We start from the raw sequence: 72,089 nt of genomic DNA, 5'->3' as shown, positions 1-72,089 counted from the left end.
ATAATTGGGTGTCAAATGCCCAAGATCAGAGAGAAATTTTAAATATTGCTCTTCTAAACATAGAAAGTTTCCAGAATAATAGGTTTTGCATTAGCATGCATTTTCTGATGAATATAAAATCAGAATCAGAAACAAATGTCAGTACTTAGTGATATCAGTCCTCAGTGATTTTTCAGAAAATTACACATTTTATGAAGAACAGACCAAAACTATGAGGCAAAACTCTGGACAACTGACAGTATTGCCCCAAAGTCTATGACTGAGTGGGAGTCATGATGCTCATACCTGGCACTGCTCACTGCTACTGCATGTGTAGGTGAGGGCTGTGCATCCTGTCACAGGATGACATAGACAAACTAGCCCTCCTTATACATGTGGGAGGTGTAGGTAGTGTTCACAGCCATTGCGGTAGATATGAGGTGTATTGTGCCCACATTTGTAAGTGCTGCACTGATATTAGGAATGCCATATCATGTTGTTCCTGACCCAACACCAGTGGCACCTGTGAAGGCAGAGAGAGAAAAACCCTAGTGTATAAATGAACATACATGACAATTCCACACTCAATTGGTACAAAAGCATTACAAGTAGAATATTACAATTACAAAGAACACATATATATCTTGGGGAGTAGGGTATGGTGCAGTTACTTACCATTAGCAAATGTGTGATGGTGATGTAACACCATACATTGGTAGTGGCACATGGAATAGCAACCTGGCAAGTCTTCAATAGACACACGGGGAGTCACCAAAAGTCAACCTCCCACTTATAGGCATCCGCTGGATATGACTGTCCAATCACTATCCCTTCTCAGGAACTTCAAAACTTCTCGATGTCTGTGAGGGTAGTCTCTGATGCTCGTTCTCTACGTGTCACTATTCTTTCCTTCCCAGTGCCCTGTGCTTTTGTGCAGGCATGGTGAATCATGTTCGTGACCCTGCAGTGCAATTATATTCCTGTCTGATTATATATGCACTTACAGCTTTTACATCAATCACCAGATGTTGCCACATCTGTTCCATGAAGGCCTTGTCAGCCTTGTCTGAGTTCAGAATCCACCTTCTATGGGAGTGCAGGTTTTGCAGCACTACATCCTTCTCTGCTGGGGTGAACATCTCCAGCTTTTGTCTCTATTTAGGTGCCAGTGTATAGTCTGTACACATGAATATATATCTGTGGTCAGTGCCTAGCTACTAATGTGGTCCTCGTCCCCTAAAACTGTCCACCATTCACATGGTAGCTATGCTTCAACAGGTGACATTCCAATTATACATTGTTATAACAGGTGGTGTGTATATTAGAAGCACAAAGGCCAGAAACCATGAATACCAGTACATCGACACATAAAGAGCGATCTACCATATGAGCGAACCATGTATTGAGCGAAAAGCAAAACACTGAATGGATTTGTTTGGCCAGCAGTGCGATCTTGGGGATAAGGGAATATGCCCTCCTGCACAAGTATGTTATGTTACTTTTATGTAGTTAGTTTAGGTATAACTCCAAGGCGCTGTTGGTTAGGGAAATCCATTCGATGTTTTGGTTTTCGCTCAGTACGTGGTTTGCTCTTATGGTCGATCGCTCTTTATGTGTCGACGTATTTGCATTCACGGTTTCCGTCTTTTGTGATTCTGATATAGACCTGTAACAGGTCACATCCCCACAACTTGGCTGTAGTGTCACCATGGTGACAGCTCATGATGTATCCTACAGCCTGCGATGTGCATTTATAGGCCTGTGGCCCCCAAACAACAATTAAGTGTATCCCACTTGTCCATCTCTGCAGCATGACTAATATAACAGATGTGAACCCCCCTGAATTCCCTATGGATGGCAGTTTGACCTCTGCAGCATAAAGTATTTCTCCCCATACATCCTCCCAGTCCATGTTGCTACCCAAGACAGCTACTGTAGTAATCAGTACCTTTATGTCACCTGGTAGGTGGGCTTGGGACAGCCATGATTTGAACCCTGCATACTCTCATTTCCTTCTCGTAATGATGGCCCCTGCATATGCAGTTTACTGTTGCAAACAGGTACCCATTCCATACCCCTGCCTGCTGATGATAGCCTGTACCCACCTTATCACAATCTTTGTAGTCATGTCGGTTGGCTGTTATAGTCAGCAGTTTCTTTGGCTATTATAGACAGCAATTGCCTTGTAAAATAATACTATGTTTGCCTTAGGACTCCTTTTAGTGCAGTCAGCATTGCAGTGACAATTAATCCTTTTATTGTGCTGCTACCATGTGTGAGGGGGCATGCTTATTTAGTTCCTAGCACCCACTTTGCATGTCAGATTTTGCCCCACTGATGCACTTCTCCATCATGTTGCCTTGTGCTGCCATGCTGCCCATCAATGCAAATCATGTGATTTCTGTGACTAGTGTCATTGTAGTTCAGTTATCATTTTCATTCCTAGATTAGACCTGGATTTTGTAAGAACTAACTATGACATGGCTCCTGAGTGGTACAACACAGAAATAAAGAGTTTTCTTCACCTGTTGCATATGTACCAATGGGAGCACTTGCTGGGGGATCCTCAGTAAAAAGTAGGTGCCTGGCACTCACCTGCTGTGTAGTGAGTGAAGCCACAGGTATTACCTGGTCAGGTGAGTGGTGCTGGCACTCTGACAGTGATCTGAAAAGGCACCAACCTGATCTTCTCTGCCAAAAGAAAGAGCAGATTAGGAAGAGACAACCTGACTACTATAGTAGGTACGACTACTTGCTTTGTCATATTACACTATGCCTAACTGTACAACTATAGGTTATTTCTGCTGTGCATGGTTACGCTGCAATTATTATTATTATTATTATTATTATTATTATTATTATTATCATCATATACTATGCATTTTTTGTAGCTCAGGAGGATACTGCAGTGAGCAGGATACCCTGACAGAGGAGGCAGGCCAGGCATTGCGGTATGAGAGCTGTATTTCTAATAGACCTGTATATCTCTGCTTTACCTGCTCAGCACGCCACTACTCATTTTGCATTTCTTTTTAAGACTCTAGTCTTTGCATATATATTCATTGCTTGCATGACCGTATGCTTTAAATGTATTTGAAATGCCCTACTGATCTTACTTGACATTGTTATTAACACCTGTGTGGTATGCCTCTACACCTCATACCTCTAGCTGCCTACATGCATCCTTGCATTCCAGAGCATTTTCTGAAAAAATCAACCTAAAAAGCATTAGATAAACAAATGTAAATATTTTGTGAACAGCAAAAGTGGTTAAAACTGTACAAATAACAATGTTATCAGTAAGATGTATTCTTTACAGTGATAATAGTCAGTGCATTCTTAGTCTTTCCATAAATACTATAATATATTATAATACACACAAACATTCACAAAGTGTCATATCTAGGAACTCTATGCCTTAGTCATATGTTGTTAGAACACTTTTGTTAACCAGACATAAGCTTTCACTTGACAGCAAGAAATTCCTCACCAAGTGCATGTTTATTAAGATATTTTTGAAAATGTGATAACATACACTTAATTGTATAATTAGCAACATAAATAAACAGGGGGACTCAATAAAGCTTACATGATAATTTTTACCATGTATGCGTCGAGGTGCGATGCGCACATGGCTGTGAAAAGTTTTAGATTCAGTAAATTCTGCATAGTGGCGAGCAGCAGTAAGCACTCACGCACTTTTGTGGCATGAACATTACAATATAAGTAGCTGAATTTTATACTAATGAAGCAAATCAACATGGCTGACCAATTCAACAACTTCTAAAGCAACTGTGTAGACTCCATGTTCATGTTGGTTGTGTATTACAAAACATTCAGAATACAGCCATAGAAATGAGTCTACATGGAAACAAGAGCAAGTAAAAGCTCTTACATTTGTACAGAACTGCCTTAAATGTGTAACACCACACATCTTCTGACCTAATTACACAAGGCAGATGCTAGAAAATCAGTTTGACAATCATAATGATTCCATTTTAAGTGCGATGACATAAATGTAGGTTCACTCCCCCACCCCCATGAACAACATACATGTAAGTAATCCAGGCTGCTAAAATGTGTAAACTTCCATGAAACTGAGTACTATTCTGTAATGCAAACATATGCAGGATGTAGCTGATGGATTACAGTATTCCTCTGTTATAACATTGGGCTCCAGTGCAGTTTCCCTGCCTACATGGATTCCGGGCTGTCAGCATGGTGAAGATGTAAATGAGGTCAAACTTATTAGAATTGTTGAATCTCAAAAAAGAGTAACCATGTAGAAATGTTCACTTCATTTATACACTTCCACAGTGTTTGCGTTGAATGCATGGTGTCATGCTGCTAGCCCAACTATCTGGAACTTTGTAAATAACTCTATGTCAGTTGTGAATATTTATATGATTTATACAAAACTGTATGTTATGTACTGAGCTTCAAGAATGTAACCACAGCATACACTGATGGAATATAAAAGATTAACCTGCAAAACTTAAGAATAGTTGAGGTTACGTTACTTTATAGCTGGGCTATAAACAAGAGATGTTATCTCTCAGTTTCAATGCAGAAGCAGACACAATGTCTAGAGATATAAGTTTTTCGATTGTCTTGAAAGAAAAGTAATTACTAGGTTTAAAATGTAAAGTGTTTTATTGTTTTACAGTGTCCAGGATCTGGCAAACATCTGAGAGATATGTATTTGTAACACAGAGATGTGAAATTCTGTTAAGTTTATGTTTAGCCTGGGAACTGCAGTCAGGTGACAAAGCATGATGTCATCCAAGCTGGCCCAGCAGTAATGTTTGATATTAACTTGGGAACTCTCTCAGAGAGGGAATGGGCATTTTGTTTTGGACCTAGCAAGAACATCCACTTATTATCACCATCTACACTTGCCTTGCTAATAGTAAGTAACTAGGGAACAGTGATTTATTTTAGATAAAGTTAGGAATATAGTAAAGATTAGTTTAGATGTTTTCTGTATTTATTTGAGACTGTTCTGCAATGTTCTGTTAAAATATTCCCTGTGATTTTGAACTCTGAAGTAACTGTGTTTGTTTTCTGAGTATTGTCTTGTTCTTTTATTATTAAATATATTTAAACCTATCTTTGTGGCTAATATTTGTGAGACATAATTAAGCTGTTAGGGTACTTGCATATGTATTTGGTGACACTGTACAGGCCAGTCCTAAATAACCTTGCTAGTCTTGCTCAGACTACCATATGGATTCCTAGTAACATTACAGTAGGATTGGACACCCTTTGTTAAGGGCCTTAAGGAGCTGATATATAGTCTGGGCAGAAGGTGGCATAGCTAGTAAACATGTGCCAGCCTTTCCCAGGTATGTGTGTGGTTTTTATATAAATCCAATCTCAAAGTGTGTGTGTGTGTGTGTGTGTGTGTGTGTCTGTCAACTACTTGGGCAGGGACACAAAACACTGGTTGGACAGAGAGGGTGCTGGAGATTTTGGCTTGGCCATTCAGCTGAAATCTCAACCCTATAGCTGTGCCAGTAGGGAATCTTACTGGGGATCTGGAGAAAGAGGGAGAAACCAGCCCCAGGCTGACTGTGGTCTCTGTGTGTTCTTAAGGGAAATTGCACTTTCCTGTGTGTGCACTTACCATCCTCCCAATGTGTATGTCCCCTAGCTGTTGCCAGTGGTGAGGATTGAGGCTCCTTGATTACTGTGCCAGTGCAGGGGTGTCACATATTAATTGGTTGGCAGTGGTGGGATATCCACATCACATATTAATTGGATGACAATGGTGAGATAGCCACATCATCTATTAATTGGCTTGTAGTAGTGTGGATATTGAATTCCCGTAGCCTGTGTACAGTGGTTACTGAAGGTGTTTGTGCTCTCAATTAGCCATGCAGTGAACATTCAGAGTTTCACATCACAATTGTTTTATTTATTTATTTATTTTTAGCTTAGTTAGTCAGGGAGAGCAGGCAAGCATGTCAGCAGAGGAGCATGGCAAACTGACAAAGAGCCAGTTGGCCGAGATGTGCCAGGCTAAAGGACTGGTGCATGCCAACCAGACTAAAGCAGAAATGATTGCAGCTTTAGTCACAGCTGCATCACAGGACAGCAACCAGGAGGACAATCAGGCTGGCCTTGGAGATGTACAACTCTCATAAAATGGACAGTTCAACCTTTCCAGAGAGGACTTAAAAATACATCTGGAGTAAAAAGAGACTTGAGCCGGAGGCCAAATGTTTGAAAATAGAAGCAGCAGAGAGACTGAGCTGTCTAGAGACTGAGGAAAATGAGAAACTGAAACACCTGAAAGCTGATGAGAATGAGAGGCAGGGGCAACATGAAAAGGAGATACTGACTCTTTGCCAGAGTCATTGAGGTAATGGGAAAGTGAGTAAATGAACCCCAGAAGCAACAAAGGCCAGTAAATTTCTTCCATAATTTACAGAGAGGGATAGTTTTGATAGTTTCATTAATATGTTTGAAAGGGTATGTGAGCAATATAATGTTGACCAAGGACTCTGGGTACAGTCCTGACCCTCTTACTCCATGGTAAACCTGCAGCTATTTCTAAACTGTCTGATTGCTTAAATTATAATATTGTGAAGAACTGTCTTTCAGTCTTTCAGAATATGTTAAGTTAACACCTAAAGCTTATAGGAAAAGGTTTTGTGAGCATAGCTGAAAGGCAGATGAAAGTGTATGTGAAGAGTTTGCTGAACTAAGTATTTATTTTCATAGGTGGGTGAGTGGATGTCAGGTCACCACTTTTGAAGGGCTGGCAGACATTTTGGTGAGGGAACAAGCCCTTAGCACTTTGCTTGAGGACATGAAAATCTGGTTAGCTGATAGACAATGCAATACTGCAGATGAGTTGAGGAAAAGGGAGACCTATACCTAGCAAGCAGGTCATCGCTGCACAGGAAAGGGATACCTAGTGCTGCTCATGGGTCTAAGGGAATCCATGGTGGGCAGCCCAGATTGCCCCAACAGAGTCTGTCAGTAGCAGGGGAAGCCACTAGTCCAGGTAAATGTCCAGAACCAAGGGTTAAATGTTTTAAATGCAACCAGTGGGGACATGTAGCATACAGATGTCCATGAAGGCAAGGTGGGGAGCAAAGTTGGGAGAGCCAGTAAGTGGGAATGACAAAATGCCAGCAGTAAGTTGTCTCGAGACAACAAGGGTACCAAACTACCACAAGAGATCATATTCTATCTTAGTGGATGGGAAGGAGGCCACTGCTAAGAGAGACACAGCCTTTGACCTAACCATTGTGAAGCCCACAATGGTTACAGAGGAGCACTACTTGCTTGGGCAGTCTACTCCAGTCAGAGCTTTAGGAAGAACCCCATTCTAAATACCTTTGCTTAGGGTTCACCTTGACTGGGAGGGTGGAAAAGGAAGCCAGCAAGTAAGTGTGATTAAGGATATCCCTGCAGATGTCCTGATAGGGAATGATTTTGATAATGCAGTACTGTATGTGCATGCAGTTACATGCAGTCAGGGTTGGAGACAAGCATGTGGGTCTGGTAGCCTGAGGGAGACCCAGACAGGCTACACACTTGCAGCCAGGACTGGTGAGGTGGTTACTTCAGGGAGGGAGCTACACTGTAGCAATGAGACTGAAGGTGAGCCACAGCTGCTTGTGGGCACTGATGTTCCCTTGGACAGAATGACTGCAAGGGCAGAGGTGAGTAGTAGAACCCAGACTGACAGTGAGGCACCTCTTTCAAAGGATACCAGACCTCCTATGGAAGGGGAGCTGGGAAGGGTTACAAAGAGAGTGTTGAGACAGGCTCAGTTCTCAGACCCTACATTACAAGGCTTGAGGGAGGTAGCTAGTGAGGTACCTGAATCTCAAGAGAAGGGGGAATCTGTTTACTGGGACAAAGGGTTACTTTGTAGAGAGTGGACCCATGAGGGAGGATTAGAGGGTGAGAGAACATAGCAGCTGGTAGTGCTCAGAGCCTACCATCTGGCACTTCCAGCCATAGCCCATGATATTCCCTTTGCAGGTCATATGGGCATAAAACATACAAAGAGATGTATTATACAGAACTTCTATTGGCCTGGGATTTCTAAAGATATAACAGGGTACTGCAGGACCTGAGAGCAGTGCCAAAAGGTAGGCAAAGCAGGAGACAAGGTGAAAGCTCCTTTGATGCCTTTGCCTGTGATTGAGGAGCCATTTCATAGGGTAGCTATGGGTATTGTGGGGCATCTGAGTACCCCAAGTTCCACAATGAAAAAGTATATCCTAGTGGTAGTAGATTATGCTACCAGATACCCTGAAGCCATGGCTCTGTCCTCCATCGTGGAAGAAAAGGTGGCAAATGCTTTGTTAGAGATTTTCAGCAGGGTAGGTTTCCCAAAAGAAATACTAACTGACAGAGGTGGAAATTTCACATCTGAGCTGCTGGCTTGTCTGTGGAAGTACTGTGGGGTGAAGCACTTAAAGACCAACCCTTACCATCCCCAGACTAATGTTCTTGTTGAAAGGTTAAACTCTATACTCAAGATGATGCTATGGGCATTTGCAGACCAGTTTAAGAGAGAGTGGGACAAATATTTACCCCATCTGTTGTTTGCTTACAGAAAGGTGCCCCAGGAATCCACAGATTTTTCACCCCTTGAGTTGTTGTATGGGCAAAGGGTGAGGGAACCTCTAGATTTGATTCAAGATAAGTGGGGGTATTAGTGTGATTCCCACAAGGAGTCTGTTGTGGCATATGTCTTAAACCTCAGGACAAAGCTCAGGGAACTCATAGGCTTGACCCAGCAGAACCTCGCAGAAACCCGACAGCAGGGGAAAAAGGTCTGGTATGACATGAATACTCGAGCTAGAGAGTATGCTGTAGGGCAGCAAGTAATGGCTCTGATTTCTATCAGACACAGCAAGCTGCAGGCAGTTTGGGAGGGACCCTACAAGGTGGTAAGGAAGATTGATGATGTTAACTACATGGTAGAACTGCTAGGCACACATTGTACCATGTTAACATGAGAAAACCTTACCATGACAGGGAGACCTTTGTGCTAAGTATTTACAGTGGATGGCAGTAGAAGTCTGAGGGGGATCTGGTAACTGATCTCCTCAGGGAGACTCAAACTGACATCTCAGTGGAAGGGGCGGCAGTGTCCCAGCAGCAATCCCCTACCCAGGTTTGAGAAATCCAAGCAGTGTTACAGGAGTTTGGGGGCATGTTCACTATGAAACCAGGGTGCATCCACCTGGTGCAGCACCATGTGGATACAGGACCCCAAAGCCCTATTAAGCAGGCCCCTTATAGGGTACCTGAGATAGTCAAACAGACTCTGAGTGAGGAGATACAGGAAATGTTGGACCTAGTGGTAATTCAGGAGTCCAGCAGTCCCTGGGTCCCCCCAGTGGTGCTGGTACCAAAGAAAGATGGCAGCACCAGGTTCCGTGTGGACTACAGGAAATTAAATATTCAGAGTCAGATGCTTACCCAATGCCTAGGACAGATGAAGCCTTAGAGCAGCTGGGTGGGGCTAGATACCTTACCATTATTGATCTTACCATGAGTTACTAACAGGTACCCTTGACTCCCAGTGCTAGAGAGAGGTCAGCTTTTGTGACTCCTTTTGGTTTGTATGAGTTCACAAAGAAGACCTTTGGGATGAAAAATGCCCTAGTGACTTTCCAGAGGCTGGTAGATTGTATTCTAGCAGGAGCAGGAGATTATGCCCTTGCTTACTTAGATGATATTGTCATCTACAGCCATTCCTGGCAAAAGCACCTTAAGCATGTCAGGGAGGTGCTGGGCAGACTACAGAGGGCAGGGTTGACCATTAAGCCCAGCAAATGTCAGGTGGGTATGGCAGAGGTCTCCTACCTGGGACATATATTGGGCAGTGGTAAGATCAGGCCAGAACCTGCCAAAGTGGAAGCAATTTAGGCATGGTCTGCCACTGTTACCAAAAAGCAGGTGAGGGCATTCTTAAGGACAGTGGGGTACTACAGAAAGTTTGTCCCCAATTATAGTACCATAGCTGCTTCCTCACAGACCTGACAAGGAAAAACATGACAGAAAAAGTAGTGTGGACCCCAGCATGTGAGCAGACATTCCAGAAGCTGAAAGGAACTTTGGGAGGGCCCCCCAGTGTTAGCCATTCCAGATTACAGCAAATAATTTGTTGTGCAGGTGGATGCTTCAAACCATGGAGTGAGGGCTGTACATAGCCAGGTTTCCTCAGAGGGAGAACAGCACCCAGTGGTATATCTTTGTCATAGGCTCCAACCCAGGGAGGAATGCTATGCAGCTGTAGAAAAGGAATGTCTAGTCATAGTGTGGGCACTGCATAAACTTCAGCCTTATCTGCATGGAAGGAAATTCACTGTAGTTACAGACCACAATCCCTTAACATGGCTACATCGAGCCAGCCAGCAAAATGCCAAGTTACTAATGTAGAGCCTAGAGTTGCAAGCATATGATATGACAGTGCAGCACCACAGTGGGGTTAGCAATGCCAAAGCAGATGGGCTCTCAAGATAGGGAATGGAGTAAAATATTCCCTGATAGGCCCAACCTTATCAAGCAACGTTTCTCAAGGGTCACTTAAAAAACTAGCTTGAGTTTTTTTGGGGTAAGAAATGTCATGCTGCTAGCCCAGCTATCTGGAATTTTGTAAATAATTCTATGTCATTTGTGAATATTGATATGATTTATACAGAACTGTATGTTATGTACTGAGCTTCAAGAATGTAACCACAGCATAGCCTGCTGGAACATAGAGGATTAACTTGCAAATCTTAAGAATAGTTGAGGTTAAGTTACTTTATAGCTGGGCCATAAACAAGAGATGTTATCTCCCAGTTTCAATGCAGAAGAAGACACAATGTCTAGTGCTAGAAGTTTTCTATTGTCTTGAAAGAAAAGTAATTACTAGGTTTAAAATGTAAAGTGTTGTATTGTTTTATGACTTCCAAGTTCTGGCAAACAGCTGAGAGATATGTATTTTTAACACAGAGATGTGAACTTCTATTATGTTTCTGTTTAGCCTGGGAACTGAAGTCAGGTGACAAAGAGTGATGTTATCCAAGCTGGCCCAGCAGTAATGTTTGATATTAATTTGGGAACTGTCTCAGAGAGAGAGAGAGAGACTAGGCCTTTTGTATTTTGTCTTGGACCTAGCAAAACCATCCACTCATCATCACCATCTACATTTGGCTTGCTAATAATAAGTAACTAGGATACAGCGCTTTCTTTTAGATATAGTTGGGAAAATAGTAAAGATTAGTTTCAATGTTTTCTGTATTTATTTGAGACTGTCCTGCAATGTTGTTTTAAAATATTTCCTGCGATTTTGAACTCTGAAGTAACTGTGTTTGTTTTCTGAGTATTGTCTTGTTCTTTTATTATTTATTATTAAATATATTTAAACCTATCTTTGTGGCTGATGTTTGTGTGACATATTTAAGTTCTTACAATACTTGCATATGTATTTGATGACACTGTACAAATCACTCCTAAATAGCCTTGTGAGTCTTGGTCAGACTACCATATGGATTCATAGTAACATTACACAGTAGGATTTGACACCCTTTCTTAAAGGCCTTAAGTAGCTTGCAAAAAGTGGTTGGTGGCAGTGATAACTACCTTATAGTCTGGGCAGAAGGGGGCATAGCTAGTAAACCTGTGCCAGCCTTTCCCAGGCGTGTGTGTGGGTATTTGTATATAAATCCAATCTCAAAGTGTGAGTGTGTGTGTGTGTGTGTGTGTGTGTGTGTGTGTGTGTGTGTGTGTGTGTGTGTGTGTGTGTGTGTGTGTGTGTGTGTGTGTGTGTTTGTCAGCTACTTGGGCAGAGATACAAAGCACTGGTTGGACAGAGTGGATGCTGGAGGTTTTGGCTTGACCACTCAGCTGAGATCTCAACCCTATAGCTGTGCTAGTGGGGAGTCTTAATGAGGATCTGGAGAACAAGGGAGAAACCAGCCCCAGACTGACTGTGGTTTCTGTGTGCTCTTAAGGGAAATTGCACTTTACCGTGTGTGTACTTGTCATCCTCCCAGTGTACACATCCCCTAGTTGTTGCCAGTGGTGAGGATTGAGGCTCCTTTATTACTGGGCTAGTGCAGGGGCATCACACATGGCAACAAATAATTTTGACATGGGGGTGTGTATCAGGTTACATTTGCAGAGGTGAAAATGTAGGGCTGTGAAGGGTGAAATTGCATGTAAGCAGTGCACAATTCCCAAGTTCTGTGTGATCCTTATTATTTGTTTGTTAAAATGTGTGGTCTCTGTTTGATTTACCTTTTTTTTTTTACTTTGCCATTGTTTGCATGATACAGAGATTAGCACAACCAACATGATGGGGGTCTCACAGGCATCTGTATCCATGATACTCCAGCTCCTGGATGCTATGCTACCACATGCCAGTGAGCACATATCTTTCCCCCCTCTCCCCTGAGGTGAGAGCTAGCAATATGCAACAGTTCTACCATGTAGCACACTACCCTGAAGTACTGGTTGCCATAGATTGCACTCATGTACAAATTAAGGCACTACCTGGTGAGCAGGGTAGAATACACGTTAACTGCAAGGGATAATACTCCATCAACTGCCAAGTTGTGTGCAATGCCCAGGGAATTATCTTGAATGTGTGTGCTGGCAACCCTGACAGTTATTATGACTCCCATATCTGGCACATATCACAGCTGTACCAGATGTTTGCTGGGGGGGGGGCATCCCACAGGGCCATTTACTGGGGGGTGCTAGCTATGCCCTGGAAACATGGCTGATGACACTCATCAGAAGTGCACAAATACCCATGGAAGAATGCTATAATGAGGCACAAGCTCAAACCAGAAATATCATAGAGCATGTGTTTGGGCATCTGAAGTCATGGTTTCAGAGCCTAAATATATCCGGTGATGCCCTGCAATATAATCCATGCAAATGTACACAAATATTCACAGTATATGCTATACTCCACAATCTGATCCTGTGGAAACAGCTGCAGCAGGATCAGCAAGGGGAAGGGACACCCCCCCAGCAACACCAAGGTCACCACAGTCACAGTCAGAGGAGATCTCAGAGGAGGAACCCAGAGCTGCTGTCCCTGTAAGTAGATGTAGGTGTACTCAGTATGCCCTTGCTTTGGCTAAGAGACAATACATAGCACATTCACTGACCACCTAGGGACCTAATACCTTTCTTCTACTCACATACATATAGTAAAATTGGTGTCAGGCAACTCACACAACCTTTACCTCCCCATGTATTTGCTGTGTACTGCCTGCATCAGATAGAGACAGCCCTGAACTAAAGGTGTGTCAACTGTTGCACTTGCAAAGTAAGTTCTGAACTTAGCGTGTATTATTTAATAATATTATGGTATATCATTGTATTTCCTATCTTGGTACAGTAAGCAAGTAAATAGTGATGGATTTGTACAGAGTGTACCTTAACATGTGACATCAGACACTTATTTTACTTATATCTGTCCATTAGTAATTAGTAGGCCTCAGGTATAACATATTCACACAGTTATAACTTTGAAAAATTCTGATGTTTCCTGCATTGCCTCAGTTTAGCACCATATCTTTGTACTGGTACAGCATTAAAGACAGAAGTTTGAAAGTGATGATACACATTGTAGTTTCAGACTTCAGACAATGTTGTCTCATAACAGTAACTGCTTGTATTTTTATCTCCCGCCCAAAAGAGGAGTATACCATTGTTCCTGCCATAACAGTAACTCAGCTATGCTACCCCAAAAGAACAGTGCATGCATGTTTGTGCCATCCAACCTGGACTTCATTTGTTGGCATCTGCATGTCATATTATTCACAGTTAATATCCTCTTACATGTTAAGGCCAATGATATATAATGGCTTACACACTGCATGTGTTAGATAACTGAGGAATGATCAAGAAACACAGAAAGGTAGCACAGAGATATATATTTGTAAGCATAATTATGACAGGTTGTGTGATCACTAACTGCTCTATGTCCAAATATAGTAAAGAGAATTAAATGGACAAATCACAGCTGATGATTTGACAGCAGTGTATATTTTGATGCAGTTGGTTGTGTGAAGAATGATTTAATTTCATTAACACAAAGCTGTTTGTGTGGCAAAGAGGTCTATAGCACCCTCACCCCAGTTTTCTGAAGCTGTACTGGTGTGAAGGTTCAAATCCTTACATATGTAGAAATTTTGTGATGTGTACTATCAATATTTACTGTGTTGTTATGGATTTTGTGTGTGTGTGTGTGTGTGTGTGTGTGTGTGTGTGTGTGTGTGTGTGTGTGTGTGAGTGTGTGCGCATGAGTGCGTGCATGCGTGCATGCGTGCGTGTGTGTGTGTGTGTGTGTGTGTGTGTGTGTGTGTGTGTGTGTGCATCTCTTCCTCTTTGTCTTCTTTTACTTCTACTTTTTTGCGATGCGCCGTGCCCTGAAACATGGTTTGGCAAAGCTTATCTTGTTTGTGCAATGTGCAGCATTGCAGAAACAGTGAAAAACCAAATTGTCTAGAAAGCAGACACCTAAAAATAGAAAATGGATATATTCAATTAATACTCTTAGCCATTGCGAAAAGCCAGCCTGGAGTACAGATTGGACAGGGGTATAGTAGCAAACATTATCAGTCTGACTCAGGTTTGTGCACTGTTTTCCTTTTCACAAACAGGCCTAACTCGCATGCATGTACATTTTGTTAACCATTGTGCAAATCCAATACTTGTTGTGCTATGGAATTGTATACATGATATTTTATTATTGGGGTTTATTGCCCATTTCCTTTGTATGACATAAAACTACATGTGGAAACATTGCAAACGAAGGGCACAGTATATGTCATTTATTTACAATACATCCATTTGCCCCCCCCCCCAAAATCATTCCAAACAAGCACTACAACCCTAGGGTCTCATTATTTATTCCACACATATTTCAACCACAATATAAAGTGCTATGCATAATATTGTGTGCTCATTCATGAACAGGACTACTTGATGGTTCTTACAGCGTTGCTCTGCAAAACTCAAGCAGCCAAGTATGCTCAGTAAGAGTTCTTGTGTTGTTATACAGCTATGCTTTTAACAGCCTACCTCTATTAGGCTTCTAGCCTCAGATGACACTATGAAGCAATGTACCTATGGAGGCCTCCCAGCCTCTTGTCTCCCACATGACCTGCCGATATCATCTACTATAATTTCACCTGCAGTCCTACTAAAATTAAACTTGTGGCATGGTGTGTGTGATAAGAACTGGGTTCTGCAGTTTATGTCCTTAATAAGTAGGAGTTCTGTTCTGTAATCTCTAATAATGATTGCAATGAACAGAGCTGTATAAGATATATTATGAAATATAACAGGCATGCAAATATGGTCAAACAAATTATTACTAAGAATTGGACTATTTTACAGTCCAATAATTACATTAGGAATATTGTAGGTATGAAACTAAAATTCACTTATAAAAGAGAAAAGAATTTAAAAAAAGATGCTCTGTTATAAGGACATACATGCTAAAAAATCCTGTGTGAATATAAAGAAGAAAGGTACAATACCCTGCCATAATTGTTTTTTTGTACTGAGATTAATACAGAACTTACTTTTATGCATCTAGTTACTAAAACTAAGTTTACTTTTAATACTTATGCTACTTGCTTTATGGAGAACATAATATATCTTGCTATCTGTGTGGCCTGTGACCATTTTTATGTAGGGAAAAGAAATCAAAGGCTTAAGGAACATATCAGTTTACACCTCTCAGATATACGTAGAGGTGTAGATAATAATGCCCTATACAAACACATTTCACAAAACAGTTTGAATCATAGGTTTAAATTTAGGGTTCTTCAGAAAGTTTGCCCTGATATAAGAGGAGGTAACTTAGTGGAAAAAACTGAATTATTGGAGTATAAATGGATAAACTGTTTTAGGGCAGATGTGTTACCATGACCTAATTTTCAACATAGTATTAAACATGTTTTAAAGATTAGGCATAATTGTGTATACATTTATTTTATATGTTTGGGTTGTGTGCTTAATTATGACTTTTAGTAACTATTGTTTTATTATATAATTAATTGATCCTGGTATGTCCTTTGCTAGCTGTTTAAATTTTACTTGTTGCTTATTATATATAAGAAGTCGTAATGGCAGTTCAGTGTTGAAGCATTGAAAAAGAGTTTGTCTCAAAAGCTTTGCAATTGGATTTTATTGCCTTCTCTTACTGCTCATTTATTAAACTTTTTAGTGGTGTATACGGTGTGTCTGTGATATTTTTGGATACCAGTGGATGCTATTTTAACCTTGGACACTTTGGCTTGCTTGAGGTTTTGGACTTTTGGCTATATTTTGTTTGTAACCTTGAGAGAGCATGTTGGCACCTTATCATGCTAGCCATGGATTCACAACCCAGACTTTCTAATATAGATGGCCATAATTCAGCATCAACTAGACTGCATACTTTTTTAGTAGTTGTTGCTAACCCTCTGATGTCAGTATTTCAGAATCAGAATAGCATTGTGGATGACTGCAACATAAATACAGAGAAAATTGTAAAGTAAGTAACCTTAAATGAACTATAAGTGATCTGATTTTTAATGTTGAATCCTTTAAACAATTGCAGTAGCAAAGATTAAGTTTCAGTACATATTTGGAACTTGTGATAGTGCCTATAGGGTTAAGAATAGTTAAAATGCCGACTTATGGCAATAAATGCCCTGACCTTCTAGATAAATGTAGCAACTGAATTTGAAATTAAGCGTGGACTATAGGCGCTTGATAAATGACTTTTTTCTGCTGTTTGAAATTGAACTTGCTGCAGAAATAGAGGCATTGGAAGACTCTCTTGTGAATGCCTCTTTGTTTTCATCTGTATTCAGTGAATATTATGAAATGCTCACTCACTTAAAGTCATTTGAAGATAAATTAGTTAATTCAAAAAAAAATAAAAATAATTTGGGACATAAATGATTTTAAACAGAATCATGTATTTCATTGGCTGAAGGAATTGAAAAGGGTGGCACCTAACTCTGAAATTCATGTAATTGGTGATGTATCAGCTGATACATGTTCTGTAAGGGAAGCAGAACTTGAGACACCACAGTTTTTTAGTACTGTGAATAGTAAAGTCAGCCGAAACGAAATGTAGTGAAGTGGTTGGGGATTTAGATAATTTTGTTGCTGAAAGTAATATAACTGATGATATACCCCAACAATCTAATATCAACATAATGCCACAAGTGATTAATAACAGAGAAAACACTACTGATAATTTTTTATGAGCCAGTCGGCTCCAAATACAGCTACCTATTCAGGTAGTAGCGAAGTCCAGAGGGAGGAACAAAAGCAGAGCCAGACTGCGAAATGACAATGGCAGGTCGTCACTTCAGAAGAAACATACACTACTTCACCTAGGTCCTGTTACATGCAGCAAGCAGTTCAAGAAGTAACTGCTGGACCGACTGTAATAAATTTATCCAAATATATACTTTTTGAGGATTAATTACTTGTATTGGATAAAGGTATATCTTATATACCACCATGTGAGGGTAATAAAAATAATATTTTGACTGAATTAAGACTTTTTACCTAGAACGTTAACTTGAAACTGTTATATAATTAATGTACGAGTGCACCAAATGAAAATCTTAAAAGACCTAGTATGTTCGTTCCTATATGCCCACCAGTAGTAAAAGCTTTTACAGAAATATATGATATTTATAGTATGTATTTTGAAAAGAACAGTCAGAGTAAGTATTATAATTTGAACCGTGATAAAAATAATGCATTAAAAAAAGCTTTGTACTAACCAGGATATAGTGATAAAACAAGCAGAAAAGGAAGGAAAAGCTGTGATTATAGATATAGCATTGCACAATGAATTAATGTATGAATTACTTACTGAGACTACAGCTATTAACTGAGTCAATAATATTGTAGTAAATGACTTGATTTTTCAGATGAAAAGTTATTTATATGAGTTATTAATAGATGGATCAATATTGCCTGAACTTTATTTATATATATATATATATATATATATATAGTTCCACAAAACATAAACAAACAACACAAAACCATCGACAACACAAACACCAAAAATACACAAACACACGAAACCATACACTGCATACACCACACACCACACACATACAAAAAACCACACACCGAAACCACCACACACACACCACACACACAACACAAACACAACACAACAAGCTCACCACAAAACACACCACCCAACCCCCATCCAAAATCACCCAACTGCCCACACACCTCACCCTACCCCCCACCTTCACCTACCCCGCCTACACTCTCTATCGCCCCCTACTCCCTAACCTATCTAACCCTCCCTAAACCCTACCCCTTAACTCCACCCCTCCCACCTAACCCCCCCTCCTAACTAACTCTAACTCCAACTACCCCACCCTATCTAACCCTAACTCTAACTCACACCCTCCCTCCCCCCACCCCCCACCAGACCCACCATCACACTTCCCCTTCACTGCGACCTAACGTCGGCTACTACCGCATACTCACACAGCCTTTCCCCATGTCGGCATCTCTTCTTCTGCCTGCCACCGCGATTTTCGGGGTCTTCTTCACTTTTATATATATATATATATATATATATATATATATATATATATATATATATATATATCACATCTTGTATTACCAGTTATTTACAGCTTACCAAAGCTGCATAAGAACATTAATAGACCTCCTATGAAGCCTATTGCATCTGGTAACAAATGGGTAACCACTCCCTTATCTAAATATTTAGAGCAACAGCTGAACCCTTTATTGAAATTTAGCAAATGTTTTATTAAGGACATTGATGATTTGTTGACAAGTCTAAAAGATTGGTCAAGTAATAATAGAAATGCACAATTTATTTTGGTTATTATGGATATAAAGTTATAAAAACAGAAAAACCAAGGGATAGCGTGTCCAGCAAAGATGCAATGCAGCTGTAATTCGCTCGCTGACAGAATGCGATGTTAAATTAATTTGAAGCAACAATGGTTCGGAATAATAGCGTTAGAACTTTTATTGTAAACAAGCACTTTCGGAGAGAATCGTACCTCTCCTTCCTCAGACAAAAAGTAAAATTCAAAACATACGTTTATGACCGCTTCCCCATTAAATAGGGTGCCAATCAATCAATTAGCAAACCACCATTTTCATTCAATTTAATACCATATTAAGAACACTTAAAAACGTAATGTTTAAAAATCAACTTGCTCTATTTCCCCATCTTTGTTATTTGCAAACAAACTGTTAAAACCGTGCTTACATGAGAATCACAACTCTCTCGTTTACCTATAATCAATGCATATGTTTAGACAACACAGTAAGCATTTAAAAATATAAAGATATAACCATAAACAATCCATACACACAAAATAATATACTAAAACAAGCTGTGTGTGTTATTATGCCAACAAAACTACACGTTCAGTTGTCATTTGGTTAGCCAGACCGTGCTTAGAGCGTTTCCACCTTATTTCTCATACAACGCTCTTGTCCCTGGTTTAATCTGACCGCTATTAACAACTACTAAATGTTTTAATGCTTAAATGAACAAGTGTCCGTTGTTATGTGTGTGCACTTAACCATGTTGTGATTAAATCCATATAAATTTTATTTTATTGTATTTAAACAATCTGGTCATGTTGGAAATATTAAAAATTAATATTTGTTGTTGATCGTGTTTAAAGTTCTATGTAAACAGCCTAGAAGTCAAATTTATAATCATTTTACACAACTATAATGAAGTTAAAAAATTCAAAAAATCAAAAAATCAAAAACTTGTCAGAATTAATTCACTCATCGAAAATAATTCTTAACATCACGGACATGTTTACCACTGTAAACGTATTCTACGTGTATCACAAATCTGCTAAGAGCTATGGTACAAGTGCAAAAAAATGTGTTTGAAAATGTGAAAATATTTAAAACTAAATAACATTGTGTTACGTCACACTATTGTTCTTTAAATTAAACCACTCTAAAAAATAATAATGCACTATGTGGTCAACCTAGTATCCACAGGATAATATCTTATCTCTTAAGGGTTAAAAGTTTTAAAATGCAGGTGAGCGAACGATTCTCTCCGAAAGTGCTTGTTTACAATAAAAGTTCTAACGCTATTATTCCGAACCATTGTTGCTTCAAATTAATTTAACATCGCATTCTGTCAGCGAGCGAATTACAGCTGCATTGCATCTTTGCTGGACACGCTATCCCTTGGTTTTTCTGTTTTTATAAGTTTGTGTGGTTTTTTGGATTCATGGATATAAAGTTGTTGTTTACCATTATACCCAATGAATATGGCATACAATGTTTAAGGAAATATTTATTGTTACACACTGATTACACTGCTATTAAAACTGAGATGTTATGTTCTATGTTGGAAGTCATATTATCTAACAATTTATTTTTAATGATGAGATATTTCATCAACAACTGGGTGTAGCAATGCGCACCCCAGCTGCAAATACTTATGCTAATCTCATATTATTGAGATGGGAAGAAGGAACATATATTTAGCAGTGATTTACAACATGGATATAAAAACCAGAAATTATTGTATTTTAGATTATTTGTTGATGATATATTCTTACTTTGGCCAAGTATGGTAGATGATTTAAATACTTTTGTTTCTGAATTACAAAGTAAGACCAATTTTTTATTGTTTGATGTGCATCATTCAGATGAAATTATCAATTTTTTGAACATTTGTATCACATATAGGGAAATGAAATTGGAAACAAAAATATATAGGAAAGAAATCCACGCCACTTGTTATGTACACTCTAGAAGCATGCATCCGAGACATATATGTAAGAATTTACTGAAAGGTCACTTTTTGAGAGCCAGTAGATTAAACATTATGGATAAAGCTTGTATTTCTGAATTAGATAATATTAGCAAAGACTTTAATGTTTGAGGGTATAATGAAGAAATAATATAAAGAGAGAAGAGGAATGTGATGAATGAGCGAGATAATCTTGGTAAACCTTACTTAAATGGTTCAATAATAAGGACTGGAAATAATAATGATTGTAGTGAACAGAGCTGTATAAGATATATTATGAAATATAATAGGCATACAAATATGGTTAAATGAATTATTACTAAGAATTGGACTATTTTACAGTTCAGTAATGATATTAGGAATATTGTAGGTATGAAACCAAAATTCACTTATAAAAGAGAAAATAATTTGAAACAGATGCTCTGTTATAAGGACATACACACTAAAAATCCTGTGTGAATATAAAGAAGAAAGGTACAATACCCTGTCATAATTGCGTTTTTTGTATTGAGATTAATACAGAACTTACTTTTATACATCCAGTTACTAAAACCGAGTTAATACTTATGCTACTTTCTTTATGGAGAACATAATATATCTTGCTAACTGTGTGGCCTGTGACCATTTTTATATAGGGAAAACAAATCAAAGGCTTAAGGAACGTATTAGTTCGCACCTCTCAGATATATGTAGAGGTATAGAGACTAATGCCCTATACAAACACATTTCACAAAATGGTTTGAATTAGAGGTTTAACTTTAGGGTTCTTCAGAAAGTTCTCCCTGATATAAGAGCAGGTAACTTAGTGGAAAAAACAGAATTATTGGAGTATAAATGGATAAATTATTTTAGGGTGGATGTATTACCAGGACTTAATTTTCAACATAGTATTAAACCTATTTTAAAAGTTAGGCATAATTGTATATAAATTTATTTTATATGTTTGGGTTGTATGTTTAATTATGATTTTAGTAACCATTGTTTTATTGTTTAATTAATTGACACTAAGTCATTGGCTAGTTGTTTAAATTTTACTTATTGCTTATTATATCTAAGAGTGCTTAATGGCAGTTCAGTGTTGAAGCATTGAAAAAGAGCTTGTCTTGAAAGCTTTGCAACTGGATTTTACTGCCTTACCATACTGCTCATTTATTAAACATTTTATTGGTGTATACGGTGTGTCTGTGATATTTTTGGATAACCTCTTGTCTCCCACGATGTCATCTACTATAAGTTCACCTGCAGCCTTCTCAAAATCAGACTTGTGCTATGACGTGTGCTTTAAGTACTATGTTCTGTAGTCTGTGTCCTTAGAAATGTTGGGGTTCTTTTCTCACTGCAGCCAATTGGGTGTGTTTTTGTCTACACAGAAGGCAAAAGTGTGCATCTCCCAGTTACCTCTCCAAAGGAATGGCGTGCCACTTTTTTGAGAGTTGCATAAACCTACACATCCATTTCATGCAGGCCTCCCAACCTCTTGCCTCCCAAATGGCCTGTCAATGTCATCTACTATAAGTTCTCTTGCAGTCTTAATAAAACCAGACTTATGCTGTGGCAGCTGTGTTACATACTGTGTTCTTTAGTCTGTGTACTTAGGGGTTCTATTCTCACTGCATTCAAATGGGGTTGTGGTGAGTGTGTGTGTGTGTGTGTGTGTATGTGTGTGTGTGTGTGTGTGTGTGTGTGTGTGTGTGTGTGTGTGTGTGTGTGTGTGTGTGTGTGTGTGTGTGAGAGAGAGCTGTTGCTGGACTTTACAGTGAGCCTTTTACAGCAGCCTGTGGGACACTGTTATCTTGTCCTCAACAGACACTGCTGATGTCATCATATATAAAGTGCTATCTGACACACTCCAAGTTGGACATGAGCAGTAGTACTTCTGTTAAGTACTCTGTTCTGTAGCCCATGTATGTAGATAGGTAAAGGATCAATTCTGATTGCAGTCAAATGAGGGGTGTTGATGTGTATGTGCATGTGTGTGTGTGTTTGTGTGTGTGTGTGTGTGTGTGTGTGTGTGTGTGTGTGTGTGTGTGTGTGTGTGTGTGTGTGTGTGTGTGTGTGTGTGTTTGCTGTTTCTGGACTTTATAGTGAGCCTTTTACAGCAGCCTGTAGGACACTGTTATCCTGGACAAACATGCATCTCTCATTACTAGGTTATACAGTAAGCAAAATAAGCTGCTGTCTACAAATACAAAAGTGAGAACCCAGAACTGAAAGACCACCCTCCTCAGCCTAAAGAAGCAAATAAGACAACGTGTGCAATCACTCACCCCAAGCCTTATTTTCTCATTTGTTTTTTTTTTCTTTTCTTTTATATTTTCTTTCACCAACAGCACAGAGTGGTAGGCCTGACCCTCAGGATCCATCTGTCCCCATTCCACTGGCTATGGTACCAAGGTCCAGCATGTCTGATCAACAACCTGGTAGCACCCCTTGTGCTGCCCCTGCACTACCTGATTCCTCCCATACTTCTGCCCTGGAGGACAGGCCTGTAGTTCCCTCTGGGAGCAGTGGTAGAGGGGGTGATTTTATCACCAGAGAAGAATGTCCTGTGATGGTGCATAGGATTGTGCACCACAGTGTGGGTGCACACCCATGCTGGATGGAGACACTGATCTCTATCATTGTACTGAATAACACAAGGAGCTGCAGACATCAGACACTGCAGCCATTGGCACAGTAAGTTGACAGTGATGACAGTCCAGTAGATGAGGACTCGATTCCACTGTCACTCAGCTTGACATTCATGGCTTTGCAATGTCTACACCTTTACCGCAATCAAGGTGTTCACCCACCTCTTGTGTTATTCACCATCCCTATGTCTTGTTCTGTATGTCCAGTCTGTCAACAATTACTTCCTCATTTTGCCAACTTACCTGCCTCAGACATACCTGTGTCCCTTCCACAACATTCCTCTATCTCTACAAAAAAACAAAAAACAAAAAAAAAAAACAAATGGGCACTTGCCCCAAACAAAAAAAATGTTCCATACATAGCTCTCCATGTTAGAAATTTGCCTATGTGACACATTTGATTTGGTCCAATTGGCTACACAACATCATTACATTGTTGTCACCTCTCTCCTTAGAGGTGACAGTCCAAATTTAGCTAATCTTCTGTACATATAATCAGTTTTTCAGGGCACATTCTCAGTATACTTCATATATTCACAATACATACATCTGTTGTCCACACCCCCAAGATATACAACCCTGGGGGCTCAGTATTTTTTACAGATATATGTCAACCACACTAAAAAGTGTAGACTATAATGTTGTATGCTCCCTCATGGACAGGGCCAGTCAGTGATGCTGACAACCTTGCTCTGCTAAACTCAAACATCCAACTATGCTCAATAAGGGTGCTTGTCTTTTTGCACAGTGAGACATCTATACACCTAGGACACTCACTACAGTTAGGCTACTGGCTTCATATTAACCTATGACTCTATGTGCTTATTCAGGCCTTACAACCTGTTGTCCCTCAAATGGCCTGGTGATGTCATCTACCATACATTCACCTGTAGCCACATAAAAGTTAGATTTGTGCTGTGGTGCTTGCATAAAATACTGAGTTCTATAGTATATATAATTAGATAGGTAGGGGTTCTGTTCTCATGGCAGTTAACTGTGTGTGTGTGTGTGTGTGTGTGTGTGTGTGTGTGTGTGTGTGTGTGTGTGTGTGTGTGTGAGAGAGACAGCTGTTACTTGATGTTATGGAGATCCTTTTACACCAACGTCTGTGACACTATCACCATATGTTCAACAGACAATTCTGATGTAATCAGCTATATCAGATTATTACATATACAACCATCCCCAACAGGCCAGGATCAGACACTAGCTGAAACCCAAGCAGCCATTACCTTAGGTTCATAGCAGGTTACTAGGTAGTGAACTAGTGACAGGCATGCTTTGGGATATGCCTGGTGCGGACAGGGGGGTGAAGATTGCCCTAAACTGTCTAGTAGCAAGTTGGCAATGACCTCAGGGTTAGTATGAATGGTACCTTCCAGTACTAGCTGGGCACAAAGCTGGGGCTTCACTTTTAGATTTCTGGCATAGTTAAAGGATGCCTCCTGATTATCCTTAGCTAGGAATGCTACTTTAGGTTTGTACATGGCTTTAGAGGACTTTTCAAGATAGCTACTTTTCTTCTTCAAAGTGTGGATGGTGTCCTTCCTCTGCTGATTCAGTTTCCTCTTGTTTTTAGACATTACTTTCTTCCACTTGTTGTATAACACATGTATGGTTGATGTCCACCAGGGTGGCTTGTTTTCTGTGAGGAACTTGTTTTCATCCATTCATATTCAGCCAACTTTATACATTTGTATAGCTGTTTATACAGGGCATTTGTGTACACCTCTGTATAGCAGTCATTGTTGACAGTGGTAGCAGGGGGGTTTGTAACTCTTTATGGCATAAGTTAAGAGCCTATAGTTTGCTTTGGATAAATGTTTCATCCTTTCTGCTCTTGAGGGTGCATCAGTGTGATTGTGAATGTGAAAGAGACTGAACTGTGATTTGACCTGACCGGGGGGAGGGGGGCAACACACAGGGGTAGTGCAGAGAACCACTATGTTGGTCAGTACTAAGTCTAGGACATTCAAGAACCTTGTGGGGGTGCACTCTATCTGTTACACAGCATGTGTATTAGCAAAGTCCAGGAACTTTAGTGGGAGTGTGTTTGTCCACATATATGACTCCAAATTGATGAGAAGGATAGTTGAAATCACACATGGTCAAGTTGTTTGATTGTCTAGTGAGTGACTCATTTAGGGCAAAATAGGCATAGTGGTCTTCATGGTTCATGGTGGGGACCTGTAACTATCAATGATGTGGAAGGGGGTTTTATATACAGTTAGTTGGACTTGGAGTAGTGCTACAGAGTTGTACTCTTTGACCAGTCTTGTGGTTTATTTGTCTTTAATGAAGATGTATACACCTCTACCTTTGTTTTTTCATGCTCGTTGGAATGTGTGAATGAGTGGAAGGCATTGCACCACTGCATGGGCAGGGTGCTGTCTGCAGCCATTAACCATGTCTGTGTGACTACACAGTGATGGGCATCCTCCAAGGTAAGCAGTTCTTCCAGTGAGTGCATTTTCTGATTTACACTCCTTGCATTAAGCAGCATAACCTTCAGTTTGTCTGTGGTGGATTATTTTATGGTGGTACTTTAGTTGTTCTGACATTGCCTACAAAGGCCACTATGGGGGAGGCAAGCACCTTCCTATAGTAGAGTGAGGTACATCTCCAATCATTCACTGCAAAATGAACAATGACAGAGTCATACCTGTACTTGTTGAGAGACTTGAGTGCGTGCTTGATCTGATGGACGCTGGCACTTGACAGGTAGCTGACTGCAAGCTTCTCCCTGTCTGGCTTGGAATCGGGGACATCTGTGGGCATAAATATGGAGTCACTTATAAGCAAGACATTTGGTTTTGAGGTATTTTGCCTGAGGGGCTTATTGGCTGAGACACTGGTGTGTGTATTATTATGTGTTATTGGACTCTGCTGGGCCTGCACTGTGTGCAGTAGGTTTTTGCTCGGGGTTCTCCAATCATCAGTTAAGTTTGTATTAAATCCACATATGTGGGTTTATGTGTTGTAAGCTTATGTGCAAGAGATGAATTTTGTGTGCTGATGTTTGATATCTGGTTTGTTGTTACATGTGAAAATCAATTCCAAATTCAAAGTATAGATACAGCTCTCACATGTTGTATTAGTATGATTTAGCAGTAATTGGTTGTCAGTATACATGAGACAATTGCTCTGTTGCCTCAGGATGCCCATGTAAATCAGGCTGCCTGGAGAAATGGTGGGAAACTGTCCTTCCATTATGGAAGGTGTATACTGTAGTAACTAGTGGGGAGTGGGCTAAATAGACCAGGTTTTGATGCAAGACTAACAAAATGTGTCTATTCTATGGCAGTCTAGGGTTACAAAAATGTGTCAATGTTTCACAATGTACAACTGAGTTGCTTGCAGGGCAGCAGTGCAAGCTCTGAGAAGCTTCAGTAAACTGAGTGTAAACCCCCCAAAACTCAATGCTGGCCTACATGCAAAGTTAAGCTATTTTAAACAAGTAAAAAATGGGAACAGTGAGCCTTATTCCAGCAATTCCCAAGTCAGATGAGTTCTTGGATGCACACCTCTGCCACAGGGGTACAGGGGGACTTCTTAAAATAAGAGGTCTGGTTTTGGTGCTCCAGTGATACCAAATATTCTAGATTCATCAAGCCTGAATCCAGCCTTTGCTAAAAAATGCACAAGTACTAGAAATCCAAAGTGCAGAAAATCGCAATCACAACAGAACAAAAAAACAGTTTAAATAAAACAGCAATCCAGTAGAATACTCCATCAAGAGTGTAGACAACAAAACTTCCCAGTGTGAAATAAGTGTACTGGAACAGAAGTGCTTAAACCAGAACTAAGACACTTTCAGAATAACAGACCAATAAGCCTTCAACCAGCAATTCCCACAGAAGGGTGTATACTGTCCTCCCCTGCCACAAGAGTCCATACCACAAACCTTCCTAATGTAAAATAACTGCTTTGGAGGCCAAGTGCTTAAAACATAACCAAGAGACTTAGAACATCAGCCACAATAAGCATTCAGCCAGCAATTCCCAGCTCAGAAGGGCAGAGGCTAGCCTGTCCACCCACCAGAGTGTAGACTACAACCCTTCTTAATGTAAGACAACTGGCCTGAAGCCCAAGTAGTTAAACCAAAAGTAATAGGCATAGAATAACAGTTACAATGTAATGTGATAACAGACAGATGGCAGTGACATGTCTTTTATCTACCCACATACATCATGTCATGGTTAGTAGGCCTGTGTTATCATGATGAGAAATCCCTGTGGTCTGTCCAGCTGCTGCATGTGTCTCATGAGGTTCCTGCAAAAGAGAGCTTTATACTGTATTACTGTTCGGATGAGCTTGATTACAGTGCTATCATACAATCTTGAGATCTGAATGTGATTGCATGTCTTATGATGTACACTATACGTATGTACTGGAAAACAATAAAGGGAAAGATTTATAAAGTAATGACACACATTGCAGTTCCTGACTTCACAACCCTTACAAGAGAATGCACTAGAAGTACTGCATGATGATGCTATCCACTGTATCATTTGGCAAGGCAAATTTAACTGACAGGTACAATTATCAGTTCAATAACACAAACACAGATATACCAGGCACTAATGTAGCTATGAAACCTGTGTATCAGACACAAAGCTTTTGTATCCCTGAATCCAAAAGAGAGAAAACAGGGATATGGCACAGTGATCATCACTTGCACAGGGTGCTGGGGGGGCAGGAGGCCTAGGCTGACACAAACATTCAGTGAGTGTGTTTGAGGGAGAAAGGGAAGCAGGCAGGCTGCATGTGTGTGTCTGTAGGGGTCCTCCATGTGAAAGTGGTGTATGAGAGACTGCATGAACACAACCAAGCTCAGTGCTAGGTGTATGTCTTGGTATGTTGGACAGGGGTGAGCCAGACATGGTAGAGGTGGCAGTTTATCATTGCCACCCCTGACAATGGGATTTGGCTCTGCCAGGAGTTACACTGGCACCTCCATGCCCAAGGTCAGATAGAGTGCTGCTACTTGAGCGTGAGTGATGTTTGCTGGACATGCTCCCCTCAAGGGAACACCCAGGACCACAACCCCATGTTCTGCCATGTCTGGTTGTGGACAGCACACTCTCCAGTGGACCACAAGAAGTACTGCCACTATGGCAGTGTGATTGGTAATGGCCATGTTGGATCCCAGCAGATATTGTAACTGACTTACACCCATGAGGACTCCATTGCCCTCACAGCAGATGTTCCATCACAGACACTGCTCATTCCATGACAGACACCTCTTGGTCCATAACAGGCACCCCTTGGTCCATCACAGACACCCCTCATTCCAAAGTGCCATTCATCCAAACCAGGAAATCAGCAACACAGTGAAGGCAGTCATGCATGTCAGATTGTGCCACATCCACAAACCTGAGCATTTGTTTGGATCACCTTTCTGAACATGCCTGTGCCTCCATGATGGCACTAAATATATGTTGAGTGACACAGGATGAAACAACTCAGCAGGTAGAGGAGGGACAGCAGGCCCTCTCAAAGTACCCCTATCAATTCCCCTGTGTGGCACCTCACTAACACTTTGGCTATGGCCAGACTCAACAGACACTGGAGCCACAGTAGCCACACTTCCCTGTTCCATGTCATCACCCTCCACCTGTTCTATAACTAAGGGCTCAGTGGACTGGATAGGCATAGGCCTACTGGGTGTGCCCAGGGAAAAAGAAGGCGGTGGCTGGATGCCAACCTCTATGTCAAATTCAACCTGTGCACACCCCCAATGTACCTTAGTTTTGCCACCATCATCATCCATGTCTGATGAAACACTGACATCAGGTGGCACAGGGCCCACACTCTCACTGTCATGATCACCTGTGATAAAAAGGAAGAAACACATGTATAAAATTAATATCTGCACTACTATGGTGCAGTAGATGCTAAACAACTAACAGTGCTACAACTATTACAGACAATACAGCAATAAACACAGCAGGCTTAAAATGACACATTATATTTCTAGAAATTAATCTGCAGTACTGAAATAACTTGATTTGGCTTTCCACCTGCAGGAGGCCTATGTTGCTGGATTCCTGATGGTAAGTTAAGCAAGAGGTAAGGCCAACACAATCACATTTAACATTAAGACAGGAGGTACTACGTGTACTCCCAGCAGGTACTACATATACTCCTCTCAATCAGCATGACGTGTTACTTTAACAAAAAACATAGCTGACAAGAATATCCAAAAAAATAAGATAACCAGCTAAATGGACTATACAGTAGAATTAAATCAGAAAAACAATAAACCAAAAAGACAGAACATCTCACAAAATAATAAATTTATTCAATAAACTGCAACTGCAACACTGCAAAGCTTTCAAGAGCAAGACTCTTTATCAAAGTAACAGCTTAAAACATTAATTCAACATTTTATATAACAATTTAAAATCACAACTAGCATACCAATTAAAACTAATTAGTCCAATAAAAATGAACCCTTTAATTACCAATAAAACCACATAGGACATAAAAAAACATTATTATAGAAACAGTATAAAAACACTATAAAAATTCTCATAGGTTCATAAGTTGATACTAGGCTATTGGCCCTAGGGCCTATACAAGCCTAGCCATAACAATTCCCTGGCTATTTCTTCCCACAATATTTACTTCCCTGGACCCCTGTCTAGCAGGGTGACTGACGTGATCCCCGGGGTGAATTCCTATCTCCTATCCGATCGTTAAGGTTCCTTTTGAAGAGGGCCAAAGAGACGCTCTGCTTGACATGTATGGGCAGTCTATTCCAGAGTCTGGGGAGTCTCTGGGTCAGGAACCTATCCCGCCAACATGTTTTGTTCATTGTGATGACAACAGCTCTGGGTTTGACATTGCCTTGTATGTTAAGCAAAGATCTCCTCTGAGTAGACAATATGTGACAGAGTATAGGTGGAGTTTTTTAGATGGTCAACATAGGGCATCTGCTTTAGGCCTATGATTCTTTTAGTGAGGTATTTCTTGCGGTCCTTTCAGTAGTTGCCAATGTCTTGAGAGGAACATACCACACAGGGAATTGTATTCTATAATGGGTCTAATGAGGAATGAGTACAGTGGGACTGTGACTTCCTTTTTTCTGGATGAAAAGCCCTTAGTGATGAGGTGTGCCACATAGAAGGATTTCCTGACTGCTGTTGCGATGTGGTTATCGAAGGTGAGACCACTGTCCACCTGTGTCCCTAAGTCTCTTATCACACTTTTGGTGTTTAATGTACTGCCACCTATGTGGTAATTCATGGGTATATGTTTTTTCCCAGAGGGAATGACTATGCATTTCTTGGCATTGAGCTTGAGCCCATGGCTCTGGCACCAAGCATCTGTTTCTGCATTAGATAATAGAATGTTTTAACTTAAGTATAGGCTTAATACTATTTATTGTTTTTAAGCCAGGTGGCGTCTTCCCTAAAATAATTGATACTTTAAACTGTTACATTGAGAAAGAGTTTTGGTACTCAAAAGCTTTGCAGTGTTGCAGTGATGCAGTTTACTGAATAAATTAATTATTTTGTGAGATGGCCTGTCTTTTTGGTTTATTGTTTTTCTAACATGGCTGACAACTCCAGACTGAGCTTATCACTGTACTAATATTCAATTCCCACCCCCAAAAAACACAAGTGACACAAAAGTAACTTTTGTTTCAATTGTTTCACTATACAACTGTACTGAACTGTTCATATAACAAAGCCTATAACAAAAACGAGTTGACTGTAGTAAACCACCAGGAACACAAAAATGTATATAAAAAAACAGATCCTACAATAGAAACACTTAGTTTATTAACAAGATAAAGCTTTCGAGATACACCCTTCCTCAGTAATCAGTAATGAACTTTAAAATGTACATCATTATGTACTTTAAAAGCATAATACACATGACACAGCCAACCAATAAAATCATTCAAGTAATTACTACTTAAAGTTGATAAAAAACAGGAAAAAAATTATATATTAAAATATTTAGTATAAACACAAATAAAGAAATATATTTAAATGTACTTGTATTATAGGATCTATATTGAATCAGCAATCACTTAAAAAAGTGAACGCTGATTCATCGACCCTATGTAAATGAAAGCTTACAATCCCGAACACTCAGAACAGCTCTGTTCCACAAAAAAAAAAAAAAAAAATTAAAAAAATCTTAAAACAGTATATAATGTGGGGGGCTTTGCCCCCCACACCGCCCTACTTAAATATACCAACTCTGAGATCGCACCACAGTGGAAGAAATGGCAAACTCCTGAAATTGGCCCAGTGATTTTTTTCCCCTGGGAAACAAATCACCGGTCCGGGTGATCGGGATTGTAAGCTTTCACTTACATAGGGTCGATGAATCAGCGCTCGCTTTTTTAAGCATTCGCTGATTCAATATAGACCCATATTATATACAAAATTATACCTAAAAATATTACTTATATTGCATTTGTCTTTCAACTAGATAATAACATGATAACTATAAAACCTTATCTAGATGAAAGACAAATGCAATATAAGTAACATTTTTAGGTATAATTAGGGTGGACAAGGACACAGTGCAGGAACACTATGACCTCTTCTGGCCTCCACTCAGAGCCACAGCCTTTACCTCCCCATTGGCTGTGTACTGTTTGCCATCACAGTCAGCCCTGAACTAACACTGTGTCAACTACTGCATTTGTAAGGTAAGTCCTGAGCATGTAATGTTTCGTATAATAATATTATGACATGTCCTTGGATTTCATCACTTGGTACAGTAAGCAACTACAAGGTGGGAGATTTGTACAGAAAATAATGTCATGTGACAGCAGAGATTTATTTGACTTGTATGTGACCATTAGCAAGTAGTAGGCCTCAGGCCTCAAAGATTCACACATTGATCCCTCCCCAATGTAATGATGATAACTGAATGCCTCCAGTTTAGCACCATAAGTCTGAAATGGGAAATCATAACAAAGAATTTTGAAAGTAATGAGACACATAGCAGTTTCTGGCTTCACCATTCTAACAAGATCAAACTGGCAGGATGCAAAACAATAGCCTTACTTGTTTCATAACAGTAGCTCAGCCTGGCTCCACCCCCTCAAGAAAGAATATTATACCCTTGCATGTTCCATGACAGGAATCCACCTTTGCTCTCCACCACCAAAACAGCAGTCTATGCTTTTTGTGGCATCCAACCTTCCATTAATTTGATGACAACCGCATATCATATTGTCTCCAGTGAATATCCTCAAACATTTTAAGGTAAATGATATACACTGGCTTACACATTGCATGCCTCTCAGTACTGGTCAGATAACTGATGAATGACCAAGAAACACAGAAAAGTGGGAAATAGCTGTAAGCCTTGATATCAGTGTACATTCAGTAGCACTTAATTGTGTGAGGAATTATGTCATGCATTTGCTGCAAAGATGTTTGTGGGGCAATGATGGTTAAATCCCCCCTCCCATTTTATGACAGTGCATTACAGTGAAAGTTGGGATCCAGACCTATGTAGTCATATCTCATATGTGTTGACATTTTCTAGTCTGCATGTCATAGATTGATTTTCTGCATTTTAACTATTTCCCCATCTTTTATATGTTTTTTTTTGTTTTTGGGGGCCACTGTCTGCTCAATGCACTGTTTAGCACAAACGGCTTTTGCTATGTGCATTTTGTTTGCGCATAGGGTGACACTGCACAAACTGGACGAATGAGCCACCCAGGTAGCAGCAGGACCCAGACAGTCAGAAACATACACTGGATGGATTCAATTATTACTATTGGCCATTGCACAAACACATGTCCTGACAGTGTGCATTCTCACAGAAAGTCCTTATGTGAGAATAAGCGGTGTGCAACACTTTCAAATGTTGCAAATCCAGAAAGTGTGCACTCCCAGTAAGTATGATACCTGCAATTGGTGGGAAAATATCATTCTACATTAGTCTTGACCTGTGATAGGCATGGGTGACATTCTTGGAGAGTTTGAGATTCCATGCTCAAAGATGAGGTGACCAGGAGTCTAAAGTGTTTGTTGTTGGGCTTCTAGTGAATGAATGTGGGCCCAGACTGCTACACAGCAACTGTCATGGCTCAGATTAAAGACCGATTCATGGAATCATCTGAGCCTGGCTCTGACCAGTGGTACCAGTATCCCCCGCATTGGTGAATAATGTAAGAACCATTACAAAGACCTAAGGATAAGGAAGATGGATAACCTCAAACATTGGATCAAAGAATGTAGTACTGGGGGCACCTCACAGATGTGTAAGTATCACTTACGGTGACTACTTGTCAGAGTTAACAGCTGAATATAGTCAGGATTGGGATGCTTAATGGTATTCTGTTCTGTTCTTTTTTGCAGTCATCACAGACCGGGAACTGAATTTGCAAACCCATGTTGCTAGATTGGCATGAATGCAAGATGCATGTGGTATGTATTCATCCCAACAATGGGATTATTTAGCATTACAAGTTACAACACATTTATATGTTACTTGTACAGTTGTATCAAACTGAGCATTCATCTATTAACTGTAATAGGGAAGTATGCATGCATTACTCTGAATGACAAAACAACAGTTCATTATTACAAAGTAGTCATAGGTTATGCCTTCAAAATTCACACTTCCAAATATACAATTCTGTTAAGGTTTCATCAGTATTGCAACATAATGTCAGAACCGTAATGCAGTGTCACCACTAAATTGCTGTAAACTGTAATCAGTATATTTGGATCATGCATATGTGCAATGTATGCACACATCAAGGATTGCTTACTGCAATCTGTAGTATATTGTGCATCTATTAGGAGCTGGGTAGTCTTAGTAAACAAAGGTATTTGTTAGGAGTTTGTAGTGTTAAAAGTAAAGATAACAGAATAGAGTAAAATAATTGTATCAGTGGTTTGTATGTCACATATGAAGTTACTAACTTTCCTTCCTTTTTTCTCTCACCCTAACTCTTTTCTCACTTTTTTGTGTATATTATTTTCTTTTTTTTTGTGTTTTAATTTTTATTTTTTTTCCCCACAGCACAATGGGGTAGGACTGTCCTATGGGCTCCACCTGCCCCCACTCCACTGGCTATAGCACTGTTGTCCAGCACGTCTGGTGCACAAATTGATATCACCCCTTCTGCCACCCCTGCAGTACTCAGCCCCACAGGTAGTTCTGCCCAGGATGGAAGGCTTGTGGCTCCCTCCGGGAGCAGTGGCAGAGGGGTGAGTTTATCATCTGTGAAAAACTGCCAGAGATGGTGCATAGGATTGTGTGCCACGCTGTTGGTGCATGCCTATGTTGGCTGGAGACAATGCTCTCCATTGTATTAAATAACACAAGGAGACACAGACATCAGACACTGCAGTCCTTGGTGCAGTGAGGTGACAGTGATGACAGGCCACTGGGTAAGGACTCAATTCTCGATGTCACCCAACTTGAAACCCATGGATTTGTGATGTCCCCACCCTCACCCAACCATGGTGTTCACCCACCTCATATGTCTTTCCCCATCCCTGTCTCTTGTCTTGTTTGTCTTGTCTGTCTACAATTGCTTCCTCACCTGCCCAACTTACCTCACCCAGACATTTCTATAGCCCTTCCCCAACATTCCTCACTCTCTCTCAAAAAAAAAAAAAGAAAAAAGAAAAAAAATGGGCACCTGTCACACAAACAAAATATTGTCTCATACGTAGATCTCCATTTTGCACATGTGTCTTCATGACACACATGATTATGCCCAATTGTCTATACAGCAGATTGTGTTGTTGTCACCCCTCTGTCTCAAATTGAAAATCCAAATTTAGCAAAATGTGTATGTTTTATTCTGGAAGAAATGGATAGCTATGGTTCTTTTTTGCATCCTTCATGCACATTCCTGCCTGGATTTCACTTTGCCCATTCCCCTGCTTGCTCCCCATTTCACCACTTTCCTGTCTTCTTCATTTCTCTTCTTTAAAGCATAATTGTGTGATGGTAAGCACTGTGCATTAACGCTCTGCTCTGGCAAAACCATTTCTAAGTATTATATAGTTGGATTGGAAACCAGTACAATCTAGCCATATTTTAGACACTCCACACCAACATTAACACCTCAGAATTTGGATTTACATGTAAAATTATTTGACACTGTTAGCATACACCTGGATTCAAACCAAGTACCATCTGAACCAAAAATACTTTATCACTGCATTAACAGGTGGTACTACAGACTCAGATGAGTAGCAGGTGTATTATAGAGACTGTACGGCAAATTCCAGACTTAACTGCTTTTGTATACACCTGTTACTTAACTGAATCTCTGGCTGCAGGAATTAATGCACATAATGCAGTGCTAAGTTTCATTTTGGGACAAATGGTTTAGCTATAATAATGCATTAAAGTATTTTGTTAGTAGTGTTGCTTATCAATGCTATGCATTGTGCAATGCTGTTGTAAAAAACTAAATGAGTATCACTCAATAATGCATTATAAAATGTAACACGGGATCATGCAATGCTGCTTCTTAGAAATGTAATGAAGAAGGTATGACATTAGTTATATGAGGAACAAGCACAGGGAAGTACAAATTCTTTCCTAAACTGTGTCACTTACTACTGAATGTATTAAATACATCTGCGCTCTAACTGACTTTGTGGCAGCAAGTGTTAATGCATTGTTGTTGGAAGCAGATGGTACAGGGTTCGAATACAGGTGGAAGCAATAATTTTGCAAGCATGTATGATACTTTAAATATATTTACTTATATTGCTGCCTTTTACTGCTGCTGTACATTGGTGAGCATCACTTAATCATTATTTAAAGAAAAGAAATGGGGAAGACAGGAAAGTGATGAAATGGGGGGTAAGTGAAAACAAGGCAGCATTGTGCAGGAAAGCTGTAGGAAAGAACCATAGGTATCAATTTCTTCCAGAAAAAAACATACAAATTTTGCTGAATTTGGACTGTCACCTCCAGAGAGAGAGGGGTGACCACAACACAATCTATTGTACAAAGAATTTGAAAGAATCATGTGTGTCATGAACACGTGTATGTGAAATGGAGAGCTATGTATGGGACAATTTATTTGTGGGACAGGTGCCCTGTTTTTTGAGAGAGAGAGGAATATTAGGGAAAGGCTGTAGGAATGTCTGGGTGAGGTATGTTGAGCAGGTGAGGAAGCAATTGCAGACAGACAAGACAAACAAGACAAGAGACAGGGATGATGCAGGACACATGAGGTGGGTGAACACCATGGATGTGGAGAGAGAGAGTGGAGAATGTCAGTCCCATGCATGTTGAGGTGGTTGACAGCGAGAATCTAGTCCTCACCCAGTGGGCTGTCATTACTGTCACCTCACTGCATCATTGGCTGCAGTGCCCAACATTTGTGCCTCTTATGGGTGCTCTGCACAAGGATGGAGAGCTGGCACTCCATCTGGCATAGGCATTAGCCAACAGTGTGGCATACATTCTATGCACCATCCCTGGCAGTGTGTCATTGGTGATAATCTCACCTCCTTCACCACTGCTCCCAGAGGTAGTCACATGCCTATCCTCTGGGGCAGAACTACTACCAGAGGGGGCAGATAGTGCAGGGGCAGCAGAGGGGGTGCTAACAGGTACTGCACCAGATGTGCTGGGCAGTGGTGCTGTAGCTGGTGGAGTGGGGGCAGGTGGATCCTGTGCCAAAGGCCTACCCTGCTATGCTGTGGAAAAAAATATATAAAAGTGAAAACAAAAAAAGAAAAAAAAACACGAGAGAAAAGGGTTGGGTGAGAGAAAAATGGGAGAACATTAGTAACTTCATATGTGACACACAAAGCATTGATACAATTATTTGACTCTATTCTGTTACCGTTACATTTAACACTACAAACTCCTAACAAGTATCTTCTAACTTTTAAGACTACCCAGGCTGTAACAGATCCACACTACAGTACAGACTGTAGCCACCAATCCTTGATGTGTGCATATATTGCACATATGCATGTATGTTATTATACTGATTGCAGATTACAGAAGGTCATTTGTGCCACTGGTATAGAGGTATGAAGTTACATTCCAATAATGATGAAAACCTAACAATATTGTATATTTGGGAAGTATAGTTTTTGAACCCAGAACGGATGACTATGCTAAAATACTATACTGTTCTTTTATCCTACAGACTACTGCATGCATACTTTCTTTTTACAGTTTAGAGATGCATGCCCAATGTTATTTGAGAATATGGCACCATTGCTTTGTGCTACAGACTAAGGCATGCATAGTTTCTTTTACATTTGGGGTATTCATGCTCAATTTGATACAAATCTATTAAATACCAACTAAGCAGTCCTTAACTTTTAAAGCTACGACATTGCTATGCAATTATTATTATTAAAATACTATTTAGACAGTACTGTTCTGATGCATACATGCCACATGCTTCTCGCATCCTTATTAGATACATGGCATGGGATCAAATATTTGAGACTCATCTTCAGCAGCTGTGGAAAAAAACAGAACAAAGCAGAGCACCATTATGAATACCAATTTTGACTATATTCTGCTTTCAACTCTTGCACTTACTCATTGAAACTGATACTTACACATTTGTGGGGTGACCCCTGCCTGACATTCCTCGATCCAAATGTCAAGGGTATCCTGCTTCTTCCTCCAGAGTTCATCAAAATGATGTCTCCTTTGCTCAACTGTGCAGGGAATACCTGTCACACTGGTTAAGGCCCTGGCAACACTATTCCAAACTTCAGATTTATATTCTGAGCTAGAATAGTCCTGCTGCAGCAACCTGGGCCCATGCTCCCTAACTAGGAGAAAAAACAAAAATCTTGGATTCCTGGACACCCCAAGACTGTGCTCAAAGGGGAACACCCTCTCCAACAACTACAGACATGCCTGCCATAGTTCAAGTTTAATGTCTAATGAGCATTTCCCAACAATTACAGTTTATACACTGCTGTTTTCCATCTATTGCACATCTGCTTACTGAGAGTGTGCCTATTTTGGATTTGCAACATTTGAAAATGTTGCTCATCGCTTACCATCATGCAGACATGGTAGGTGAAGGTGCGCAATGCCAGGCACCATGTTTGAGTGATGTTAAGAGATGTGCAGCAGTAGAGAACAATGCAATTTCTAGCTTATTGGGTATATAGACACTTGTATAAATAGCCAAGTCAAATTTACCATATATATGGTTGTGAAGATACAACAGTATAAAAACGGCTCAAAAAAGGTAAAATAATCACTTTATTTGAACAAAAATACAACCAGTAAGCGCTTTCCTTCAGAAACATTACTTCATCAGACTAAGTTGTAAAATCAAATAAATCAAGTTTAAATACTTTAAAAAAAAAACCACATGACCCAATTAACTTAATGCTTTAACCCTTTCCTTTTCAATACAACTTTGAAATTCTCTCTATCATTAATGCCTGGCTCGCACAGGCATTCAGCTTCACTTGCCAGCAATACTCTTTCCAGTCAAGCTCACTTTCAGCATCCCACCTCATTTCAAAATTATTTACTTGTTCTATTACAACAAATTTATAAAAACATTTTTCATTAGCATGGCAGAAAACAGCATGTTTGGCTAATGCATTTGTAAAATCCTGCTTCTCCACAGCCTTTAAATGCTCATAAATTCTAAAGAAAAAACATCTGGTGGTTCAATCTGTATAAAAAACAGGGCATAACCCACACAACACTATATACATAACATATTTTGATCTGCAATTAAATCTCCTTAAAATAATTATTTTATAATTTCTAACTGGTACCATAGTTGTAATAACCTCCAAGATATGATCACAGTAACTACAACTATCATACTTATACATTCCTTTAGGGAAACTATTACCTACAGCTGTTCTTTTTCCTTTGTAAAAATGCTGCTTTAGACACTTCCCCCTTTTTATCACAAAAATCAGACTCTCTCCTATTATTTTATTCAATTCTAGAAAATTCATCAAGAACTTCCAATTATTCTTAACTAAGTTCTTAATGCTTATTTCATCTACCGGATTATTGAGCAAATAAACCAAAGAAAAATCTTTGTTGTTTCTGGTATTATTACCTCCCATATCATCTGCATTTGACTGGCAAAGAGTAGCATCCATACTGCTGCTATTAATAACATTCGTCACTTTTACCGTCTCTCTCTCTTAGAGATGATGTCATCCATTATCTCTTCAACCATCATGGAGGGATACTCCCTTGCACAAAACCTATCTTTCAAAACTTCACATTCCATCTTAAAATAGTGAGCCTCATCAGTCAACCTGGTCACCCTGTCAAACTGACTCATAACAATATTCTTTTTCAACTTCACACTGTGCATACTATTATAGTGCAGGTAACTATTATTTTGTACTGATTTTTTTATAATTTTTAGTATTCAATCCCCCTGCTTTTTTATAAATCACCAAATCTAAATAATTAATACTTCCTTTATTTAAACAAAAAGTAAATTTCAAAAACTCAGACACTGAATTCAAATACTGCATAAACAACTCTAAATCAGATATTGTTCCTTTCCAAATAAAAAAACAAATCATCAATAAAACACTTATATAGTACTATATTACTAAACTTACTATCATAAATAAACTCTTTTTCCCAACCCGTCATAAAAACATTAGCATAACTGGGGGCCATAGCTGCCCCCATTGCCACTCCATTGGTTTGTCTATAAATAAGATTTTGAAATTCCAAGAAATTATATGACAAAATAGCATCTAAAATACTGACTATAAGATTAATTGTTTCCACAGGAAAATACCTAGATCTCTGAAGCACCCTATATACCATTTTCAAACTTCATCATTATGTATCATAGTATATAAGGAAATAACATCGGCCATAACTAACCACATTTCATCTTCTATTATAACCTTCTTAATAATTTTACTAAAACTGAAAGAATCCTTAACATATGAATCCCACTTGTTTATTAGTTCATGTAAATTTTTATCAACAAAAATGGCCATGGATTCAATCTTACTTCCACTACTAGCAACGATCGGCCTAAAACAAGGTACATCCAAATTCTTATGTATCTTCTGCAGGCCAAAAAGCTGCCTAGTTTCGGATTCCAAATACTGAAAAACTCAGCTAAATCATTGCAGATCCATCCTTCATTTAACCATTCCTCAATTAAGGCATCAATAATCCTATAAACCCTTCTAATATTGGCCAAACTTACTGCAACATAAAATTTCTCATCAGTCAACATCATAATAAGGCTATGACGATAAAAAGCGTAATCCATAATTACAATTGCATTCCCCTTATCAGCCTTAGTAATACAAATATCTTTGTTATTTTTCAACTCAAAGAAAGCTTTTCTTTCAGCATCAGATTATAAAAAAAAAATTGTTTTTACTATTTAACATTTCCCTTACTTCATTTTCACAAGTTATCAAAAAATGCATTCAATTCAGGTTTCAAGGGTGGATTAAAAATGCTGCATTTCTTAAAAGTCAAATCTTTTTTCAAATCCATAACATTATTAAAATAACACTTTAAATTAAGCTTACAAACATAGTCTCTCAAAGAATTAATGACAGAAACCAAATCTGGCCTTGCAGATGGCACAAAAGTTAGTCATTTGCTCAACACTTTAATATGTTCTATTGTCAAATCAAAATTAGATAAATTACCGATTTTAAAATCATTAGCAACAGTACTTTCAAACAAAGGAATATAATTCATTTTCTTTGAGGCATATTGTTCACTTGGTTCATTTTCCACACACCATTGTTTGCAAAATGATGGCCTCGATAGTTTTTTCCTTGGAAAAAATCATGACTCTTCGACCACTGATTTGGATATCTTCTTCTGGGTGCTTGTATTTCCACCTGTGCCAAGTTCTCTTCCCTGTGCCTCCATCCTGATGAACTTCCACATGCTGAAAACCCTGCTGTGTATTGGAAAAATTCTTATTAAATGACTGCTGTTTAAAGCCGTTAAAAACACCACAGCTGCTGTCTGGTGCATCAACACCAATGGCTACTGTCACATCATCTGAGGTCCTTCTCTTCCTTTTACTAGCCCTGTTGTCAACCCTTGCTCATTCAAAAGATTTACCCCAACACATTCAACATCCACAGGTTCCGAGAAGCTAGCCATAGGTAAATCAAAGTTTAAACCCTCCTTATAGGCTCTCTTGTCACAAAGAAATTTCTTCTCCTTCTTTTTACTTTGTACCTCATTCTCTTTTGAAACATTTTCAGCAATTAGCTCCATTTTCACTAAAATGTTCTTATTGGAAGCTACTCATTTCAGTGTTATATGCTGCTATTACTGAATCATTCAGTGACTTCAGCTTCTGTTTCACATCCTCCAACAATAAATGCATTCATTGTAGTCCTGTGTTCTCATTCAAAGCGTTCCATGTTTCCTCAAGCTCTATGGAAAGCTTATCACCCGCAGGCAAACTGGTGACTCTTAAGCCTCTTGGAACCCTTTTAACTGACAAGCAAGTCTCAAAAAATAAAATATCTCACTGCTGTCTCTTAATTTTAATCATGTTTTTCTCCAGGGTGTTAAACTAAACAGTCATATCCATTCTCAAATCTGATTGGTGCTGAATGGAGGCTTGCCCATTTTCAAGGAAGGGATTGGTAGGACCTTTTAAAACACTAAGTAAGCAGCTATCCATAACTTCGAAGTCCCACTGTGCTTTGTCAGTCTTATCATTATTGGTGCTATGCTTCGGTATAGCCCCCAATGGAACACCTGTTGCAGAAATACTTTTCAATATGTTCCTTCCTCTCTAACGACATTTGCCATAACTCTTTCCACTCGGCCTCCACCATCATCCAGCAATGAATATATGGTTGTCCTAAACTTGCAGCTATTACAACAAAAAGGTTGAAAAAACAGTTGTGTTGTCTTGCACTTCATTGCGATAATCTGCAATCTCTCAACAGTAAAACAAAACTTGCACATTCTATACTACAACCCCGTTCCATCTGCACTCCAGACCTACACTTAACACCTGCTGCCATGGGATTAGTGAGATGATATCTGCTATCTTAGTAGTTATTGTAAGGTTCTCGCTGTTAATCATAGCACAACATTGCTTACAGTGTTTGCACGATGCACAATATTATTAATTGAATGCATCTGGTTTATATTTACAGTTGTCTGTGTTGTGTCTACAACCTGCGTGGACCATTCCTTCAGTTTGCGCACTGCTGCCCTTCATGCAAACCAGGTAAGCACAGCTAAACATGTTTATGCCAAGCAGTGTATCATGCAAACACTGGCAAAAAAAAAAACAACCCTGAAATTAAAACACAAAAGGCAGACTGTCCACAGTTTTGCAGAATGTCCAGATATTTCCATCATATATCTGATCTGTTCCTTCCAAAATGTATGGTTTATTGTGAAATCAGTGAAGATTGCCGTCAATATATAATGACAAACATTTATGTTCCATACTTCATATCCTTCAGAAAATGCATCCTTTCCTTTATTCTCTCATTAGTTTAGTGTTTGAGTGGAACGATCCACATTCAGTATACAAGTTTCATGGCCAGTAATACCAGGGTAGAGGTGCAAAACCTTAACCATGCGCACTGCACATTATTAATCTTCATGGCGTGAGGCTGTGTGATGCCGCACAATGTGCATTATCGCTTACAAGAATACACTCCATGTAGGCTGTATGCGAAACCTACATACATATATATATATATACATATATATATATATATATATATATATATATATATATATATATATATATAGATATAGATATAGATATATGTGTGTGTATGTATGATATATATTGTATAACTATATACACGTGTATGTAACTATGTGTGTATGCATCTCATCTTTTGGCAGCTACACACACACATATACAAATATGTGTGTGTGTGTGTGTGTGTGTGTGTGTGTGTGTGTGTGTGTGTGTGTGTGTGTGTGTGTGTGTCTACACACACACACACACATATATATATATATATATATATATATATATATATATATATATATATATATATATATTTATATATAAAGTAAGATAACTGAACGCAAGTATATAGTGTTTTTTGGAATTTATTATTTGTTATTTTTTGTTTACTTTGCAACTTAAACTCACATTGTTCATAATGAAAGGGTTTCGGTATTGTCAAAATATAATCATGTGATTTTTTTAACTGGTTTGTATAAAATGAGATGCTTTGCAAATTAACACTAGTCTGAAGAACCACTTCTGAAAGCACTCACTGTTTTTTGCAGTTTTTACTTTAAATATAAAGATCTGTGTGGTTTGTAGCTGTCTGTGTTTTTCTTTTATTTATATTGCATAGAATGTTTACAAAATATTGCTCAGAGTGTAATATGCTGCAATGGTTGCTTAACATTACATGTGTTTGGATACTCAATGGACATTTCCTGCATAGCTTTTAATCTTTACTATCAACACTTGATTGTATGCTTTAAACAGTTCTTGTATTGTGGAAAGTTTAGTCATGTCACACAACTAAAACATAATAGTTATGCTACAGAAGAGAATGCTGTCTTCATATGTCTCCTTTAAGAACACAGCTTGTTTCTCATGTGGTTATGATGGTGTTAGATGGCAGTGGGACCAGTAGTGGTTAAACAGTGTCAACTCTCTGAATTCTTTGGGGGTTATGACTGTGCCATGAAATCCTACTGCCACTGAGTCATGGACATGATGGATTATGCATATCAGCATGCTGGAGATATAGCATCTGCTAGATAGGCAATGGGAAGGGACCACCCCATATAAATGATACAACAGACTTAGTGTTTTAGTGTCCCAGGTGGTCAGGGTTTCACACAGTTCATTTCAGATAGCAGGTAGGCTATCCTGCCCCACTGTCACATACATCACATAGTTTTCTTTATGCAATGTCAGATTTATGTAACAGTGTATATTTTCATATTCTCTGTACACATTTCTACAGATCCTAACAACATAGGGCTGCAGCCTGTTATTGTTCACATTTGAGGTGATGAGGCTTCATAGGTTCATAGGTTCATAGGTTGGTACTAGGCTATTGGACCTAGGGCCTATACAAGCCTAGCCATAACAATTCCCTGGCTATTTCTTCCCACACTATTTACTTCCCCGGACCCCTGTCTAGCAGGGCGACTGATGTGATCCCCAGGCTGCATTTCCTAACTCCTTCCAATCATCAAGGTTCCTTTTGAAGAGAGCCAAAGAGGCACTCTGCTTGACATGTATGGGCAGTCTATTCCAGAGTCTGGGGAGTCTCTGGGTCAGGAATCTATCCCTCCAGCATGTTTTGTTCATTGTGATGACAAGATTTAGATCCCAGGAGCGTGTGTCTCTGAGGGACTGGGATTTCTTTAAGTGTAGCATGTCCAACAGCTCCGGGTTTGACATGGCCTTGTATGTTAAGCAGAGATCGCCTCTGAGTAAATGATATGCAACAGAGTATAGGTGGAGGTTTTTTAGATGATCAGCATAGGACATTTGCTTTAGGCCTGTGATTCTTTTAGTGAGGTATTTCTGTGGCCTTTCCAGTTGTTGCAGATGTCTTGAGAGGTACATACCAAATGGGGCATTGTATTCTATAATGGGTCTAATGAGGGATGAGTACAGTGGGACAATGACCTCCTTTTTCTGGCTTAAAAGCCCTTAGTGATGAAGTGTGCCACATAGAAGGATTTACTGACTGTTGTGGCGATGTGGTTATCGAAGGTGAGACCACTGTCCACCTGTGTCCCTAAGTCTCTTATCACACTTTCGGTGTTTAGTGTACTGCCACCTATGTGAAAATTTATGGGTACATTTTTTTTCCCAAAGGGGATAACTATACATTTCTTGGCATTGAGCTTGAGCCCATGGCTCTAGCACCAAGCATCTGTTTCTGTAAGGCCCTTTTGTAGAATATCCACATCATTTGGGGATTCAATAATGGCTCCCAGTTTGCAGTCATCTGCAAACTTTGTTAGCCAGAGTCCTTTAGTCTTGGCCTGCACTTGAGAGAAGTAGATGCCAAACAAGAGCGGTCCCAGGACTGAACCCTGAGGTACTCCACTTGTCACTTGTCTGGAGCTGGATTTGGAGTCGGCTACTTTTACAGTGTGAGTTCTGTCAGTAAGCCAGTTGGCAACCCATTGAGTGACATAGGGATTAATGCCCAGCTTAGTAAGTTTATCTATGATTCCAGAGGAGGGGATGGTGTTGAAGGCCTTGGTGAGGTCCAGATAGGCTGTGTGGACCACCTTACCCTTGTCCACAGTTCTGGAGACTGATTTGAAGAAGTCAATCAGGTTTAGGAGACAAGATCGGCCCTTCACGAACCCAAACTGCATGGGGTCCAGTGTTTGAAGGTTGCCAATGTCTTTGTTTATAAGTTCCATGATAATACATTCCATGGCCTTGCAGATCAGGCTCATCAGACTGATGGGGTGGTAGTTTCCAGAATCCAAGCTGGATCCCTCCTTGTGGAGTGGGATAACTGTAGCTGTGTACCACTCAGTGGGCACGAAGCCTGAAGTGAGGCTATGATTAAACATGACACTTAGGTGAGGTGCCAGTTCATTTTGTAGTTCATGTATTACACAGCCTGGGATGTCGTCTGGTCCCATGGATGCTGTATTCTTAGCTTTGGAGAGTACGTGTTTTACCTGCATGGCCGTTATTACCAGAGTTTGGCAATTTTTTGATATTGAGATGGGCCCTTTAGGGGGAGAAAGGGGGGTGAAGTTTGCACTGAATCGATCTGCCAGTATATTGGCAATATCCTAGGGATCAGTATGTTTAATGCCATTCTGCTGCAGCTCAGAGCAGATCTGAGCATTGCCATTTAGATTCTTGACATAGCTATAGAATGCCTTGTGGTTGTCTTTCGAATCTTTGGCAATTTTATTTTCATGGCTAGCTTTGGAGGATTTTATGAGGGATCTCAGCTTCTTACTGAGGCTGGTAAGGGAGTTTTTTGCATCCTGGGATTTTCCTCTTTTCTGCAGCAGTTTCTTTCTTTTCTTGTAAAGTTTGTTTATGGCAAGGGACCACCAGATTGTCTTCCTTTTTTGGAGGAGAGCATCTTGGTTCTATTGGGGATGGCATGATTCAAGCACGAGTGGATGTACTCGTACAGTGCCTTAGTGTAGGATTCAGCAGTCGAACTTTCAGTTCCCGTCTGCATGGGTGTCATGAGGTTTGTCACTTCTGACTTGAGTAGCATGAAGTTGGCTTTGGAGGACATTTTACTGAGGTTTCCTTACTGGGGGGTGGGATGTGGATGTCAAGGGTGATTGGCTTATGGTCAGACCTGACCAATGAGGGGGGTGACCATAGGTGCGAAGCATCGAATTCCCATGTTGGTAATGACCAGGTCTAGGATATTGGAGCCCCTGGTGGGACTAAGGATTAGTTGATCCAGGGCATTGGAATTTATGTATGTTCCTCATGACTGGACATCATTTTGGCTGCTTCCACTGCGTAAAATCAGAAAATGAGCATTTGGAATGCACTTGATGAATCACAGTTTAATGAAACTCATCATTGTCATGCAACCTAAGGAAATAGATTGAAAACATGACTTTAAGCAGATTCCTACAGCTCCATGATAACACAGCAATGGGTGCAGGCAAAACTCTGAAAAACAGTGCACGCTGCACAGAGTTTTAACATTATAACTTGATGTGCTGTAAAAAGTGCGAACATTTTCTGAAGAATCGCAATTCAAGAGCAGGACACATGTTGTCCGAGAGGGAAAATCCACATCCAGAAAGAAGGAAGTCACCAGTAGAGTACCACAGGGCTCAGTGCTGGTTCCCCTCCTGTTTGGGATGTACTTCTCAGATGTCAAGGCAAATGTTTTATCTGAGCAGGTTTACTGATGGCTGCAAGTTGGGGGCAATCACTGACTCCTCAAACAATGTTGATATCCTACAGATATCAGATACACCCTCTGTTGGTCAAGTGGTTCATTTGTTCCTCACTACCCAGGATGGCAGCTCACCTAGAGGGTTCATCATTTAAGTAGTCATTAGGGTTGTTTGCCTTATTTTTCTTTTCTGTGCTCCTAACTCCACAGTGCATTCCCATTAACACTCCTAGGGTTCAGTACCCAATGTATGTCAGCAGTGGCATGATTCTTGCCTGCACACAATGTAATCTCTAAAGTCAGTCCTGCTCCCTTAAAGTCAACACATCTGCATACTATCTGGTATCCACTAGGCATTCAACCATTGAAACAAGCACACCTGGACATGCGTTCCCACACCTTCCCCTCAAAGAGAAATGAGCCAGCAAGACTAAGTCATTCCCCTCTTCCCCCATATCAACTTTAGCAGGCATGCAAGCCACTGACTGATCTCTGATCACCTGAGTCATAATTAGCAAAATATCCTTCTACACTAAGTGAGTTGACTAGGCTGTGATAAGAAAGATGCAATGTAGCACTTCTTGATTGACTTCCCTTTTACCATCAGAGGGAAACCCATTTCAACTTGTCCTCTGTTTATGTCTGTGATGAATTATATACAGTATGTTATTTTTGTGACTGAATGGGTTTTTTGAGACTTTATTTATTTTTCTTGGGAAGGGGATGTTGATGGCTCCTGGCATGCAGCTCATTAGTTTATTGCAATGCAAAAATGACAGCACATACTTCATTTCCCGTATTCTCCTGTAATTCCTCTTGCAATAGAATCTCCCACTACAATGTACTTTGTGATCCATCCTTGTCATACTCCTTCGCCATCCCAGTTTTCTTAGCATTGTCTTCCATATTAGTTCCATCTGTTCTTATCCTTGGCCCTGCAGAAGCATTTCCCAACTTTTTTTCTCGTTTTCTGTTTCATAAAGGTGGTGAACATGTTTTTCCCTTTCAGGATAATTTCTTTATTTGCTTCTTTCATGGACCTATCATTGTTCCCCTCATGCCATTTTTATCCTTCTATACCCTAATCTTCTGTCCTCTTTTGCTTCCACTTATTCCCCCTCCATCTTCTGATCTATTATCTTATCCCACCTGGTTTTGCATGTGTGTGTGTTTGTGTGTGTGTGTGTGTGTGTGTGTGTGTGTGTGTGTGTGTGTGTGTGTGTGTGTGTGTGTGTCTGTGTGCGCGCACGCACGCACATATGTATGAGTGTGTTTGTGTAAGATGAGAATTCAGTAGTGATTATCTACTAGTAATTCATACCCATTTTTCTTAATTTTAATAAAATTAGCTTTCTGGATGAACTAAAATCATTGATATGACACTACTCTATGCTATCTGCGCTCATCTTAATTTCTTGAATTTGTTACATTCTTATTCGTCTTACTTAAAACTAAAGTCCTAAAATTTCAGAGGCAGAAAAGAGCTTATTTTTATAACTGTGATTATTTGGTTTGTCCTCAGTATGTTCTGGGGAACAGTAATACATTGTTTCCAGACAGCCCCCCTCCCACCAATTATTATATTATGTGTCTGTGAGTTATGCCTTCCCATTTTACAAAGCTCTTATCTCTGTGTGTTAACTAAACAATCAAATCAGGTTACTAACTACAGCGTTTTTCTATCACTTTTCCATGCTTACATTAATGATGAATATTTCTATTACGGGCTCAAGAAGCTAGTACTGGAACATAAATATTCTTTTGATATCAGCAGAGAGCATCACTGAACATTATACCAACTATGCTTCAGAATCTGGTCATCAGGATATTCATGAAGTCAAAATATTTTCACAGCAACATGCTGAGTTCCCTTAAGGTATGAGGATCCATGTAGGTAAAATAACAAAACACTTCAAAATGTTCTATGAGGCTTACCTTTATTAGCTCCTTGAAAATTAAAGCAATGTAAAAATCCATATGGAGGCTGCCTAATACCTATCCTATCTACATAATAAGTAATTCATTCAAGAAACAGTGTTATAATGATTACAGTAAAAGCAGTCTGCTGTAAAGCTGTTTGCAGGATGAATTGGAGCATGGTACACAGGCTTAACCGAATGTTTTTAACAGCTTAAGGTTGGAAGTTCGGCATTCTGTACATCTTGGCTTTGTGCAGACTGTAGTTATTGAAAGATTAGCTCACTGTGCTGCAGAATATCTTAACAGACAAGAGGAGTTTACTAATCTGGCTTGAATTTTTAATTTATAATGGTACATACATGGACCTTATTGACTTGTCTTTCTGCATGCTACCAAATTCTTGGCACATGAGAATGTCTGGGCATCATACCAGTACTGACAAATGAGATACTTTTTAGTGCAGATGAGCTTTTTAAGACTTATTCTTCATATTATTTTGCATGATTCTGTTAAAAAACATAACTCATTCTTGCAATATAAAAATATATGAATTGCTTTGTCTTATCTGGGAATGCAGGGATGTTTTTAATGCAACATGCACTCAATATCAGATAACATGAAACGTAAATCTTCCCTTCACACTTTAGGAAACAGTAATGGAGCAATGATTCTGAATGATTAGAAAGCATCTTGATTAAAAGATATGAACGAGTTCAAGACTTGTCAGAGTGGATAATAATGAAACAAGTCTTTGAATGTAATTTATTATCATAAATAAAAGAGACTTACTGGGTCAGTGCAGTTCTGCTTGACCATCACCATAATCATCATCATCATCTGACTGGAAAAGAAGCGTTGTCTTCTGAATTATATCACCTTTTAGTGATACTGGACTACAACCTCTCACAAAAAACGGTCTATGAATATTGAAGGAAAGTCATGCCGCGAATAGTACTGTAATGTCACATAAGGAATTCACTAGTGTGTATTACTATCCATCTGAGCTGGTGTTACCATGGGACAACAAGTAATACAAGGCAGCTTTCTTTAGAACATACTTAAATCCATTCTGGCCATCGTATTACATCTTCATATATGTGTTTAATTGTAGGATGATCTTTATTTTTTTATATAAGACTATAACACTACATAGTTACACAGAACACAGGATGAAGAATATATCTGTAGAATGGCAGACATAGTGCCTCAGTATGGTGCAATATATGCAAAGTTTAGGGCAGACAGAATGATGATGTTCAAGGTAGAATGAGGAGATTCTGTTATCAAAAAGGGAGAGAGGGAAAGCAAAAGAAAAAGAAACAAATAGCCAGCTCAGCAGTTTCATTATTTCTTCATTACTAACAGCTTTTAAATAAAGTTTTGTAAATAAGCTTGCCATTGTCTTTAAGCAGATACTTCAGTTATCATTAATCTTACAAATAGAGGGTGTACTATACATACAGTGCTATGCAAGTTCATAGGTTCATAGGTAAGCACTAGGCTAGCTGCCTTGTGGGCTATTTTAGGCCTAGATAATTTCCATTTTGGTGCTTGAATTAATTCAGCTCACTTGGTATTAGTTAGTCCTTACCCATCCCATTGTCAATAATTTTATCTACCCCCAGTGAGAATAACTGAGATCATACAATATACAATTGGTGGACCCATGCATGTAATAAAGCATGTAGGTGCTGCATCTATCCATTAGTAGTACATAGGGCAGTCCTGGGGTAGATTTTCTATTACCCATCCATAGATCCAAATTGCTCTTGAATATGGGAAAGGATGAGCTTTATTTTATGTGGATGGGGAGTCTGTTCTATAGTAGTAGTATCCTCTGTGAGATATACCTGTCCCTCCAAATTGTTCTGTTGATGTTGCAGAAAAGATTTAGATTCCTGGACTGAGTATTTCTGATTCCATTTGACTTGCTGATGTGCAATGTGTGATGAGGTCCATCAGTATTGGGTGAGAGGGTGCCTTATATGCCAGGCAAAGGTCACCTCTTAGCAGTGTATAGGATACTGAGTATAGTGACAGGGCTTTGAGTCAGTCCATGTAGGACATATTGTTTAGGCCTTGCATCCTTTTAGCCAGGTATATCTGTGGGCATTCCAGTTATTGCATGTTTCTGGACAAATGCATGCCAAAGGGACAATTATACTCAATGATTAGCAAATGAGGGTGAATAAAGGGGGACAATGACATCTCTAGATCTAGACACAATCCCTTTGTTTATAAGTTGTGCAATACAGAAGGACTTTCTTATGACAGTGGGCATACGTTTGTTGAAGGTTAGGTCACTTTCTGCATATGTTCCCAAATTCCAAACAACTAGGTCAACTTTTATGGAAGTACTGTCAGTGTGGCAGTTCCCTGGGGTGGACAACTTCTGAAAGGATACGATAATGCATTTTTTGGAATTTAGTTTCAGTCCATGATTTTGGCATTAGTTATTTATTTGGGACAAACTTTCCTGCAGGATGGCTAAGTCATTTGGAGATTCAGTGACTCCTAGCTTGCAGTTATTTGCAAACTTAGTTAGCCAGAGCTCTTTGGCATTAACTTTTACTTCAGAGAAGTAGATGCCAAACAGGAGAGGTCCGAGCACCAAACCCCGGGGGAGTCCACTTGTGACTGGTATCTTTGTGGTGGAAACCTACCCTGTTTTGATTTCCTGCATCCTATCTGTGATCCAGATGGTAATCCAGTAGGTGACATAGGGGTTTATTCCCAGTTGATTTTGTTTTTCATGCTATTTCTGAGTGAGGGATTGTGTCAAAAGCTTTGCCCAGATCAACAAATGGGGTGTGTACTATTTTACATTCATCCATTGCTTTGATGACCTTTTCAAAAAACGTTGTCTAGGTTGAATAAACATGACCTGCCCTTGACAAATCCAAACTGAGATGGGTCCAGTGTTTGGTGGTTCTCTATCTTCTTATTGCTTAGTTTAATTGTGATGATAGGAGGTACTGCCAGCCATGCCAGGGGAAATGGGGCAGTGGATTTGTAACATATGCCAGGACAGCTAGCTGGAATTTAGTAAATAATTGTATGTTCTTTCTATATCAAACTAATTTGTACAGATGCTTATGATGAAAATGTGAGGTTTGCTTATGTTAAAATGTATCAACAATGTGCCCTGGTGGGAGAAAAAGAGATGTACATGCATTATTGTAACTGTTTAAATGTATAATTTGTAACAGCATATAGTGGAAGTGAAGAAGTTAATCTTAATCCATGACTTTTGCAAAATATTCTTAAAATTAAATTACTTTATGGGTTAAGCCATAAAGATGTTATCCCACAGTCTTGAATGGAGCCAGAGACAAAATGTCTGTGTTAGAGAATAGGTTGCAGCTCCTGTAGGACTTCCAGCAGCTGCATCACATCTGAGGAAAGCTCTTTCTGTGTGTATTGTAATGCATAGCTGCTAAACCCTGGTAGCTTCTAGTGATGAGGGATAGTGCAGGAAACAGAGGCAGATGACCAGATGTATGTCATGTCATTCTGTACGGAAATAATGTTTTAATATTAGAGGAGACTGAAGTCTCAGGAGCATTCTGCATTCTACATTCTGTCTTGGATCTGACAACAAGGACCACTCACCCACATCATCTTGCCTTGCGGTAGTAAGTGACTTGACTACAGAACAGTAATTCTTTTAGATTAGTCAGGAAAATATAGTGAGATTAGAAGTTCTGTTTTTCTGTAGCTGTGTAAAACGATTCAGCCATGTTATTTTCAATATCTCCTGTGATGAAACTCTGGTCTTTACTGTAAATAGATATTTAGTACATTCTTCTTCTTTTATTATTTATTATTAAATGTATTTAAACTTGTTATTGTGGCTGGTCCTTTTTAGAAAATATTTAAACTTTGAGAGTATTTGCACATATTTATTTGGTGATAACTATGGCTACTCCTGAAAGCCTGGCTGTTTGGTCAACATTACCATTTGTATTAATATTAATTTCACTCAGTATAATTGGATTCCCTTTTAAGAGTTTTATAGAAAATGACTGGTGGCAGTGAATCTACCTTTTAGTCTGGGCAAAGTTGGTAGAGTAGGTAATCTGTGTCAGCCTTTCCTAGGTGTGTGTGTGTGTGTGTGTGTGTGTGTGTGTGTGTGTGTGTGTGTGTGTGTGTGTGTGTGTGTGTGTGTGTGTATGTGTGTGTGTGTGTGTGTGTGTGTGTGTGTGTGTGTGTGTGTGTGTGTGCGTGTGTGTGTGTGTGTGTGTGTATGTGTGTATATGTGTGTGTGTGAACATTAAATTTCAATGAGTGTGTATGTATCAGCTATTTGGGTAGGGACGCAAAGTACTGGTTCCACAGAGAGAGAGTGCTGGAGGACTTGGCTTGGAAACTCTGCTGAGGACCTAACCCTACAGCTGTGCCAGTGGGGAGTCTTATTGGGGACCTGGGGGAGACAGATATAGAGACATCCAGACCCCACTAATGAGTGGTCTTAAGGGAAATTGTGTTTGATGCAAAGAGGTCTGCATCTGGAAATACTAAGTGTATCCATTTGTATTACAAGTGAAGTCCCTCTCCAGTGTCAGTGGTGAGGATTCAGGTTCCTTGATTACTGGCCCAGAGTGGAGACGTCAGATCCATGGTAAGTCTTTCAATGGCTTTGCATATGAGGCTGGTTAGACTTATTAATCTGTAATTGTGTAGGTCTATGTAATGTCCTCCCTTATGCAGAGAAAAGACTATAGCTATTCTCCATTCTCTTGGTACAAAACTTTAATGGAGGCTGAGGTTGAACAGTGTTGCTGGGAGTGGGGTGGCTAAATTGTAGGTCATGCTAGTTAAGATGCATCCAGGTATATTGTCAGGATTCATTAATGTAGTACTTTCAGTTTCTGATAGTGCTGTTAGGACATGGTCTTGTGTGATAGCTGTAGGCAAATCACTTTCAGGTATATCTTTTGGGATAGATGGAAGGGAGAAAAGGGTAAAGTCTGAGCTGAATTTATCAGCCAGTAGCTTCATTATATCTTCAGCTTCAGTGTAGATACATCTTTCACATTCAGCTGAGCTCATTGCTGCATTATGCTTTTGAGATTGCAAACATACCTTAAAAAGGCCTTGAGATTGTCTTTGTCCTTGACTTGGGTGGCTATTTTGGCTTTGGTAGATTTTATTAAGTCCCCTAGCAATACAAAAAAAAAATATTCACATCTGGTGCATGTTTTGCTGGTTGAGATTTTTCAAAAGTTGCTGTAATATGTGAAGTTGTCCTATCTCATCTTCATTCTTTAGTGATGGGTTTAAACCAACTCAGCCGCTTACTAAAGCTCGAGGTCTCAAATCAGCTTGTGGCTCCATCCCTATCCCATGATGCTCTAGTGCCTTCCCTAGATCTTGTTTGCCACTGAAACAGATCGGGTTGTTACCAGCTCTGGCTAAGTGATTTTATATAATTTTTCTTATTTCTTAGTATTAGTATGAGTGTTAGTTAAATATATATATATATATATATATATATATATATATATATATATATACATTTTTTTGTGTCTTTCGGCTTTTCCCGGTTAGGGGTTGCCACAGTGGAACTCCGGTCCGCTAATGGTTGGCAGTTGATTTTTATGTACAGGCTTGCCAGGCCTGACGCACAACCTTCAATGAAGGTACACCCATTCATGCATGTCTCCACGCAGAAAACGCTCTAGCTGAGAATCGAACCGGACAGCGTCTTACTGTGAGGCAACAATGCTACCGCAGCACCACCACCGCTATATATATATCTACACACATACATACACACACACACACACACACACACACACACACACGAGCATTTGCTAAGTTTTAGAATCCTTCTTACTAGATTTAATAGTTAGTTTATTGTGTGTGTGTGTGTGTGTGTGTGTGTGTGTGTGTGTGTGTGTGTGTGTGTGTGTGTGTGTGTGTGTTTGTCAGGCCGACTTTCTTTTGGCCTTTATAATCCCTATTCCCATTAAAGTTTGCAGTGTTTTTTGATATTTAGATTAGAATAGCCGTTGGTGTGCCTTCTCATATATAGATATTTTTAATAGTGTGTGGTTATTCAGGTGGTAAATAGTTGAAATACTTCTGTGGTAAATCTTTACCAATAAGAGTTCCTTATCTTGTTATTGTCTTTGTGTGAGAGTGTAATTCACAGAAAGCTCGTTTAAGTTATAGGGCCTGTAATCCATTTTATTTAGAGGGTTTATTATTGAGTGTGTGTGAGTACATAATGTCAAAACAGAAGGAACAGAAAGATCAGAAAACTTTGGGCTTAAAAAAAAATGCCCTAAATGTTCCCAGAAAATGTCCCTTACTGAGGGACATTCGGAGTGTGTCGACTGTCTGGGACCACTCCACTTACAAGAATCTTGCTCAATTTGTCATGCATTTAGTTCTAGGGTCCTCCAAGAAAGAAAAAACAAATTGATTCTGAGGGGCATGATAAAATCTTCCTTTCAAGAAGCCATGGAAGAGGGTCAAAGTCCACCAAAATGTACTTCGGCTGGTGAAAAAAGTTCAAAGACGTCTTCTTCATCTACTTCGAGCATATCAGAGCCATCCACTAAGCTTCCTAGGATGTCTCCTACAGACACTCAAAAATCTGACTCAAGGGGCGTGGCTAGGATGTAGACTGGTTGACAGCATCTTTTCTCAGCTCTGCACTCAAAAGATATTTCTGACAGGAATTTTTAAAAACTAGATATTGTAGACAAACCTATTTTGTTGAATTACTTCTACTAATATCACTAGAAGTCTACAGTGCAAAAAATTTGGCTTTAAACATTATTTTTCCTGTCAAAAACAAGAAGGAAGGTTATCTGAATCTACTGAAAATGAGCTTTTCTAAGCATACCACACAGGACCAGAAGATGAAAAAGGAGATACAGTCTTTATTAAATGCTATACAAGACTTGTCAGTGAAATTTGACAAAATGAATACCAAACTGGACACTTTTGAGGAGAGATCTACAAAACAAATACAGCAACTACACGAAATAATGATGCAACAGAAGTCTCAAATAGCTGACATAGAGAGATCCTTAAATGATACTGAGGGCAGACTCTCAGAACAAGATCTTCAGCTACATTTTTTATCACAACAAAATGCTTCATTACAAAATAAAATAGAGGATCTAGAGAACAGGTCCAGCCGAAATAACCTTCGCATCTATGGGCTACCAGAGAAAACAGAGGGGGATAACATGGTGACTTTCCTTACTACCTGGTTACCAGAAGTTTTAAAATTGCCTGAAGCTCTTTCTTATGGAATTGAAAGAGCCCACAGATCCTTAAGAGCTGCTTCATCAACCATCAAATCAAAAAATCACCCGAGATCAATAATAGTAAAGTTTTTTTCATCACAGGACAAGGAACTTATTTTAAAAACAGCATGGTCAACTTCTCCAGTTAAATACAAAGACAACATAATCAGATTTGATAATGATTATTCTGCTGGAGTTATAACTGCAAGAAAAGAATGTCTCCCTCTGATAAAGGAATTGAAAAAAGACAACTTAAAGTCCACTTGCTGTTCCCTGCAAGAATAAAAATATTTTTTACTGAAGGTCCTAAAACTTTTGACACTCTGCAAGCAACAGCTTCTTATCTTTCAGCTAATAAAACCTTGGATAATGTGGAATAAATGGATTTCTCCCAATTTGGGGTTAAGCGTCACTTAGAAAAAATGAATGGAGCACTGCTGACAACAAGAAGAAGAAAAGATAAAAGACATATGAAAAACACAAACATTATTGTCTTCTATTTGCTCTGTAAGGCAAAAAAATTCTTTGAAAGCATTCATGCTTTACACATGTGTCAGTCTTTGAAACAATATAAATACAAGATAAGCAGGACATTTTATAACTAAAGCAAACAACCCTAAAGAAAGCAAGGTAACATATCTTTCTCTATTACATTGTAAATACTTATAGTCATGATTTTTCTAACTCTAAATGATGTTTAGATAGTTCATTTATAAATTATCTGCCTTTTACTGCTAGTATAGAATATGATGTATTTACACTGACATATTAATGTGGTGTGTTTAAATGAGCATGATTCCTTTTTATATTATTTACACTAAGCTGCATGAAATATCTAAACTGATGTATTTAATACACATAATAATATATAAAAACTGATAGTAATAACTGTCAAAAAGTGCTTTGAAAAGTAATTATCTATTCTTTGATGCTAAAAGTGCCTTTTTGACTAACAAACAACTGTTTGGCTTGTATATCTGCCCTTAATATTAAGAAAACTAATAGAAGTTTAATGAGCTGGTGTTCAGTTTTAAAAAAGCCCTAAAAACTTCATTTACTTTGTTTTTGTCTTCCCGCCATGGTCACGAGCTGGGAACTCTTATTTTACCACCCCTGAATGAAGGTTCTTCAGTTAGAATCCATTACAGTGTGTTAAACCTTCTAACAGCACAAAATGAAAGTAAACAGTCATGAATGATGTCAGCACTAAAACTAGACAGTATGGATGTGGTGTCCTACTTAAAGTAACCAGCACACTATTTATGAGATGGCAAAGTGCTTTTACAGTTTTAACAAATATTAAAAGTACACTGAAGTACCTAATGAATTTAGAAGGTATCAACACATACATGACATTTTATTATATTGTAATATTTGTTATTCATTTTGAATTGTACACATAAACAGCACACAAAGCTTAAAAATAAGTATATCACTTGGAAGAAACTGTATGAATAGTTAACACATACAGACTTTACTATAATCTTTTATGATAAGATCACCCACGTAAATTACTATAATTTAACTTAATTTTATAAAAATTTAATATATTTAAGTCCTTGACTGGAACTATATAACATATTTGTAAACACACTGCAGCTAGTGTACTCAACCTTAAGGATAGTAAGCCAATTAAGGTTCGTGAATGTAGCTATGTGTTATTAGGAATTTTAAGGGTAAAAAAGAGTTGCTGTTTAATTATCAAGATACTCTGTAAATATTAAATTGTTCAAGTAGCACAATCATTAAGCAGTAATGAGCAAGAAAAACATCTCAGTCTTGCTTATGATATTGTTATATATAGGAAAGAACTGCTGAATTATAAGTATGCTTTTATTAAAGGCAAGTTATATTAATATTGAACATCCTCACTGAAAATGAATGGTTGTGTAGAGACACAGTAACTCCCATTATATAACCAAGGCTAAAGAGATTGTCTTGTATGTCTAAATTGATCAGCCTTGAACCTTAGATTGCAAATAGACATGCAACATACTTTTACTTATAATACTGAATATATATTATATAACATCACAAACGCTAAAGCCATTGTCAGCTACATCTCATATCAATCAGCATTAAAATATGATTTGAATAGCATAGGCATTTACTAACATATTGCTGTTGGTACCTGATATGCATATAAGTAACAGGTCTAATTTCTGTCTATGAAAGTAAATACCAGGCTGTGTGCATTTGTTAATTATGAAACAAGAGCGTGCTATCTATTATTTTTAATATCCTATAGGTATGTACTTGTTAGAGACACACACATGCTGCAAAGCTGCTAGTTATTGCATATTCATTAGTATATTTCTGACTGCAGTGTTGTAAATATATGGTGTGGACCACTTGAGTTGAGAATATGTCTCTATATTGGGCATGTTCTCTGTTTAAACGTTGTATATTACCTATAATATGATATGGAGTACCCTCACTAAATTCAAAGAAGCCACAATAGAAACAAATATTTATTAAAAATGGAGAATAGAAGGATGAAGAGAAAAATGAAGGAAAATGGTTGATGGTCATATAACGTTATCTTTTCCTGTGTATGTAGAAGAGTTGACAGTAATAAATACTAAACAATTGTGTTATAGCATATTTAAAGCCTACTTTGCTTCTCATATTTTCCAGCCTTACAGTTATAACACTGCAGATAAATCCTGTAATATCATAAGGAGTATGAGTTGCTATTTGACATATGACATATGTGGTACACTAGCGATGAAATATGCCAGTGGCAATACAAATGTAACGTTATATTCATTGTTATGGATACTTTCTGATTTAATCTACTTGTGGCATGGTTAACTGATGCATATAATGCTTAACATTTTTTTTTATGTATGTATGCATATATGTGTGTATGTATGTATGTGTGTGTATATATATATATATATATGTGTGTGTGTGTATGTGTATGTATGTATATGTATATATATGTATATATATATATATATATATATATATATATATATATATATATATATATATAGGTAGACCATTACAATAAATTTGATACCTATGAATGCCACTCACACTATAAGGGAGATAGACAGCAAGCATATTATTTTTAAGATGCATAACCGTTATTGCTACACAAAAGATATATTAAAATAAAAGATTTTCCTTTACAATTTAAACAAAACCAAATAGTTAAGTATTAAATCTATGTATAGTTGTGTTGCCTTAGTGTTTTATAAAATATCAAAAATAGATAAAGACTGTATTTAAGTAATCTGTAAAGACAGATACATGTATACTTAAAAGATATATAAGATACTTTTCATTATAAAACTACCATATGGTGGGGCCGGGGGAGGATGCTGAAATGCAGACTTAGAGAGATCGCTTGAATGATTAGATCATTCAAGGATGAGATGTTTTTCTCATGGAGGGGTTTGGTGGTTGTTTATCTTATATTGTTCTCAGTTATGATCTTGTAATTTACTTTTATTGGGTGTCTATAATCTATTGTAATATTGTTGGAAGAAGAAAGAACAAGTCATTCTCTTCATGTACACACATCTACACATTGTTACGAGTATATGAATATGGATAAAAGCAAAGCTAATATATATCCAATTGCAAAATGTATATCTCTTAATGTAAATGGTTTAAATAATAGCTGCAAAAGGGGAAGTCTTTATAGATATTTAAAGCTATGTGAAGCGCAACTAGTATTTATACAGGAAACTCACCTTACACAGGAAGACATAAATAAAATAAACAATAAAAATTATACAATACTAGTAAGTTCCACCTATAATCAGAAGCGAAGGGAGTAGTAATTTTGTGGAAAAACACTACTTTAATGCCTAAAATCATAAATACGTTCCATGACAACTCAGGAATGTTTTGTCTAGTGACAATATCTATCAATGAAATGATATATACATTAGTGAATATTTATTGGATACCAGGACTAGGTGTTAGAGTGGCCAAACAACACTTAGAAGACATTGTACAATATACCAAAGGCAATTTAATCATAGCTGGAGATTTCAATTGCATTATAAAAGAAACTGACACAAATACTAAAACTACACGTAAGAGATCACCTTTAACAAAGTTGTTATCTGAGTTTGTTGAAACTTTTAATATAGTTGACATAAATGAGTATGCTATCCCAGATTCACTATTCTTTACACATTTTTCCCATAGACATAATACATACTCTAGAATAGATAGAGTGTACATAACAAAGGATTTAACCTCTAAATTAAATAATGTCAAGACAATTTCATGTCTATTTTCAGACCATAACACCATAACGTTTGAGATAGACTTATGTTTCAAGAGAAGGATATCAGTAACAAGAATACCATCTTACATAACAAATCTCAAAGATTTTAAGGAATTTTATATTAAAGAGACACAAACATTCCTAGATATCAATCTTACAAAAGATGTATCTGAAATATATATATGGGATGCATTGAAAGCATACCTATATGGAAGAGCGGTGGGATGGTATAAAAATAAACAAAAACAGTGGAATAAGGAATTAATGGAATTACAGTCAAAAGTAGATAATTTAAAGCTTGATATTCAAAATGGAAACACCAACTTAATAAAAGAACTAGAAGATACTAATAAAAATACTCAGAGACGCTACACCACAAAACAATGATCAACTTAGAAAAATTAAACTATGTTACTATTCAATGAACCCTAAAAACCAACGAAGAATAGCAAATAGGACTAAAAAGATTATTAAAACAAATCAAATCAAGGAAATACATAATATAGAAACCAAAACGAAAGTATCTGATTTAGAAGGAATACTAGAAGCTTTTAGGCTATTTTTTCATAAACTTAATAATCAAAATGAGAAAACAGAAACACATTCAGCATTGAAAGCTTTTCTCAAAAACAATGTTAAAGTTAGGTTATTAGAGGAGCAGGTACAACTAATAGATAAACAAATAACAATGACAGAACGTAAAGCTGAAGTAAATAAGCTAAAATTAAACAAAGCTCCAGGTATAGATAATATCACCCCAGAAATGTTTAAATTACTATCAAATGAGGCTTTGCTGTTGTTATTGAATGTCTTTACATCAGTTAAAAATGGTAAAGACATTCCTCCTTCTTGGAAGTACACATTAATATCACCAATTCTGAAATAAAATAAAGATCCCAGTGAATGTTCATCATACAGACCCATTTCACTTCTTAATATAGATTATAAATTTTTTATGGCAATACATGATGCTCGAATAAAAGAATTACTACCACTTTTGATAGAGGAGGATCAAACAGGTTTTATAAAAGATAGGAACACTTATGGCAACATTAAAATAATTATTTCCTTAATTGATTATATAAATGTCACAAAAAACAAAATGAATGTTATTAGCTTAGACATAAATAGCGCATTTGATTCAGTGAACTGGGATTATCTGTGGTTAGTTTTAGAAGAATATGGCTGTCAAACAACTTCACTTTGTTAATAAAATCATTATATGAAAAATCATTGGCTTATATAAAACTGGGATCTTGTCTGTCTAAATCTATTAAAATAACTAAGGGCACAAAACAAGGCTGCTTTCTCCGTTATTGTTTGCGCTAGTCATCGAACCCTTAGCAAATAATATACATATGGATAAAAATATTGAAGGAATACAACTAGACAACAGCCTAGAGCTTAAAATTCAACTTTTTGCTGATGATATTTTAATTACCTTAAAAAATAATAATAGCAGTTTAAAAGCATTATGGGACTCAATTCAAAACTTTCAAAACTTTTCAAGTCTTAAATTTAATGAGAACAAAACAAATGTATTGCTTATAAATACTAATAAAACAGATCTAAGTAAAAAATACCATAAATATATCTCTACTGATAATATAATTAAATACTTGGGAATTATAATAACTAACAACCTAGATACTACAATTGAAACAAATTATAAAGAGACCTTAAATAATATTAAAAATCTAATACAAATATGGAATAAATTCTTCTTTTCAATGGAAGAAAGGCTTTATATAATTAAAATGATCATATTTCCAAAAATTCTTTATGTCATACAAGCTTGTTCTTTGCCACCAGCTAAATCACACCTAAAACAATAAAATGATTTAATGGTAAGATTCCTATGGTATCCAAAAAAACCAAGGATAGCTATGAAGTATCATCTAGATGATTGGGATATAGGTGGCATAGGTTTACCAGACATAGAAATATATTTGCATTCATCCATTATTAAAACAATATCATTATGGCTAAATACAAAATATACATCAAAACAGAAGCTAGTTCATGAGAGAATCTGGTTAAAATCAGGATTTGTAGTAGCAAATAAGTATACAGATTTCATACCAAACAATTTTCTATGGCTGATGAAGGAATATATGATGATACATAAGAATAAAAATATAAGTTCCAAATACGTTACTTATACATTAAAAATTTTCCAAAATCTTATTAATAGCAATCCTGATATTAAAGCATGGTCATTTCTTTTATATCCAGTAGCGTGCACACAAGGTAATATAATAACATTTAATATGGAAGTAGTCAACATGCTTAAAGAAAAGGGATTAATATATTGGCATCAATTGCTAAACTCTGAAAAACCTCTGACAATAGACCAGATTAAACAGAAATTAAATATGGAAGATAGTTCGTGGTTACATGTACAAGAATTAAGACAGTATATATTAAGCAAACAAGAAACAATGCAACCATCAATAAGACAAATGTTCCTAACCTTATAGAACATATAATATTACTAACGAATCAACCCATTACTGGAAAGGGATACTTATCATCTATTTATAAAACAAACAAAAAATAAAAATGCATAATAATGACAAAATATGGAATTATTATAGATCAGTTAATGGACATGTGCCAAATGACAGAGATAAAAATCTAATTCTTCTCTCTCCAAAGCAGACATCACTTTCATTACATTGGAAACTTTTTACATGGCAATTCATACACAGATCTTATGTAACCTCTCATAAAATGGAACTTATGTTTAAGAAAAATATTGGCTGCTGGAGATGTGATTTATCAATAAAAGCAGACTGGCAACATATGTTCTATGAATGCCATTTGATTAAACCATATTGGGATAAAATAAATTATTTTCTGCAAATGGTATTCAATGATAAATTCCAGATTTCCAAATCTATTATTTTATTTAATGTACCTGTACCTGACTGTGTGCCAAGAACAAAATATGTAATCTTATGGACTCTCCTTGCTATTGCAAGGAAGAACATTACATCAAACTGGAAATCCAAAGCTTCTCCAACTTTTAAGCAATTCATGAATATGGTGTCAGCAGTATCGCAATTGGAAATGAACACTATTAAAGGAAGAACTGAAAGAACTACATCATTATACGTAGCATGGCAAAAAGTAACTGAAATACTGGAGAATAATGACTGCAGCAGATTATAATCAGGAAACAATTATATAGAAAGTCAATTATATGTCAACAATAGACACCCTTGTAAATACTTTATTTGGGTTTTAATGTTTGATATCTGTTTAGAGGTTTGCCTACCTTTTTAAATAATTTGTAAATACTTCATTGTCATAAATAAGCTGCATTCATGTTTTCTTGTTTTTGGAAATGAATAAAAATATTTAAAAAAAAAAAATCTGACTCAACAAGACCTGCTGCCTCGGCTCCACCCTTATCGGAACTGAGAGCAGTTCAAGTTCGGAGCCGCTCCCCGATATTGGAGCCGATATCTCCGACTCTCAGGTCTCCTGTATTACAGTCCACAGTATCCTGTCAATCCTCCAGAAGCCTATCAGATGATAATATGGATGGCTTGGTGCAGAGATTGTTTAAGACACTGGTGCTGGCCAGACTTTTACTGGATCTGACTCCAAGAAGTTCGGAGCCAACTGGAACCACTCCCCTGACTTCCATTCCTCCTGCGACCCCAGTGGTGGTTTCAGAGCTGGAATGCTTGGAACTCATAGTGGTGGAGCCATCAGAACCAAGAACCATTTCGGCTTCTTCAGTGTGGACCTCTCTGACTGCCTCGGTACCATCTGAGATGTCTAGGAGCTGACACTTGCCGGTCGGGTCCTGGGGGGACAGTTGAACTGAAGCCTTTTCAGTTCTGAACTTGCCTCTTGGGGCCTCAGCTCAGGTGAGCTCGGCTCCTACCTCGGCTTTGCAGCCACCCCCCATGGTGCCAGCAGCATTGTCCGACTCCTCAGAGCCAGGAGTTCTCTCGCAACATGGGATGGGGACCTTCGCAGCCATGAGGAAAGCTCTGTCACCAAAGACCTCCTCACTACCAGATCCAACCTTTCCACCCCCAAAAGCTCCGGTGTCTCTCCTTGCACAGGTGATTCCACAAATGCATAGAGACCCTAAGCCTCAGGATCCCCTATTGGGTGAGACCTTATCTTCCATAACCTCCATGGAGTGTCCCACCGAAGAGGTCCCTAGGAGGAAACTCTGCAAGAGGAAGCATATTAACTAACTGAATGAGTCAGTTACACTGGATATGGACCTCGAGGAGTCAGAAGGGTCTCCATATTGACCCTCTGAGGATGTCTCCTTTGCGGACATCCTAGAGATCCTAAAACAGAGAGGTGGCTGGAATCCCATCAACCCTTCTGATGAGGAGTCCATATACCTGAAGGGTTTCAGATCTCGACCTTCATCCACCTGGGTATCTCCACCTTTCAACAAGCTCATGGACTTTCATGGACTTAGTTTGTTGAAAGGCATGGGAGGCTCCAAATTCAGTGGAACCCATCCCTAGGAGGCCCAATAAATTCATTACTGCACTAACAGACAAAACCTTTTTGACCAAAGGAGTACCTGTGGATGCTATGGTCGTGGCGGTAGCCACTAAAAAGGAGTTGTCGGAAACTTCGACATCTGTCCATCTCCCGAATAAGGAGTCATGTACGATGGAGAGGTATGGAAAATACATGTTTTCATCAGCGGCCTTTACCTTTAGGTCACTGAACTACCTTACACATTTCACTAGACTGCAGAGAGATCTCCTGAAGGAGCTTGGAGATACTCTTCAGGGTACAGTAGCTGCAGGGGTAGCAGATAAAGTATCCTACCAGTTTGCTACCATCAATTCCTCTCTGGAGTCAGTCGGGGGATGCTTGTCTTTGCACCCACAAGCCTGGCTAGACATAACAAAAGACAAGTGGGTGCAAAGTATTATATCCGGAGGCCACACAATCCCCTTTACAGTGCCACCCCCAAAAATAAAGAGAATCCTGAATGTTCCACCCAGTCACAGGGAACAAGCAACCTTAGAAATTCAAACATTGCTGCAAAAAGAGTCATCCAGCCATTTCCAGGAGACCAGATAGGATTCAGAACATATTCAAGGTTCTTTTTAGCTCCAAAAAAGACAGGGGACTGAAGACCCATATTGGATCTCAGCAGACTAAACAAGTCAGTAAAAAAGACAAAGTTCTGAATGGTCATGCTATAGTCAATACTTCCCTTTTTAGGGAAAGACAATTGGATGTGCTCTATAGACCTCCAAGATGCGTATTACTATATAAAGATGGACAAACCATCCAGGAGTCATCTGCGCTTTTGGCTGGGAGCCAGTCATTACCAATTTCGAGCTCTGCCCTTTGGCCTCACTACAACCCCCAGAGTGTTCACCAAATGCATGGCAGTAGTTATGGTACACTTGAGTTGTCTAGGATTCTGGGTGTTTCCATATCTAGATGACTGTCTTCTAACCACCACCACCAAGCACCTACTTATTCAGACAAGAGGCACTACCCTGAAACTATGTGCCGAGCTAGAAATTTCAGTAAATTACGAAAAATCTGCCTTATTCCCATCAAAACATATTGTCTTTATAGGCATAGAAACCATGGTAGTCAAGTTGCCTTCAGAGTTCAGTCTTTTTGACTATATGCCTGGGACCTTCTTTACAAGACAAAAGTATAAGCAAGGACAATCCTGAAAGTAGTAGGCACAATGGCAACAGCAATAGCGGTGATTCCTCTAGCAGAGCTACACATGAGAATCCTCTAGTGGATGCTTTTCACCCAATGGTCCATGCAGGAACTGCCAATGACCCATCTTATAACCCTGACGGAGTCCTGCAGGAAAGACTTTCATTGGTGGCTTTACTCCGACCAAGTAACAATGGGTCATCTAATTTTTTCCCCCTGCTCCAGTAGCCCAGTGACCAAAGATGCTTCCCAGATAGGGTGGGGTGGGGTCATTATCAGGGAAGAACAGCCCAAGGCACTTGGCAGGATCACGAGGCTCATTTGCACATCAATGTACTAGAGATGAGAGTGGTGCTGATGGTGTTGCAAGCATTCCAAGAACCTCTTCCGATGGGTACAATAGCAATACAATTGGTCAATATGTCAGTTGTATGGTACATAAACAAGGAGGAACTAGATCTTACCTCCTTTGTCAGGAGGCTCTGAGAGTATGGCAGTGGGTGATGTCCTCCCAGCATTTTCTGATAGCAATGCACACCCCAGGGAAATCTAACCTGATAGTGGACAAACTAAGCAGAGCGATTCTGATGCCACATGAGTGGCCCCTAAAGAAAGAAGTAGCGGATATGATTTTTCACAAATGAGGCCAGCTTTGCTGTGATCTATTCGCCACAGCCATGAATGCAAAATGCATCAGCTGCTTTGCCCTAATTCCCCTCCAGGGGGAGTTCCCAAGGGATGCACTTGTACACAATTGCCCCCCGGGAATTCTTTATGCATTTCCACCCTTTCCTCTAATACCCAAAGTTCTTCAGAAAGCCAGCAGTCAAGGAATGACCTTGATTCTAATAGCCCCATACTGACTTTGTCAAGTATGGTTCGATTTCTTGAAGCCTCATCTTCTGGAAGAGCCATGGATTCTGGACCCAGTGCTAGACCTCCTGACACACTTGGGGGCTCCCCACCCATCTCTTCATTCCCTCAAATTGACAGCATGGCTGCTCCGATTCCCAAGATAGCCAGGCTATATAACCTCACCCCCGAAGTCCAACATATCCTAAATTCTTCTCATAAGTTGTCAACAAGAAAACTATATCTTAGCAAATGGAAAAGGTTTTCTATCTGGGATGTTAAAAATCAAATTGATCCATTCTCAGCACTCTTTTCATCTATTCTGGAATTTTTGGCTAAGCTTTTCAGAGAGGGAGCAGCTGCAGCTACTATTAGAGTGAAGTTGGCAGTGATCTCAAATTTTCATATTGGAAGTGAAGGTCTAAATATCATGTCTCATAAACTATTGAAGGAGTTTCTCAGAGAGGCAAACTTATTAAGACCACAGATAAAGACACCTCTACCACCGTGGAATTTAAATTTTGTGTTATCGCGCATTATTCTTCCCACTTTTGAACCTGCTGTATTACGTAGTTTGAAGTTTCTGTTGTGGAAATCTCTGTTTCTAGTAGTGATTACATCAGCTAGATGAGTGTCGGAGCTACAGGCCTTATCTATGAAACATCCTTACCTGGTATTCTATAATGATAGGGTTTCATCACACACTAACCCTGCATTTCTACTAAAATTGTGTTCAGAATTTACTCTAAATCAATCCATAGAGTTACGATTTTTTCCCCAACTATGGCAATAAGGCAGAGTGCATGCTTCATCAGCTAAACATCCATAGACAGCTGTGTTTTTACCTGCACAGGACAAAAGAATTTAAAAAATCTGATCAACTTTTCATATCATTTTCAGATAATAAAAAAGGTCTGGCAGTATCCAAGACTACCTTGTCCAGATGGTTATCGGATTGTATCTCCTTTACCTATGATTCTACAGACAAAGAATTTGGGAATAAAATAAATGCACACTCTACTAGAATGGTGTCAAATTCACAGGCCTTTAGAGCTAAATTACCAATAGATACTATTTGCGCAGCAGCAATGTGGAAGTTGATTGGGCCTCTAGGGACAGGGCCACCTTTGGTTCCACTGTCCTGAAGAATATCATCCCGTGAGCCACCCAGGAAAGATGATGCTAGGGATGCTGTCCCATCAATAAAGAATGAAGACAAGATAGGACAACTTCACATAAAGAAGTTATGTACTCACCATAACATTCCATGTGAGTTGTCCATCTCATCTTCATTCTTACATCCCACCCTCCTACCCCCAGCCTTTTTTGTTGTTGCTTTGGAGGACCAAGAGGTTTTTGGGGATATATTTGGTAAGCTTTGATCCTTTTCTGAGCTTATATATATATATGATGCATTTAGGTGTATTCATCTATGTATAGGGGTATGGATACATCACAAATAAGATTTGAGGAAGGCACTAGAGCATCATGGGATAGGGATGGAGTCATGAGCTAGTCTGAGACTTCGAGCTTTAGTAAGCAGCCGAGGTGGAACCGAGGATCGGTTCCGAACCCATCAGTAAAGAATGAAGACGAGATGGACAACTCACATGGAATGTTATGGTGAGCACTTAATTTCTTTTTATATGATCCTTTAAGATATATACACATATACATATATATTTAGATATATATATATATATATATATATATATATATATATATATATATATATATATATATATATATATATATGTATGTATATATATATATATATATATATATATATATATATATATATATATATATATATACACGTGTGTGTAAAATTATGATTGCTGAAGCACCCACACAATTATCATTGAAGCAAAAACCAGCCTTCTTATATATCCAGTGCATTATAGACAAATGAAACAAATACAATGCAGGTATAATATTTTAACATTATAATAAAAATAAATAGAAAAGTATACCCATGGAATATGATGTTTGCAGATGACATTGTGATCTGTAGTGAGAGTACGGACCAGGTTGAGGAGACCCTGGAGAGGTGGACATATGCTTTATAGAGGAGAGGAATGAAGGTCAGCAGGACTAAGACAGAATATATGTGTGTGAATGAGAGGGAGGATAGAGGAATGGTGAGGATGCAGGGAGTAGAGTTGGTGAAGGTGGATGAGTTTAAGTAATTGGGATCAACAGTTCAGAGTAATGATGAGTAAGAGAGGTGAAGAAGAGAGTACAGGAAGGGTGGAATGGGTGGTGGAGTGTCAGGAGTGGTTTGTGACAGACGGGTACCAGTAAGAAAGTCTACAAAAGGGCAGTGAGACCAGCTATGTTTTATGGGTTGGAGACAGTGGCATTGACAAAAAGGCAGGAGTCAGAGCTGGAAGTGGCAGAGTTAAAGATGCTAAGATTTGCACTGGGTGTGACAAGGATGGACATGATTAAGAATTTGTATATTAGAGGGTCAGTTTAGGTTGGACGGTTTGGAGACAAAGTCAGAGAGGCGAGATTGCATTGGTTTGGACACATGCTGAGGAGGGATGCTGGGTATATTGGGAAAAGGATGCTAAGGATGGACCTGCCAGGTAAGAGGAAAAGAGGAAGGCCTAAGATATGGTTTATGGATGTGGTGAGAGAGGACATGCAGGTGGTTGGTGTGACAGAGCAAGATGCAGAGGACAGGAAGAAGTGGAAACAGGTAATCCACTGTGGCGACACCTAACTGGAACAGCCAAAAGAGAAGGAGAAGATAAAAGTATGAACGTTTGGGGTATTCATAAGCAAACAGTCCCCTGAATGAAGTCAAATAGTGTACTGAGCAACAACTCATAAGAAGGAGGCAATTCATAAACACGAGATTGTGCTACCATGGAAAATACTTGGTATGCTTTGCAAGCAAATTGCCACATAATAATATGGAAAGGAGACCAAATATGCAAACAATGAAAGCCAACATGGTGGGATGAATTGAAAATGTAATGGTGCAGTGTGCCCATAGTAGAGTAAAATAGATGTTGTACATATCTTTGTGATTGTTCATGGCCAGGGATGGTGGCCACAGTGGTGCATGAACAATGCCATCTACATGCATGTAATCATCCATTGCCAGGAGTAGCGGCAACAGTGGAACCAGAAGAATGTTGTCTATATCTACCTGATCCCTCATGCCCAGTGGTGGTGGAGGATATAGCTCAGTTGGCAAACTGTACAAAGTGAGCATTCAGAGCTGCAATGTGCAACTATCCTCTCTTGCTGTTATGGCCAGCATTTGCAAGCAGTTGCCAAGTGGTCTGCTGTTTCCTGCAGTAGTTTGATGTTTTCACTGAGGCCATGGATGACTTCACAAAGTATGCAAAGCACTCTGAGCCCCTCTGATATGGTCTGAGTAGCATCCATCTGTGCCTGGATCACAGCATTATAATTCTACTGGTTGATGCCTAGGAGAAAATCAACATCATGAAATAATTAAGCTTTGGGCACTGATGATCACCACCATGCCTGTCAACAGCGCCATGTGTTTGCAAATCCGAGGATGTGCATCCCTTAGCTGTTGGCTGTATTTGTGCAGCCTGTGTACTTGATGTGGGACTCACACGGATTAGACATCCTTCACTAAACACAGGTGATGCATGAGGGCCTTTCTGGGCCTCTGCAGTTCTCTTATCCATGGAACAGGTACAAGTTCCCTCCACTGTTAGCACTGCTGACAGTGCCAATGTGTCCTTTAACTGTAATAAATGCACACTGCCCTCATCATCAGCCTTTGCAGATGTGCTAACCTCAGACTTGTGGAAACATGTACTGCTAAATCCTTTCTCATTAATCCCCACCACTACCACTGGGCATCAGATAGACAGTGCATACTAAAAATATACATAGCCTGTGAGCACATGCATACCTGTTTGTGCAGGATAAGGATTTTGCAGACCTGGTGTCCCTGGATGACAGAAATTCAAAGAAAGATTCAAAGAAACTTCATTGTCATTTAAGACCACACAAGTGCAGCCTAAATGAAATTACAAATGTCAGCTCACAAGAGAAATGCAGTGCAAATTACCTAGATGCAGCGGTATCAAAGAATAACATAAGAAAGAAAGTAACACATATGACATGCAAGAGGTAGTTCATATTACATAAACACATTCAATACCTATTATCCAGTGATAAATAATAAATAAATACCCACCACCAAACCCCTACACTGTTAAGATACAGAATAAATAGAGACTAGTGAAGAGCAGCTGTTAAGTTCATAGGTTCATAGGTTCATAGGTTGGTACTAGGCTATCGGCCCTAGGGCCTATGCAAGCCTAGCCATAACAATTCCCTGTATATTTTTTCCCACAATATTTACTTCACTGGACCCCTGTCTAGCAGGGCGACTGACATGATCCCAGGGTGAATTTCCTTTCTCCCATCCAGTCATCAAGGTTCCTTTTGAAGAGGGCCAATGAGGCGCTCTGCTTGACATGTATTAGCAGTCTATTCCAGAGTATGGGGAGTTTCTGGGTCAGGAACCTATCCCTCCAGCATGTTTGTTCATTGTGTATCGTATTGCAATTGTGTATCGTATTGCACTTGTTAACCTTAGATGTGACTCAGTATATCCATCATATTGCATAATAGTAATGCTGGCAGTAATTGCTCAGAGCAGCAGGATTAAATGAAAAAAGAGGCTTCAATATATTAGGTATTATGGTTGGTGTCCATATTAATAAGTCTCACAGCTGCAGGATACAAACTGTTTCTGAATCTGGCAGTCCTATAGCAGAAGCTGCAGTACCTCCTTCCAGAAGGAAGTTGTGAGAAGCAGTTGTGGGCCGGATGGGTCGAACCAGCAAGTATTTTATATGTTCTCTTTCTTGCTCTTGTAAAGAAAAGCTCCTGAGTAGAAGACAGGTTTGTGCCCAA

Source organism: Protopterus annectens, chromosome 1.part1, assembly GCF_019279795.1.
Source record: "Protopterus annectens isolate FY-2018-M chromosome 1.part1, PAN1.0, whole genome shotgun sequence".
Lineage (NCBI taxonomy): Eukaryota > Metazoa > Chordata > Ceratodontiformes > Protopteridae > Protopterus > Protopterus annectens.
Note: the sequence above shows the minus strand (reverse complement) of the source record.